At 41.7% G+C, this 61,375-nt stretch overlaps 2 protein-coding genes across 4 annotated transcripts; both read left to right on the top strand.

Moving 5' to 3' along the window:
* Nucleotides 1-14,493: 14,493 nt before the first annotated feature.
* LOC111225340 (para-nitrobenzyl esterase-like) lies at nt 14,494-29,441 on the top strand. 3 transcript variants are annotated; one of them, XM_022750145.1, is made up of 10 exons: nt 14,494-14,534; nt 15,963-16,233; nt 18,322-18,742; nt 20,660-20,767; nt 21,817-22,013; nt 23,599-23,798; nt 23,888-23,946; nt 25,416-25,583; nt 26,642-26,869; nt 28,015-28,157. In XM_022750145.1, exons 2-10 carry the CDS (start codon nt 15,970-15,972, stop codon nt 28,155-28,157), a joined length of 1,788 nt encoding a protein of 595 aa, XP_022605866.1. In that variant the 5' UTR covers nt 14,494-14,534; nt 15,963-15,969. The 3 variants fall into 3 exon arrangements, with proteins under 3 accessions (XP_022605866.1, XP_022605875.1, XP_022605883.1); XM_022750154.1 differs by lacking the exon at nt 14,494-14,534 and adding an exon at nt 14,596-14,688; XM_022750162.1 differs by lacking the exon at nt 14,494-14,534 and having other exon boundaries at nt 15,970-16,233; nt 28,015-29,441.
* Nucleotides 29,442-31,304: 1,863 nt separating this feature from the next.
* Nucleotides 31,305-59,303, top strand: LOC111225683 (USP6 N-terminal-like protein). Its single transcript, XM_022750701.1, has 14 exons — nt 31,305-31,403; nt 37,323-37,396; nt 41,484-41,569; nt 41,687-41,726; nt 42,949-43,029; nt 44,396-44,503; nt 46,515-46,624; nt 50,508-50,556; nt 51,651-51,771; nt 51,990-52,084; nt 52,551-52,616; nt 54,624-54,723; nt 55,561-55,713; nt 55,845-59,303. The coding sequence occupies exons 2-14, from the start codon at nt 37,331-37,333 to the stop codon at nt 56,528-56,530; spliced, it is 1,761 nt and encodes a 586-aa protein (XP_022606422.1). The 5' UTR covers nt 31,305-31,403; nt 37,323-37,330; the 3' UTR covers nt 56,531-59,303.
* Nucleotides 59,304-61,375: the final 2,072 nt, after the last annotated feature.

Genomic DNA, 61,375 nt, shown 5'->3' with positions numbered 1-61,375 from the left:
AGTTTAAATGTACAGCAGGTAGTTAGTCACTGTAATGAAGAAAACAACAACATTAACTGTGTTCAGATAGAGCAGCAATAAACTCTACCGGAAACAGAAACTCCAGAGACTGGCGATGAGACACTACAGTGACGTCAGCACGTAAACGGTCACTCACTGCTGTTAATGAAAGGTGATGTACTCTGAGTAAACGTGTTACTCTGCTTCATTTTTAAAAGGGGAAGAGGAGGGTAAAGCATCTTATATGGGGATGATAATAATAATATATGATAAAAGTATTAAACAACATCTTTAGGCTGCCAGGGAGCCAGTATCAGTTCCCAGGTGAAAACAGCACCAAAAGCAATCAATTAACTCCAGTCAGGATTATTGCAACCTGTGCATACAGTTTATACTTATTAATGTACACTCAGCTGACAATTTATCAGGAACAGCTAGCTAAAACTGATATCCTTCATGAAGATTATACCGTTTATACAGAAGTGTTTCTGTTATTTAGTCTATCTTCTTTGATATAAATGGGTTGGTCAAAATAATATAAAATAATAGAAACTTTAAAGCCATGGTGAGTGTCTTTATGTAGCAGTAGTTTTGTGTTGGCATCGGTTCCAAATATTTCTGTCTCTTTGATTACTAATAATCGGAATCAGCCCTGAAAAGTCTGTTTATCCCTTTTGCTGTTAGTCAATTTAGGCTAATTCTGTCCTTGATTAATTAATGTGTTATTCAGTTAATACCAAGCAATACACCATGAATGAATGAATCCAAGTTTATGTTAAGTTCTATGTGCTTCTATACAGTACATAATATATACAGTTCATCATACTGTTTGCCATTTAAAAAAAACATAAAAATCCGAAATAACGTAACCATACAACAGACCAGCAGGTGCTTTGTGACAAGAGAGGAATTGTTTAAATTGTATTCTGAAAACAACAAAGTAGCCAGGGAAAGTTTCAGAGAAGACGAGTTATGTGGTCAGATTTGTGGCTGGACCACAGCAGTACTGACACTGACTGACTGACTGACGACTGATTAGAGTTGAGTTTTACTGTTAAACCTCTTGGTCAGCTGAAGACCATGTGACGTGAGTCATGAACGTTACACCATTTGGTCTGTTGGACTTGTTTTTACTGTCTCAGACTCCAGGAGCTTCACAGTATTCAGCTACTGTCTCTGTTCTCCTGTTCAGCTGATAGAAGTTTCATTCGTCTACTGCTTCATTTTTCAAGCAGCTGATAGGTGAGTGTAGAGACTCTTTCACCTGTGTGGAAGCGGCAACTCAGGTCTTTGCTAGGTTTCGGACTGATGCAGTTGTCATTTTTCCATTCCAGTTTACACATTGTTTTAAATTGACCAACAGAAACTGGTCTTCAGTAAATGGAACAATAAATTTCGCCTTAGTTTTATATGGCCACATTGTCAGTATGCGTCTACATAGGTGGGTCCGCACAGCGTGTCTGTTTAACACAAGCAGACGTTGTGAAGGATGAGGCTTCAGGTGTATTTGATGTTTTAGTTCCGGTGGAACATTTAGAGAGCAAGCCAGCAGAAGGTCAGAGCATTCTTTGTCAGTTACGATCATTTAAAATAACATTTGTTTAAGCTTTATTAAGTAATGGTAACACAAAAAAATTATTAAATCATACTTTTTAAGGACTTTTGACAGTGAATCTTAGTGTTCCTGTTATTTCTTTTTCCCCCCAGCATGCTCCAAGGATCCAGCTGATTACTGGCAGTTTGAAGGTGGATTTTTCTTCATCTGCTCCGTTGCACCGTCACTTCTGGTAAAGATTCATTGACCTTTGTGGTATGTTTTGATTTGACTTATTAATTCACTGTATAGTTGGGATTCTGACATAAAAGATAGTATAATGTTTGTCCACATATGTTGTCAGGACTATATGGAGAATAATGTGGAAAACAAGATAAAACTGAATTGGAAGATACAAGCTAAAAAACAACAGACCACCCCCCCCTCAGCTCCACAGCCCCCCCTCTTTCAGAGGTGACATCATCCCCTCCTCATTATAGGAACCTTAACAGGCCAGATAGACCAATGGAGAAATGCCAGTTTTAGTTGTTCAGATCAGTGTTATAAAGTCAATAGTGGTGTGTATGTTATTTGTAATTAAGTTTCCAACCCCACTTTAGTTGAAAGACTACATACAGAGAATTAACAATTTATTTTGCATTTCTTCAGTATATTATATTTTATGAGAAATGTAAGAAAATTGATCTGAATCTGAATCAGTAAATATTGTATTTAGATTGTGCTTCTACAGGTTTTAACATTACTTTACACTTATAGATTCAATGTTAACACAAATATTGCAAGTTGAAGTTTGAGATGATTTTAATCTGTTTTACACAGTATTTTTTACTTTGTCTTCCAAAACAAAAGGTTTACTTTACAATATTAAGCTTGTGTTGATATTTAATTGATTGACACTTAATTTTATTATTAGGAAGAAGTTTCTCTGCAGAAACTTTAGTGGCGTCACTTTATTGATGGTGTTTGATCATAATAATTTAGGAAAAATCTGTAAAATAACAGTTTTTCTCTGCAGAACTACGAGTGGCATCCCAGCTCCTAATTCCCAGCTAATCCAAGAGGGCGAGCTCACCCACCTGTCACTCAAAGAGGCCATGCCGTCAATTCTCCATCACTTTAGTCTTTAATAAAATGTAAACAGGTGAGTTATATAAACAGGTGTCATGAAGGAGGAAATTATCTCTAGAGACCAAAACAGTTTTTGTACCAGGCTGTAAACATGTTTATTTCTGCTGTAAAGTTGGACATTTTAACATGGGAGTCTATGGGGACTGACTCACTGTTGGAGCCAGACTCTAGTGGTCGTTAGAGGAACTGCAGCTTCTGGCTTCATGTTTCAGCCCCGGAGGTTGATGTGTGGTTTGGCAACTCAGATACTTAGGGATTATGTTAAGGTTGGACATGCGCTACACACATTAACCCACTTTGACCTTCCTACTTTCTGCAGTTGTCTGGACACTTTCTCATGCAGCAGTGGCATTGGGATATTGTGCACTGAACATAATCCTAGCGATACTGCAGTGATACTGGCTATTTCCTGGGTGGAAAGGAAGCGGAACAAGAAGTTTTCCTTCCTCTGTGCAAATATTTTCCATTTTTAAAAAGCGCTGTGTCGGGTGGCAGAGCACAGAGTTTGCATCATGTTGCTGACGATCAAGTCACTTCTGTACACGCCGCAGACTCTTGCCTTTGTTGTCCTCCCAGCTGGCGCACTGTACCGTCTCGTATCTATTTGAAGCTGCCGAGAAAAGAGTTTTGGTTCTCACATCAACTTAATGAATCTGATGCCGTTATAGTTTTACTTTCAGAAGATAAAAACAGACAGACTTTGTTGTCAGCACTGTGACGTGTCTCTGCCTGTTTGTTTGGTTCTAGGGTTGATTTCACTGGTTTGCATCAGAGATCTGCTTCAGAAAAGTTCCTGTTTTATCTTTATTTATGTCTTTGTCTCTGGAGCTGTACACACTCACGTCCATGTGATGTGTGTGTTCTGCACTCACAGACATCAAACAGTCAATACAATATCGTGGTTATAGTGACACATGAAGGAAAGATTGTTTTTTTATTATAAGGATCTTAAATTAGTTAATAGGTGTTGAGGGTTCTCAGCAGGAGTCATGAGAACAGCTGATCCGTCTGAGTTCTGTCCCAGTGGATTCAGATCTTTACCATTAAAGCACTGTAAAACTGCTCAGTTACAAGGAAACGTCTTACATTCAAAATCAGGTTAAATTCAGGTTAAATAGGAAGAAAAATCATTCTGATGAATGAAGAACATAATCATTGGTCAGACCACACCTGTCCTCCAACTTGGCCTTCATTTCGATCTCAACTACACACCTGTAAAGTTTCATGACTGTAACTGGCATCTATCTATCTATCTATCTATCTATCTATCTATCTATCTATCTATCTATCTATCTATCTGATGTCATAAAGTGGAGGGAGTGATTGGAACTGGGGTTGTAACAGAGATTCTCAACTGAAAACTAATGTGGGCCACGGGAGTAAAGTGTAGGGGGGCCCTTACAACATAGGGGGCAGTAATGAGGCCATTATGGTTTGGTGCACCACGATGACGTGAAGAAGACGCCGCACTTGAAAACGTACTTGAACTAGTGACACAAAGATGAGATTTACTGTATATTTTAATGGCTTTCAAACTGTATTTTTCAGTCAGAAGGATGAAGACTAACTAGCTGGTTTGGTAAATGTTCATCTGGTTAATTGTTCCATCTCACAGCTGCTTCTCTTAACTTTTCTCCAGGACTGCGGATGAAACATTTTTCCCCAGCCGGTATGAGCTGAACCCTGAACACTAAACTTCCTCTGTCTCCATCAGACCATCCTTTACAGGAGCAAAAAGGGATGTTTAGAGGATGATTTAGGCGTTTTCAGTTTTACACTGTCTGATTATAGCCCAGCGTTAGTTCAGTTACATCCTGTTCCAATGAATTCTCCTTCAAGTCTCTCTGTAAATGACGCGTGGTTTCCTTTCAGGCAGGAGGAGAAATGGTTGGAAAAAGGAAGAAAAAAAAAAGGTTGTAATTTTTTAGATTACTGCATAAATCCTGACCAGAAGAAAAAACACACACACATCTGACTGTGCTGCATGTACGTGGAGCTCTGAGGTTCCTGCCGGAGAGACAACCTGCAATCAGTCCACACACACACACACACACACACACACATTGAGAGAGAGAGAGAGAGAGAGAGAAATGGTCTGCTGCCATTCATAAGTCACAGTGTAATTCTGGCCTCCTGGCTGGCTGCTTTAGATGAATGTTTCTACCCAGAGAGAAAACAAGATTCTCAAACTGTGTTAATATGATCCAGCTGGGTGAAAGTGAAATTTGTTTTTTTTTTTTTCTGCCCCCCCCCCCAATCCTGTTTCATCACACTGTGAAGAGAAATGTTGCTGCTGCTGCTGCTGGACAGATAGTTTGTGAGGAATGGGAGCAATTTGAAAAGAAGTTAGTTAGTCACACTTGTGGCCGTGTGAATAAATAGATGGAGAAAGAAACGGTGACATCAAGGGATGCAACCAATCATTACTTTCATTATTGATTAATCTGATCTGTTCAATGTTCAAAAATGGCAAAAAATACCCATCAAATATCTTATTTTATAGTGTTTTTTTTATGTTAAGTGATGTTTAGCGACTTTTATGTGAATTAACAAAGAGGAAATATATAAATTTGCTCTGTTAGACTCGGTTTGCCAGCTGTCAATTAACTGTCTCTTCTGCTGCAATGATGTCTTCTTAAGCATTAAACAATTTATTTTACTCTCAGGCATTTGGTAGTGTGTGTGTGTGTGTGTGTGTGTGTGTGTGTGTGTGTGTGTGTGTGTGTGTGTGTGTGTGTGTGTGTGTGTGTGTGTGTGTGTGTGTATTTGTAGTTTGGGGAAATTGCACTTTTGACTCCACTACATTGATCTGACGCTTTTTAGTTTAAGATTTACCAAAGTAAACACATGATATTATAAAATGCAGATTTGTTTCTCCTCTCAACCTCAGATAGTTTCGTTTCATTAACTCTTCTGGGTCCAAAGAGATTAAATTATCTGGTATTTCACAAAATCAAGGATTAGATAAAAGTCTAAAATAATAAAAACATTTATGTAACAGGATCTTGTTTTTTTTCTTTTTCCTCTCCCATTAATCATCACAACCCCTCAGAAGGGTCTATTTTTCTGCAAAAGGGACAATTTTTCTGCAGAAAGATGACTTTTATTATTCATACTGTGCTGGTAATACTTCTGTACAGACACTACTAGCTGCTAAAACAAAATTAACTCTGTGATTTGGTTGAAACTCTGACTCTTATGTGACCATGTTCGGATGAGCTGGTTTTTATACAATAAGTTTCACCTTTACAAGAGAAGAGTAAAAAGGCTGAAACTGAAAAATCATGTTTATTCATTTATATATTAATTATTTATATTTATTTTGAATTATTTATTTATTGGACCAAATCCAGATAATCCAACTTTAGAACTGATGCAGATGTGTATAATCCAGGGAATTTAGACAAATTAGCTCCTGTATTAAATCCCCTGTGGTTGCCAAGTAACACTAGGTTACTACTGTAGTGTCATGCTGACATTTTCAGCTCATGTCAGAGCAGACAAACCCTATTTAATCCATTCATTTTAACTTTAACTTTAACATTTTAACTCATATTAAGAGAGAAGAAGAAGAATTACTGCTTTACGTCCAGTCTGTTGTTATAGTAAACTCATGTACAACTCAGACCAAAGGAATGATTCCCCCTGCGGTTAAAATATTTACAGACCTCGATGCGCCGCCCTCGCTCGATGCGGATTGATGAGTAAAATGGCTGACTGGGCAGAAACCCAGTCCTCCAGAACTCTCAGTCAAACCCTCTGATCAAACTATTAGTGGGAACATTTAACTGCGACCACGCGGCCGTCCTCCTGCATCGATCCGCATTGATCTCACTAATGTGGTCTCTGTAATGTTGGTGATGGCAGAACCAGTTCCAAGGTCTCTGCGCTCATTATGGATGCAATTCATTGATTGTGGTAAACAACAGACTGAAGGCAGATAATTGAGCAACGAGCCAGGTGACGCTTTTCTCCTCTGTGGAGGAATGAGATGTGAAACCGCCTCAAGATGTTAGAGAACAGCTGATCCACACGGACCCAGTTGTGTTGTTGCTAATGATGAAAAACCCCTCAACTAAAGGAATCATTTGCTGACTAAGATCAAACTATTTAATTAATCAGTAATTTGATTTGATCAGTAACTGTCAAACACTGTCAGACTGGCCTCCCTCTCTGTGTGCCTGTTATTCAGGGTGTGCATTGCATGAGATGGAGCTCTATGCCTGTCCTGGAACTGGGCTCAGTGACCAATCACAACCAAGTTTCAAGTCTCACTCTCACCTGACTCACTAGAGCTCCAAATGTGGATTAATCTACCTCTGAAAATAGTCCCCCACAAATGGAGTATTTCCTGCTGCAAAAACGACAGTGATCAGCTGTTTTAGGAAATTGCTGAGTCTTTTTTTAAATAATAAAAGTACTTTGTTTGTGTGAGGTGTTTTCTAAGATTTTGGTAGGAGCCAATGAGCTTGGAGCTGAGAGCCTGACTGTGACCCAGCTCAGGTTGAGGACTCAGTAGCATGACTCAGAGACACCAGTGATCAAAGTTCAAAACTCCAGCTCTGCAAATCAAGCAAAGAATGAGGAAATGGGCCAGTGTAAATACTGAGAGCTGATTAGGTAATTGGGAACAGGTGAGCAGGTGGGTGGGGAAAAGTCAGGTGGCTGAAAGGCGGGAAAGCCAGGGTTACTGCAGGGCAGGAGGGTGTGGCAATGGGTAAAGTGACATCTGCCCTCCCATACAAGTTAAAACAAAACATTGACTGAGCTGTCAAACAGGGGCTGCTTACTGTATCAAGCCATCTGTAAAAACATAAAAGTTGCCCAAGAAAAAAAATCATCCTGAACCTGCATCATATTTTGAATCTAATTGTTCTCTGTCTCCATCATTCTGAAACCACAACACAACAGATTTTGACAAAGACTAGTTTTCACTACTGTCACATAAAAAGAGGCAAAGATTCACTGATGTGACTATTTTGAATTTACATGACACAGGTGGGGAATGAATTTGGCATAAACAGCATCACTAATCTTGACACCTATTGTTGTGACACTATGCTGGAGAAGAGTTCACAGATTTAATGTTTAGAGGACAAATCTATATTTAAATCCAGACCATAATAATATGTGCTGCTCTAACTGAGCAGAACTGGATCCACAACAAGGCCAAGTAAATGTCTTGAGTATTCTGAACTGAATATGAGGCTCCATCTCTCAGCTCCACTTATCTATCCCTGGAAAGTCCAGTCCACTGTAATCCTAGAACACATACATGTGTGAAAAATTGCATTGCTATCATAGAATTACATTTTCATTTTCAAATTTACACAATCATCTTAATAAAGTTCCCAATAGGCTTCTATAATAAAAACTTCAGTAGCCTGACTGATGAAAACAAGCCGTTGACTTTTTTGAATGACATTTGCAAGTCTATACATCCAGAGTCTGTTTTTCTGCTGTATTAGTTCATGATTTACCACTTCTGACATTTAATCAATATTTTAATGGAATACACAACTGTTGATTCTTGACAAAGTCAGTGTCCTTTGTGTTAATCTATGGATTCTCTTTGCTTCAGGACAGATAATTCAGACTTAACTGTCCTTGGGCACTGGAGTAACGCATGTGACATTTAAGTCTTTTATTTAGTCAAAATTACTTTCAAATTAATGAACTGTATGTTTATGAATGTTTTAATCATTATTTATCAGTAACTTGAACTTTGTGCACAGCTGCTGTTGGTCTTATACTTGCAGTTTACCTTCACTTACCACCACAATTTATTGATTGTTGCTGCTGCTTGTGGACTTCATGCTGGTTCACTCTGTGTCCGTGAGGATGTGAGTACTTGTGTTCTGTAAATGTGTCTTTTAATAAAACAGCATGTTATGTAATATGAGTCCATCCTGCATCTAAGGGAAGGGCTGGCATGGGGAAAATAGCAGGAAGTTAACAAACGCCGTTCAGGCCCACTGCCAGAAAAGTAATGGCAGTCCGGCACAGGTGGCTGCTTCAGGCCTGGTTGTGGGTTATTGGATTCGGAAAACAAGGCGGACAGCACTTCAGCCAAATCTCTGGGCCCAGACCCGGACCCAGTCTTTGCCAGAATAATTTGAATAACAGCAGAAGAAAAGTAAACTGGGAAACAAACAAACGCCGAAACTTTTCGTACCTGTGACAGTTTCAGAAATGGACGAACAGGAAACGGGGTGTGCAGGGAAAAAACAGAGGTGCGCACATCTGTCTGATTTAACGACTGTGTAAATACGGGCATTTCGCCCAAAAGGCGCCAAATTTGCTTTAAATATGGAAGACAAAAAGCAGGAAGGTCGCAGTTGGCCCATGCCTGGCTCTGAGAACAGTCCCCGGTCTAAACACTCTGAAACTTCCCCCAGGCTTTATACGCTGTCTGCACGAAGAAATCTACTGCCCCGGTACCGGAGGTAAGTCCGACAGAGTCGGAGGCTTTGAATTTACTTTCTCAGCAGAGTGGTTTGAGAAAATGTTCATTTCGTGATGCTTCATGTGAGCAGTGCGATATTTACTGGCCTGAATGTAAAATAGGCAAACACAAACGTTTTCACATCACAAACTGAATATCAGTAAAAGGGAAACATAATTGTAGTTTAGATTCTAAGCAAACATTTATAGTAATTACTGTAAAAGTATGGAGTTATTTTTGTGCCTCATTCTTGAGCCACAGTGGGACTTTTTATGCACAGACAAATATATTTTGCAAATTATACTTTGAAAAATTGATATTTTTGAGCAAATAATACCATAACCTGAGCAAACTAAAATCTATTCTGTGCTCAATAAATCTATTCTGAGTTTGCTGTTATTCACAATATTAATGTGTGTCACTCAGTTTTAGTCAATTCTCTGAGAAGCTGCTAGACCAAAACTGAATACTTCACTTATACAAATATACTGGTAGTAAGCACTTGCATATACGTACATACTAGCATGCATATACTGTACATACATGTATACATACAGTTATGCATGTGTAGGCCAGTAGGCTCAATGAGCTACTGTGTGTGGCAGTTGCAATGTTTATTCCCAGGTGAATCCCGGTTTTGGTTTTTGTTTGACCGCTGTGGGACACCGTAGTTTTGAGGTGCGTTCCGTGCGGGAAGCCATCTTGGTTCAATGTTTCGTTCTCTCACGATACAAGGTAAGCAGTGTTAACAGCAGCCTGCATCATCTTAAAATAGCTTCATTTAAATCACACGTCCGGTCTTTCTGTTAAAACTGTGGTTAAACAACATGTTCGTTAACAGTTTGTCTTGGGTCTGAGACGTAAGCAGTTGTGTTTTCTGTCTTAAGGTTGATCGTAATATTAGCTAGCCGGCTAGCTTCCTGTGCGTCACCGTGGAAACGGTGGTGGATGTCTGACCTGGATGGTTACAGGTAGGCATGTTATTCATCTGTTATTTTAGCTCAGCAGTTAGTGATGGCTTCTCTCTCTCTCTCTTGCTTGGTGTTTTTGTAACTTCAGTGTAGAGGATTGTGATGTCTGCTGTCAGGGGAGGGGGGTGAGCTCCTAGCCGGTGAAACGGATCTGTGGCATCTCATCTCCGGGTTGGTGCTCCTATAAACGCGTCGGAGCCTCCGATCAGTTATGTGTTTTTAGAAACTAATTTCGGGGAAGCCCAATGTTCGTGGGTCTTAGCGGGTTTTTTGACCAGTGGAAATGGGGCTTTACTTTAGACACACAGACTCACTGGCCAACCGGAGCTGCTGTAGTCTGTGACTCAGCAGCCTTCAGTGTGATACTTGTGACGTGTAACCAATCAGGTGGTGCTGTGGACGGGACACTGCTCCAGACCGGAGTGGTGACTACACAGAGGGACATCTGCATTACAGCCAAAGAGGAACATTTGAGAATTAATTTATTTTTCGATCCCTTTGCCTCCACCTGTATCTTTACTCCTTCTTCTGTTTATTGGTGGTTGGTGTACCACCTAGTGGTGGCAACTTTCGGCTAAAGTGTGGTGCCTTCCGGATACATGGATACTCTCACTCATATACCCTCATACACATATTCTCACATTATGCTTGCATATCTATGCATGTTTTTATGAACATGCATATGCATGTATATACATGTATAACTTTATATATGTATCTGCATGGTAGTATGCATGTATGTGCAAGTGCCTAGTACCAATATATATGTATGTGAAGTATTCAGTTTTGGCCTAGGTGCCTTCTTATACATGATTGTATTTTATATTCTGAGCATAAATTTATAGTAATTACTCTAAAAGCAATCAAAATGTTTTCTATGCATCAATTGTGTTAATATCAGTCAAGTTAAGCTCAATGTCTTTGTTTTAACTTGAGTGTGAGTAATCAATATGTAATGTGGGCAAAGAACACGGTAATAGAAAATGATTTTGGAAAAACGCTTTATTGATTTTGAAGAAATAAAAACTCCCCCGACATGCTCCAATAAAAAAAAAAAAAAAAAAAAAACCTCAAGCCTTTATTAGCTTTACTTTTAAATGTCACCTTTTGGCGTTTGTGCTTGAACAAATTTTAAGTAAATGTTTGAGTTTGACCCATGGCCCTTTGCTGCATGTCATCCCCTCTCTCTCCCCAACTTTCCTGTCACTCTCTCACTGTCCCTATCTAAATAAATGCAAAAACTGCCCAAAAAATAACTTAAAAAAGAAAAAAAGACACTGTCTTTCACAGTGTCTTTCACCTCAGCTCTGATATCATTTGTTCAGTTTTTGTTTCAGTCTTGTTTTTCTTACAGAAGTTAAGTTTAAATGGATGATTGATAAATCTTATGTTCTTAAGTCCTTTGAGTGCTTCAAAAACATTTCACAGTCAAAAGAAAATGTCCTTATTTGCCCTGCAATGGAAAGTCATTTTATTTAATACATTTACTGTTATGTGTTTTCATAGGGACGCCAGAATCCACCCCAGACCAGAACCACATTGAGGTCCCCACAACCATCAAGAAATGGTAATTCATGCGAATGACTACACCCCATACGTATATGGGCTCGAATTAGGGTCAGAATGATTTTGAACTTGTACATGTTCACAAATAATTCCAATCTTTTTAGTTGTAAATCATCCTTTGTAAACCTATAAAATAAATCTGTGAGAAATTCAAGCTGTGCTCGTGTCAAAGAGATTTGTATTTGTTAAATGAACAAAGCATCAATGTTGAGGTTACACAAAGACATAAAAAAAAGACATGTCTGTGTACTCAAAAGTTTCCACAGTGTGTGCCACTCTGTGGCTCAAATTAGAGTCAAAAGGATTTTGAACTTGTAAAGTGATTTTCACAAATAATTCCAATGTTTGTAGTTGTGAATCAACCTTCGTAACCTGTAAAATAAAACTGCATGAGAAATTCCAGTTTGCATGTGTGAAGAGGTGTAGAAGAGCTTTGTATTTGTTAAAGGACAATGTGATTTTAAATTTGAACAAATGACATTAGTTGTGAGATAACACAAAGACCCTGAAAGAAGTGCTTTTGTCAACGTCTGTACACAGATAAAGTGCAGAAAATTAAACTAATCCTCTCAGGATATGCTGTGGACATGAAGGCAACAGAACCACCTGCCCTCTGATCCGACTGTCATTGTCCAGTTAGAGTCGGGTTTAAAAATAGGGTCAAAATTCTACTTGTAACTTCAGTTTCACACACTGTGTGGGAACTTTGAGCACCAAGTTGTACACAAAGCAGTTTGTCTTTCACAGTGTCTGTGTGTTGCCTCACCACTGGTCATTTGTTCGGTTTTATTCACAACGTCTTGTTTTTATTTTTACTAATGCAAAACTCGTTTATTGCAGTATTTTATTGTCTTTGGGGGTGATTTGCAGCACATTACAGCAGAACTGCATTGTAAACTAGAGTGAAATCCATCAGCATATTGTGGTTGATTTTACAGTTGTAGAGCTTTGGTCAGTAAAGTGATACATCAGAGTTGTTACTAATGGTTCCTCATTACTTCATTATGTCAATGAGTTCCTTCACAACAATCAGAGACAGCAAGTTTCCAAACAAGTGTTTTAATTATAATATTCAAGCCACATATTATACATATTCATATGTGTATGTGTATGTGTGTATATACTATACATATGGCCGGGCGCATTCTTTATTGGTGTTGCATTGTACATTGATGAATGAATTAAACAATTTCAACATAAGAATAATAAATAGGAAAATTTTATAAATAAATAAATAAATAAAGTATGAATACTTTGTAAATGCATTGTATGTCTGGCGCATGGCCCAGTTCAGGGCAAGCTAGCTGCCTCCCCGGCATTAGCATTAGCATTGATGAATGAATTTAATGATTGCATTAGATCGCAGATAACAAGTGGGGGGGTGCATGTTAGCATTAGCATCTAGCTTACTGGCATTGTTCATTAATGAATTTAATGATTTCATTTTAAGATTGCAAAATAACAAGCCGCCGCTCCACAGAGCAACAGTTGTTGAGGAGACAAGTCCTCCAACATATCACATCAAAACTGAACACGTCGGTGCTGCCAGAGTCACAGACTGTGAGTGGTGATAAGAAAATGGACGAGCGGAGGTTACACACGTCACCAGTATCTACATGAGGACATTGTGTCCGTGCAGACAGCTGAATGAGACAGTTTTAAGACAAAACTCACAGGATGTAAAAAAAACCAATAAAACTGCAATTCACAACTGATAAAAAAGACAGACGTGAGAAATGGCTCGACATAATTTGATTAATTGCACAATTGTTAGAAATTTGCACCAGTGAAGTACAACTTCACCTCGTCATTGTGTGGTTATGATCTTATAGAGAGAAAATCTAGTTTTAAGACCCGAACTGTTTAATTTATATTTGTTGCTCCTTTGTTTTAAATTTGTGTTTTATCCTTTTGATTCCACTTTTTCTGTTGTTGAAGTATTTAACAGGCAGAAAACCTTTGGAAATGTAGTGTTATTCCATCAGAGGAGAACTGTGCGGCTGCAATCAATAATCCTTTTCATAATCAATAGCCTACCTCTGACAATTACTTTCCATAATAATTGATTGATTTTATTTTTCAGTGTATAATTTGCCAGAAAATTGTGAAAAATGTCTGTCATTATCCCTCAAGCCCAAATTAACATATTCATATTGTCAATTCAGATTGTATTTATTTATCCCAAACACTCCCTGAAATCAAACCTTTCTTGAGTTCCTCTGGTGAGGGTTAAAGGCTTTTATGATGGTATTGGTAACACTTCATTTTGATTTACAGTGTAATTTTATTGTATGAATCAGGTACCAATAAACTTATGGACATGTTGGAGGAGAAATAAGTATTTTAGTGAATCCTGTATAACACACCTGTAAAACTGAGCTAATCTCTTTTATAGTATTTTCTCCTACACACCACAATAATGTTTGTTAGTACACATACATGAAACTACAATTTGTAATTTGTATTACACAGCAATGTCCATGGGCTTCAATATAATTTGTGACTGTTAACACCATTTAATTGTAATTCTTTCACAGTAACCTACTACAACAAAATTATACAAGAAAGTACAATCTATATTATAGAGTTTATGTAATCTACTATCAATTAATTAATTGATTAATCAACTAATCATTTCAGCCCAGCTCCTGGTTGGTTTCTGGGGTAAAAACATGGAGCTATAAACTGTGAGTATGTAAGTGTTTTCCTGTCAGTCCTCAGTGCACTGTCTCTTTAAAAGTCAAAAACAGAGAGAAAAGGACATGCGCGCTCCACCCAGAGCAAAAAAAAGAAAAGAAAAGAAAACTAAACGCGTAAACTTCAGTGTTTGGACTTTTCTCCTCCATGAGTTGTGTGTGTGTTGGACATGGTGAGTAGTGAAACATCGTATTTGTCATGTGTTCGCTCTCAGATATCGGAGAGTTACAGTGAGGAGCAGTCTGAGGGGTCAGCGGGAGTTTATCTGAAAAGGAAAATAAAAAAAAAAAAAGGAAACGGCAAGAAAGTGAGCGGAAAACATGGAGGTATCCAACAAAACAACTCGGAGTCACTTCACATGTAAACACGTTAAATCTACGAACTTCATCCGCTTCTTCTTTTATTTTAAAGCTGCACATTTGTCTGTTAAAACGACAGACTTTGAATATTCAGACGCTGCTGAACGTTTGACACTAAAACTGAATGTATTTAGTATTTTACCAAGTATTTCTATCATTATCATTATTATTATTATTATTATTATTATTGTTATTATTATTATATTTGTTAAAAATTGAGCTGCATTAATTCCCTCTGCTGAACACTGAACCTCTGGGTGGTTTTTCCTGATATATCCGCTTATTGTTCCGCACTTTTTTTCCCTCTTCCTTTGTGTTTGCGTGTTGCCTGAACCTGAACTCCACTCACCTTATTTACTGTTTGTTGTTTATAATGAAGACAGAGTCTGAAATATCACGACAGGCTTCATGCGCCTGTCAGGACAGATTTAACTCATTTAATGACATAAATATAGACATGAAAATTACATGCACGTGCAGAAATACTGTAGCACACCATGTCAGAGTAATGAAAAACACAATTACACAAACACATTAATCACATTACAGGAAGTACTGAGATCCTTTAATGAAGTAAAGATGCAGGTAAAGTAAAAAAGACACTGAATTACATCAAAAGCGTCATAAAAAACAACAACTAAAGTATGAATGTCTGCTGGTAATGTCTTATTATATCAGTAACCACTTTATTAGGTACACATGTTCAGTCGAATGCAATACAACCCATCATCCTCTTTTGTTCTTGTTGACGCTGTCAGAAAGATGTCCATGTTTATTATTCAGGTGGCAGTGGATGTTGTTGTACTGGACTAGTTTATATTGAAAGGTGTTTTTTGATCAGTCTGTCGTGTGTTTGAGTCTTTGTGTCTCGCACTTCCTCCCACTCTGGAAACAATAGATTAGAGCGAATGAGAAATGAAAGTGTGGTCCTCAGCAGGATTAGACTCTCTGCTCCTTCCTGACTCAGAGACCAGTAACTGACAAACACCAGCCGTCCACTCTGACCTCTATCTGAGAGGCAGGTTATGAAACAGTGTGCAAACACACACACACCTTTTTATTAATGCTGAACAGGTCTTTGGAATGAACTTGTTATCCAGAATGTCAACACGTGTTTTATTTTCTGCAGCCGAGCATGTGGAGCTCCACTGTGCACCTGTCGGCCACAGTAAATCTGATTTGATCTGAGGTGAGCTCTTCTGTTCACCTGTTGCTGTTGGTTTTTTTTTTTTCTGTCCCAGAGCGAAGATGAATGAGGACGCATTCGAGGTCCCGGAGAGGACCGAGTACCGCTACCTGGTCCAGGAGGAGGACGAGGAGGAGGTGCAGTATGCCCGTCACAGACACTACATCAGCCCCTTCCTGGTGCTCTCCAGACGCTGCATCTTCTTCATCTGCGTCGGCGTGCTCTCCCTGCTCGCCCTCGCCACCTACCTGGGCTACATGGCCCAGACGCTGCCGCCGGGCGTCGCCCAGGTGGCGACGGACTGTGGAGAGTACAGAGGAAGACACGTGAGTTTCGACTCTAGACAACTTTCTCATCCCATCCCACACTCTTCCTTGTCAAAACCTGGCGCCTACATTACCCACAATGCAACTCAACCTCTGATAGTTTGGTGGTAGATTGGGGTGGCAGCTGATGTAGGGATGAAGGGGGGGGGCAACAGAGGTCTGGTAGCTTCACTTCTTTCTAACTCCACACCCCCAGATGTTTTTGTTTTACTTTTTAAGACCTGTAGTCACCTGTCCCACGCTGACTCAGGTGACATCACCTGAGGACATTTATCAGAATCAACATATCCCAGTGGTAAATTATCTGCCACTTTCAATCTCAGTGTTGCTAATTTTTCAAGCCAAAGTGACAAATTCTTAATTCTTTCTGCCTCACTTTTCAATCACAGTAAACTCAAACGTCTTCTGTTTCGTATAGAAAGCCCAGACCTCGTCCACAGTCGACCTCGACACGTTCGTCTTTTAACTGAAAAACATTTTATTCTCAGAAAAGTCCAGTTTTTTTTTTAAACCTGAGTTTAACTTGTGACCTCTGAGCACATCTAGTTCCTTGTTTTAAAGCCTCTTTGGTTTTCACTTCCCTAACAACATGTCATAGATATTATTTATGAATTTAAGTTCTTGCAGAAACGATAATAAAGCGAAGCTTGTGATGAAACTCCTTTGGCACTGAGCTGCCGCAGGAGTGAATTCAGCATGAAGCAGATTCCTATCATCACTTTACATTTAGTGTTTCTTATAATTCCCACACTGTCTGTATTTTTCCTTCATGGTGTTTCCCTTTAAGGAAGCTCCAGTTACTGTTGCACAACATGTTTATCACAGAGTCAAAACACCAGCAGAAACCACTTCACACAGAGAACAGCAAACACAGACCAGTTTCACAGTCACACACATCAGTTGATTTATTTATTTATTTAATAGGAAAAATGAATTTTAACTTAGTTTCAAAACAAGGCATAAAATGTTTTGCACAAAGAGTTTATAGTGTGTTTATGTAGTAAAAGTTTATTGTTTATGTATAATGTCATTAAAACAGTCAATTGCAAAAAAGTAAAATACAAAATCTTAAATACAACAGTTTGAAATCATTTGAATGTTCACCTGTTTAAGTGTGTTGGACAGTTGATGAGGTGACACATCCAAAGCTTTCATGACTCTACAGTAGCGCTGCAATGATTCATCAATCAGACAAAAAAATATTAATAATCCTCAAAGTAAATAAGTCCTAAAAATGCCGCTCACAGATTCCAGCTTCTCAGATTGTAAACTCAGTGTCTTTGAGTTTTGGACATTTGAAAACTTCCAATGAGCATTGAGCAGATAGGTTCATCAGTAATTTATTCAAAGCAGCTAAAAGTGATATTTGTATAATAACTCTGAATCAAATGACATGAATTAATTAAAGGAATAATCAGCTGAATCTGCAGCTCCCTCAGCTTTACAGAGTTTTACAGTGACTCTCAGCTCATTGTTTATCTGTCACTGCTCTGCTTCACTCTCATCCAGCTGTGTTCAGATAAACATCTGTAAAAACACACACTGTCCTCTACCTGCTCAGCAGCAAACAGCAGACACACTCAGTCAGAGAGCAGCTGGTGAACAGAGTAAAGAGCCAGATGTTTCCCTCAGCAGCCGGTGGAGACCAAACACAGAGCTAAAAGAGAGAGAGAGGGAACACTGGACTGAGATTCATCAGGTGGAAACAAACACCACAACACATGAAAACCTTTTTGCTTAAAACATGATGATTTGATGTTTGATTCTAACAAGAGGCAAAAAAACTAAGTTATTTATAGAGGTTTAATTGTTAGTTTCTGGTTAATAACAGATTAGAGTTAAATGGACTGTTGCAGAGCTGCAGCAGAGGTTTGTTGTTTCCTCTCTTTACATTGTGTTCTTGTCACTGTGTTTAATGTAAACTCTCTGTCTGCTGGTGTTTTCACTGTCATTCTGCAGTGCAAAGAAGAAGCCTGAAAGTAGAGTTGTTGTTGATTGGTTGATGATGTCAAACACCAGGCCTGTTTCACATTAACATCTGCTCCATCTGGTTTCTTTAAAGTCACTTTTTTAATCTTTCCTCCTCAGAAAAATGGAGCCTACTCCTTTAAGGGCATGGCCTACGCCGCTCCGCCCATTGGTGACCTGCGCTGGGCTCCTCCGGCTGACCCGGTGTGCAAGAGTGGGGTGAAGGACGCGGGCCGCTTCCGCAGCATGTGCCCTCAGGTGCGTCCCATGTCGAGCACGGGGAAGGTGATGGGCCAGGAGGATTGCCTCTTCGTCAACGTGTGGACGCCCACGCTGCGCCCCGACGCCAAGCTGCCCGTCATGGTCTGGATCCACGGAGGATACCTGCACATGCTCAGCGGGGGAGAGCCGGGCTACTCGCCCACAGAGAAGCTTGCCGCAGACACGGGGATGGTTTACGTCAGCTTCAACTACAGACTCAACGCCTTCGGCTTCCTGGCGCTGGAGATGCTGAGAGAAGGTTCTCCGAGAAACACCTCAGGTCAGTCGGCGACACAAACACACGAGGTAAACCTGCTGTTTGGTTCAGTGAAAACTTTGACTTGCTGGTGGCGCAACGTCGGATCACCAAGCTAATGAGGATTCAAGCTCTGGGGACCATGAATGTTGGTAACAGTTAGGGCGGGGTATTGTCAGTGATTTCCTGAATCCATTCATTCAGAGACATTTCAGTTACACGCCAGTTTTTCTTTGATCTGAATGAGAGTCACTGAGGTCAGTAATAACCTGGTGAACCAACAGATAAACACGACTTCTTCTTCTTTTGGTTTCTTTGTGCACATTTTACATTTGACTTTTTTTTTTTCCACTGTCTTCATGCTTTTTAAATTTGAAATGCAAACACACATTTGTCTTTAAACCTGTGCCTCCAGTGGAGCCGCGTCGGCCATGTTTTTGTCTGTCACGTCATGTGACCAGATCTCGAGTTACAGCGTCACACGTTCACAGGAGACTGTAAAAGACGGATATTAAAAGATTGATCTCTGGATTTTATGATTATTCAAACAGATCGATTACAGCCACAGTAATAGATATTTCAGTCAGAACAAGTCAGTATCAGTCTGCATCAGAATATTTTATTGATCCTAGGGGGAAATTAGATTTTGTTGCAGTTGCTCGCTCAGCAAAGAAAGAATAGATATAGTTATGTAATAGGTAAAGGTAAAGATACAAAGAATCATAAACTATAAAAATATGTACTTATACTATAAATATAAATAAAAAATGGAATATGTAAGGCTATGAATATAAATTGCACTGTTTGAATAATTTAATAAGTACAAATAAAGAAATGATGATGTGGCGTCAGACGCCCTGAGGGACATGTTGTATAGCTCGATGGCCACAGGCAGGAATGACTTCCTGTGACACTCTCTCTCTCTATGTAGAAGAAAAGACACTTGATTTTTAGTGTGTCATTGTGAAATTTAATGGCGGATTGACTGTTACATACATTCCTGTTTGTGCTAAAGTAGCACATGAATGCTAAACGCTCAGTCAGCTTGCAGCTCATTTTCAGGTTTGTAATTTGGTGCCACCGGAGGTCAAAGGGCGGCGTTTTCACTGGACTAAATTAGCTGAAACAAAGTGCATTAAAACGCAGCAGAGTTTGAACAAACAGCTTTTTACACGCTCGGTTAAAAAACACAAATGAGGATCAGGGAATTGGAGAAGTGTGTGATCGTCGCCGTGCAGCCGCAGGAAGCTTTAAAAGCCTAAATGAGATCAGTGTGGTGCATCACATTGTGTTAAAGAAGTGATAATGGGTGTGTGCGCTCTTATGAGCTGTGTGTCACTTAAAGCAGAGTCCTGAAATATTCATGGTGTTTGCATTGTGCTCAGTTTGAATGCTGAACAGTCCATCCCTTTTCCATTAAGATGTGAATGTTTCATGAATGTTAATGTCGTCTGGATAAATGAAGCTAATTCCTCTCTTCACGCTAACACGTTAACGCTGTGGGACACAGATCGCTGCATTGCGAGTCAAGCTGGGTGATTTCTGTTACGTAATCCACAAAAAAAAAAAAAAAAACTCTGCTGTGACCTTGATGTGAAGTGACCCGTTAAATGAGAGAGAGCCTCACATGACATGATAGCGTGATGACAGGGGCGCACGAGTCCTCTTCATCTTCCAGGAGCCGCTTCTTTCTCCCGCTCTCACGTTTCTAATTTTGAATCCTCCTAATTCCATGCCCCATTTCCTTCCTCGCTCCCTCCGCTTGAAAAGAGTTAAATTTAGTTCAGGCTGCCAGAACGCCACAGCCGGCCGCTTTTTGTTTCCAACGGAGAAATTGGGACGCCGGAAACAAGGCCACATCAAAGCAGGTTCTCGTTGCTAATTGATCCCTCCCTCCCCCAACCCCCCCACTCCTCACTCCTCACTCCTTCTCCTCTGCAGGGAACTATGGCTTCCTGGACCAGATCGCAGCTCTGAAGTGGGTCCAGAGGAACATCCACTTGTTCGGAGGAGATCCAGGGAAAGTCACCATCTTCGGACAGAGCTCAGGTACGGAAACAGGAAGTTGCTGTGACTACATGGTGAGTCTCACAGACCTGCCACAGAGGGTTTAACTACACCACCACCAACAACAACAATAACAAACTTTTCAAAGTGTCTGTCTACACTGTGAAGACGCTGGAAAGAGTCGCAGCAGAAACTGGCAGAACGAGATTCCTTCATGTGTTCACCTGGTTTTCAAGCCGGGACACGTGTTAGACAACGTAAGTTTATTTAAGAGGCAGAAAATAGAAAGAAAGAGAAATTGTTCAGAAAAATAAAACCATGTCAAAGGTTGTAACATGAAGAAATTATTAGAATGAAATTAAGAAAATATAATATAATAATAATAATATATATATATATATATATACACACACACACACACACACACACACACACACACATAAAGCTGCAGTAGAGAAATGTCAGATACTGTTTGTTTGAATTCAGAGCAATTTTTATTTTATTATTAATTTATTTTAGGGCTCCATAGTTTCTTCTTCTTCTGTGTTTTATTTGAAGTGTTGATCCAGAAGAAGATATAAAAACCATCTCAGTGTAGTTTTACATCTCCTCTCTCAGGCTTCTCTCTGGAGCTCTAGTAACAACAGGTCTGTGAGCCAATCAGAAGAGAGGAGGCTCTGAGCCTCTCTACAGTATTAATATAGAAGCTAGACCTGATCTATAATCACACTACACATGGACAGAGACCTTTACACTGGAGGAGCTTTAAAGGTTTAAATATTGGTATCAGCAATTAGTCAAATAATAGTTTTTTTGTATTATTATAAAGTGATTAATCGTTTAAGTCATTTTTAAATCAAAAATGCAAAATATCTGATGGTTCCAGGTTCTTGAAAAGTAAGTATTTGCTGCTTTTCATAGAATAAAACCAAAGAATTAATCAAGAAAATAATCTCTAATGAAAATATTAATTAGTTGCAACCTGAATAGAGTTAACTACATTTTACAGAGTCATACGTTAGATCATCAACGACACACAGACTGGGTTCTTCAGTGATCTTCAGTCACACGTTTCACCTGTTGTGGTGCAGGTGGGACGTCGGTGTGGACCCTGATGATGTCCCCGCTGGCGAAGGGCCTCTTCCACGCGGCGGTGGACATGAGCGGTTCGTACGTCTACAACGCGACGCTGGCGCAGGCCGAGTCCAGCAACCTGGTGTTCCTGAAGAAGACGGGCTGCAGCGACCCGACCTGCCTCAGGGGTCTTCCTGTCCGACAGGTGCTGCAGGTGGGAAACACACAGCGTCTCCACTTCCTCCTCAACTCTCGCAACTTTTGTGGGAGTTTTCCTGTTAAATCTGAACAAAGGAATCATTTCTGTTGAAGCAGAGAAAAATCTAATAACAGAAAAATACAGTCGAGCAGTTCCTCCTTTTAATATTTGGAGATTTCATGAAATATCTGATTCATAGCTCGTGACATGATTTTAAAATTGCTCTTTCATTTTGATGGATTATAATGTCACATCCAGGTATTAGAGCTCCTGAGAGTTTCTAATTTTACTGTGAAAGTTAATGAAGAAATTGGACGCTGAACATAATGGAAAGATTTTTATTTCATACTTTTTTATTTTTCCTGTGAATCTTCCGCAGATGTGATTGAAGACAGGTGTTTCCACACCTTAACTCTGAGACGCCATTAAGATTATTATTTTTTTTTTTTTAAAGAGAAGAAGAAGCAGTCGTTTTCTGTTCAACGTGTCTGACTGTAGCTCTGAGATGAAGAATGAATAATATATGTGATGAGATGAAATAACAGGCAGTAAAAAGGATGACGACTGAACTTTCATAAGTGCAGCAGTCGTCACACTGTCTATTGCTGTTATTACTTTTATTAAATGTCACTTTACAATTTTCCAGCTGCCACTCAGGATTATTTTATATTTATTTACATTTTTCTTCAGCTTTTTCCTTTATTTGTTCTGTAAATTTGAATGAGATTTATTTTGTAATTCAGCGTTTTTGACGATTAATTCTTGATTTAAAGGCAGTGATATGTTCAGTTTTAAAGCTACATGTGTGTTTGAAAAGACCCACGAGAAAAACCCTCCTCCAGTCCTGTGTGTGTGTCTGAGCCTGACGGATCGGATTCCTCTGAGACATCACCAGACGTGGATTAATCCGCCTCTGAAAATAGTCCCCAACAAGCTTCACAGAGACCAGGTGTCTGCTGCAGAGACTGGTGTAGCTTAGTTCCCAAAATTCCTTCTTAACATAAACCACATACTGTAAAAAGTTGTATCTGCTGCTGATACAACTGGAAAATCACAGGAATAAACATCAAATCAGCCGAATCAGCATGATTTAATATCATTTCTGTTTCCTTCTCTCAGCACTTTTATTCTAAAGTTTTATAGATCTTTTTTTTTAAATATATTACAGATCAGATTTTATATAGAAATAAAACATATGATGAGCTTAAAATCAATTGGGTCAAATATTTTTGGCTTGTTCAGTAAAGCAGTTGGAGCCTCGTGTCACACGTCAGGTGTGTCGTTAGCAGATCATCCAGAGCGTGATTTCTCACCTGAACCTCGCAGGTGGTTCAGAGCCGAGGAGGAAAAATGATTCAATATTTCACAGAGAAAGAGAGAGAGAGAATATCCTGCAGCTGAAAAGAGATTTCTGTATCAGAACTTTCATTTCAGTAAAATGCAGCTGCAGCGTCGATGATTAATAATGTAATAATATCATATTTAATCATTTATCAGCACATTTTACTGCAGAACAAGAACAAGTTTTGATACTTTAAGAACATTTTGCTGCTGATACTGAACTTAAATGAAGGATGTGATTATTACCCCCCCCCCTCAGGCTGTGCCCTGGCAGGACTACCCCTCCTGGGCAGCAGATGACGCGACAGATCTCCCCACCAGAGGGCGCTTCGTCGGCCCCGTGGCGGTGGTGGACGGCTTCGTTCTGGAAGCTCCGCCTTTTGAGGTGTGGGAGAAGAAAGGAGACCACAGCGATGTCCCGTTCGTCGTCGGGACGACGGAGCAGGAGGCGGACTTCAGGTGAGAGCTCACCTGGCTCAAGTTCATCGCCGTCATCGGCTCGTCCTGTGATCAAACTGTGACTCGGTGCTTGTGTGTCTCCTCCACAGTCCTCCGGCTGGAAACATCTCCATGTGGACCTGGGGGGACTACCAGTGGTTCGTGACAGGTAATGGCTGCTGTGTGGACGTTAGTGACCCTGATGATGATGATGATGATGATGATGATGATGGTGGTGGTGGTGGTGTGGAGGAGAGCCTGACTCTTATATGGATGATGTTTGAACTGCCACACCACAGAGTTCAGTTTGAAGAAACTTTCAGCAGAAGAAAAGATCCTTTGTGAATTCTGCAGCTTTTTGTCCACTAACCTTTCTGACTGTCCTCCTTTCACCCTTCACCCCGGCTCCGCCATCAAATCAAATCAAATCAAATCAAATCAAATTTATTCATAAAGCACATTTGAAAACAGCTGACACAACACCAGGAAAACACAACAACATCAACCCGCCCCCCCGCCCCCCCTGGATTCCTGTCTATCTGTCACTGTACTGTCAGAATAAAGGCAAAAATGTCCAAAAATATAACTTTAATTTAAAAAAAAGAATAAAAGGTGTGTGATGCAGGGGGGAGCTGCTCCATTAGCGGCTTTAAAAACAAACAATAGAACCTTAAATTCTATCCTATAGCGAAGCGGGAGCCGATGCAGAGAGGCCAGGAGAGGAGTAATGTCAATCAGTCCATCATCAGTCAGTCCAGTCCTTACAGTCCTTAAAACACACATCTATCCCCAACATGTGGCACCATTAAATACTGAGATAAACAGTCCTTAAACACACAAAATACACTCGTGATAGCTTTACATATAAACCCAGAAGAACCGGACCAGCTTCAATAATGTCTCAGCTTTTGGATTACCTGTAAGATATAACCCTGTTTATTACACGTCAGATCAGTTAGCGTGTGTAGCATGTCACGCTAGCTAACGTGCACAGCAGGTTGCTGAATGTTTGATGAAGACTGTGAGCTGAGGTTCAGCTTGTTGAAATTTTCATGGGAATAGTTTTTCTCACGAGTCTCAGCGGCGGCTCGACACGGCGTCAGTGACAGTAAAGACCTCTCTGTGTTTTCTGACGCTGGTTGACGTCGAGGTCGTTTCTGCCAACGACGGGAAGATTAACACGTTTATTAAAAAGTCTGGTTCTGTAATTAGTTCAGTGGTTAGAAAATAATTTAGAGAGTTTGTTTTTAGTGATATGAAAAGATGGATTTATTTGTAAAGTTCCTCTCAACCACCAGGTAAAACACTGTTTTAAAAAGACGCAAACAGCTTTTAATGTGAAGTAAATAAAATATAAGATAAAACAGATAAAACATGAGTATAGGGATGAAGATTTCCAGTAATCCCCTTAATTAGTTATTACACATATTAACAATCAACAGTTTTTAAGTTAAAAATTTTAAATTACAAGACAAAGTGAGAAGAATCCAAGTAAATAAGATATCAGAGCGATGTTTTAAATATATAATAAACACCCAGGCTTCGTTAGAGGAGATAAATGAGAGTCAGCAGGTTTGATTAGACAATAATCATGTGATCAGATCTGTCTGGTTTCTGTATCTTCTCTTCTCCCCTCAGAGAAACTCCGGTCCTTCAGCGAGAATCTGACCACGGCGGCGTTGAACCTGTATCCGTTCTCGTCCCGATGCCCCACCAGAAACCGCTGTCCGGAGAGAATGTACACCACCATGGTGTCCGACATCAGGGTCACCTGTCCCAACAACGACCTGGCCAGGAGGGCCGCAGGTAAACTCAGGCCCTGCAGCGTCTCGTATTTTAGAGCATTAGCGTGTGAGTGTTACAAATGCTTTTATTGTGAAAAACTAAGCTGGACCGATTCCTCTCTTGAGTTTCAGCTGCTGCAGCTCGTCACTGTTTCTCTGCCTCATGGAGTTTTGTGCCTGAGGGGCAGTTAAACTCACTGAGTGGTGAAGCTCTGAGTTAACTGACATTTAGCTGCTGTGAGAGGCAACCGCAAGGCATCATGGGTGTTTTTTTTCTACACGGTTCATTGGGGGGTTTTGTTATTTTTATTTTTTTTGTTGTGTGTAGCACAGCCTGTTTTTCTGGAGCTGCATAACAACCAGTCCGGATGACGATGATGAATCAGGGATTCGTTGATCACCCTATCGTCATTTTTCAGTGAACCCCCCCCCCCCAAGAAATATTCAGTTTATTCCTGAAGAATGAAACAGCTGCTCCTCTGTGTATTTAACACGTCTCTCTTAAAAAACATCATTAACACAGACAAAACTGAGTCCAGAAGAAACTATTAAAAACACATCAGTGTTGCAGGGAGACAGTTTCCTTCATGTCCCTCTGGAAATGATCCGGTGAGCAGCTGTTTGAGGACGTTACTGAGGAGTTTTTAAAGTATTTTTAAGTTTATATTTTGTTTTTAAAGGTTGATGTTGTCAGAGTGAGACGGAGCAGAGAAGTCAGAGGATTAGAAAGACTGAGATAACATCAGACTTTTCCTCTGTAGGCCTCTGTATATGAGTTCCTTTAGTTTCCTCCGAGAATATCGAACATTCAAACATAAACACCAGCTCATTGTATGTTCACACAGCAACTTCTTTCATTAGTGGTTTTGAAATATTCTTCGTTTTATGAAACTTTTCTCCCCTGAAGAAACGGAGTCGTCTCGTCCTGAGGGTTTTATTTTATTTAATAATCTTGTCTAAAAGTAAAAAAAAAAGGATTTAAAAAACTTGTGTGAATATTACAGATGTGCACCAGTTGTTGATGTCCCAGGTCCAATATGGTCACTCATCTGAATGTGATTAACCTCTCTGTGTCTGCAGCTGCTCTCGACAGCCCTGTGTATCGCTACGTGGTGACGCACACGCCGTCCGGACCGGTCAACGTGTCTGGAGACGTGCTGCCGTTCCCCAGCCGCTTCTCCTTCCACTGCCTGGACGCCGTGGCTTTCTTCGGCGGCCTGGAGTCCGTCCTGGGGAAGCCGCTCTCTGACCACGACAAGAGCTTCCAGGAGCTCGTCACACGTCACCTCGTCGGCTTCGCTAAAACAGGTGACGGTGCTTCATCCCACTGAGCTCGTGTTCACCGGCTCGTCTGTGTTTTGAGCATCAGCAGCATCAGACCTCCTGTAGCTGTGAAGTACAGGAAGTGTTTGATGCACTTTCACTTTAACTCGTGCTTTGTTTTCCGCTGCATGTGCAAATTAGTTTTCAAATGCTCCCTGGACCTCACAGGTACGACCACAGGAGGTCGTTGTAGAGCAGGTGAACGGCTTTCACAAACACGCCAAACTCCATTTTTAATTCTTGATATTTTAAAAGTTTCCTCGCTGAATGTCGGAGATGAACGCCGGTCTCTCTTTTGATCTGTTCTACATCTCGATGTTACTCTTGAACTTGCTGCGCCTGATTCTGGCAGTTTGGGCCGATATTCACACGGCGGCCATTTTTCGTCACGCGTCACACTGAGGGTGGGAAGCGTTGAACACTTTAATGTCTCTGAATAAATCTTGTAAATGGTCGAAAAATGTGACTTCACTTCCAGGCTTAATGTGCTTGATCTGCAGTGATCTTTCAGAATCCGTCGTCTTTTCTGTTGCTCATCGATCGAAATGTCAGAATCTCTGTTTATATGACTTGTTACCTGAGCGTGACGGAAAATGGCCGCTGTGTGACTATGTACAGGCCAGCTGAACGTTTGAAGGGAAATCTGTTAAAACATCTGTACAAACAACAAATCGATTGATCATATATATTTATATTTGTCAGTTGAAAGGATTTCTTTGGACTTCATCCCTTTTGTGCAGGAGGAGGGCTGCAAATGAAATTTTATTTATAATGTTTTCCACCGTCCTTCATCCTTAATTTAATTCATTTGTTATTTAGTTAGTCTATAAAATATTGATCTGAAATATAAAGAACAAACACGATCAGGTTATTTACTGCAGGTTCATCAATCGATGACCAGAAGAAACAAAGAAAATCAGGCTCTTTGTTTTGGAGGCTGAGGTGTTTTCAGATGATGACTGACCGAAACAGAATTTCTCTGGTTAAATTTCTCTGTTTGTAAATGGAGGAGCACAGAGAGAAGACGGAGGTGACAGAAGAATCAGAGCAGAACAAACTCCAGAGTCTGAACTCGGCTTTCACTCTGTCGTCTGGTGCCAGAGTCTCACCTCCTCCTTTCTGTCGTGCAGGTAAGATGGGGAGCGAGTGGCCCGAGTACCCAGCAGCCATTGCCCTCCTGTCCAACGAGCTGTGGTTGTCCCGGAACTACTCTGCCGCTCAGTGCGACCTGTGGAGGGAGAACGGCCTGTACGCCTACGCCTGGTCCAACTGAAGCTTCACCAACGCTTTGTGTCAACGCTGAGGTGAACTCACATAGACCAGATCCTGTGTCACCCGGCTCAAATCCTGCAGCAGCCATCTTTAAAAAGTCTAAAAACCAGACAGGAAGTAGAACATTTTATTGGTTTCGGAGTTATTGTTTATTGTTTTGGAGTAAAAACTGTCATATTTGTGTTTCAGTAACTCGTCTGACTTCAAGCGTCAGTTCAAATTACATCAAACTTATTTTCCTGCTTCCTGTGATGCAGGTGCTTTTGGTTTTATTTGTACAGACATTTAATTTCTAAGGTAAGGTAAGTGAGAAGGTGTTTTTTGTTTATGTTGTAATTTGGGTGAATTGACCCTTTATCAGTCTGGCTGCTGAAGTCACTGGGAGTCTGTTGAAGGTGTGAAGGAAACATGTCGACCAGTGCGACTGACAGTGAATCACACGATGAAGAAGAGAGAGTTATTCCTGTGTCGGGTCAGAGTGAAGTGAGTCTGTATGAAGATCTCCGTCCAGAATATTTAGATTTTTGAGTCGGCTGTTGAATATTAATCTCATCATGTCTGGTATTCTCCCGCCTCACAGGGATCTGCTTCAGGGATTCATACACTCTTTAAAAGTTCAAATTTTGTGTCTCAATCTTGAAGATTTCAGCTTCTGAGAAATTCTGAAATTATGTACTTTTATATTGGAGCGTTGCCTGACCCAAGATATTCAGTGTAATTAGATTAAATATAACTTCATTGAGGAACATGCACCAGAACCAGAACCAGAACCAGGTTTATTATCAAGCAGGTTTTCACATACGAGGAATTAGCTTTGGTGTTTTGGTGCGAAACAATAAACAAGAAGAAGAAAAAAGCAGGTCAGATACTTTAAAATGAACAGAAACATTTTACGATAAAATATTTATAATAAAAATGCGAAACCAGACAACAGTAGCTAATGATCCAAAACTCTTGAATTGAACCTGAAGCGGTTGGGGTTCCTGGGGGTCCAGGGTCCAGCAGGTAATCAGGTTTTATTGATGTAACTGTGGCTTTTGGAGAATTAACTCGTGGCCCCTGTTGGTCCCTGAACCCTGTTGTGGGAGCTGCCTTCATGACCCGATGTTGAACCGACCCTGACTTAATATAATATACTAGATAATGAGGTAAATGTTGGACTGTTGACCTTCAGGTGCGGTTGTTTGACCTTAAAAGCACCTTAAGCGTCGTCAGGACGCGGCTTCACCTGGTTTCTAATATTCTTGACATGGAAAAAAAAAAAAAAGCGGTTGACTAAAAGAAAGAAAATTACACTTTAATACTTTAATGCCTCGTCCTGTGGAGAATTCGACTCACAAGGAGCTAAAAACATGAGAAGAAGATTCAGTTTGTTGCCTGGTAGAGTTGATGTGGATTTTTAAATTCAGGGAAATGAAGTGGGGGGGGGGGGGGGGGGGGGGTGAGATGTGTAAGCTTGATTTTTGTAGTATTTCTTTTTGTTTGTTTGTTTCTGTGGAGCCTGTGAACGTGTCGGTGAATCACAGTGTTTGTGTTGTGAACTGGTGAAGTCCTGCTGTTTGCACTGACTCATAACCTCAACGCTTGGCCACTCAGTCTTTGCACTTTCCTGTGAACGTATGTTTTTTTTTTTTTGTTTTTTACGTGGATATTTGATTGTAGTCAGTTGAACCAAGTTCATTCCAGATGTTTATGAAGCTGCGTTTTAATTCACAAAACATTTCTTTTCCTTTTAAACTGACCACTGTCATTTTATCATCTGGTTGTTTTTAACAACGCGTGAGCTTTGCATTGTGTGTGTGTGTGTGTGTGTTTTTTAAAGATTTGCAAACAGTAATTATCCTTGAATATCATGTTGTGCTGTGTGTTGATTCACTTTATCACTTTATATGTTCAATAAATTGACACCAAATTAATTATTTGTATTTAATATTGAGTTTTTTTCAAAGGAGGGAAAGATTTGTTTTCTAGATTTAGAATTGTAGATTAGCCAACATTCTGCTGCAATTATTTATTTTTATTTTATTTAACCAGGTGAATCACGACGACTGTCAACAGCAAGAAAAACTCAAATAAACTAAAAGCAAAGACGACAACACACACACAATAAATACACAACTCTTACACTGGTGTTCTCTGATCTAGGCTGCTTGATTTCTATGTGTCAGCTTTACGATTATTATAACTTCAAAGCAATTATGATCTGAAACTGGAGAAATGGAAATACTAATACTAGGATAAAATGAAGTAATTAATTAGTTTGAAAGAGGAATAATTAAGGTTGAGAATATAAAACACATTAAATAATATGTAGTGTTCAGTTTGTCATCTGATCTGACATTTTAACTGTTTTTAAAGATCATTTCATTTTAAAACATTTAAGACATTATTTATATTTTCAGTTTTTTTATATAATGACATCTTTTTACCAAAATTATTTTGCAAATGATTTGTCAGCCCATCTGCAGTACCACTGCGACCCACCAGATGGCCCCAGAACCACAGCTTTAAATATTACTGACCTGAACATTGATATCTGGGTGGAAAACTCTCTTCATTTAAGTATTTTTACATTTTGTATGAATGAATGAAAACAATTAGATGATCAGTTTGTGGGTCTTGCTCTTGTATAGGAGGGGTGGTGGGGTGGGGGGGGGGGGGGCTTTACATGCCTGTGCCCACGTGCCCATTGTCTCATAATCCGTCCTTGTGTGTGGAGCATCCCTGCACTTCTCTCTCTCTCCAGCAGATGGCAGCAGAGGAAACCCTGAGGTGTGTGTGTGTGTGTGTGTGTGTGTGTGTGTGTGTGTGTGTGTGTGTGTGTGTGTGTGTGTGTGTGTGTGTGTGTGTGTGTGTGTGTGTGTTTGTCCCGTGTGTGTGTGTGTGTGTGTGTGTGTGTGTGTGTGTGTGTGTTCTGTGTCTTTAAGGCCGGGTCCTACAGCTCACACACGGCTGACGGGTGCCACGCTGCGGCGCCTGCTCAGTGCGCCTCCTCCTCCTCCCCCTGTCCCTGCTCCTCCGCTACTGCTGCTGCTCGGATCCTGGACCAGGAGCTCCTCTGTCCCGTACGTCTGCTGCACCCTGTACGTGCGTGCATGCGTGAGCGTGTGCGCGTATGTGTGTGTTAATGTGCTGTCTGAGTGTAACCTATGGATTGACGGAGGCTATTGTTGTCAGACCGGTGGTTCGTTGTGTCGGAGCTGCACTTTCACCGGAGAATGCCCCGAGGAGCCGGAGCTGAACCACGGTAACCACACTGCTCTTCACCTCCTCTCATTCCTGCTGCTTTTCTTTATTATTCTCATTAGAATAAAATGATCTCGCGTGAGAATTGTATCACCGTCTCACATCACGGCATCATCACGGCTCATCCCACCGGAGGCTGGGGGTTTGTTTACCATCACAAAATGACACCGTGAACCACTAATGAGGTCCGGGGTCTCAGTGTAGTGAGTCTGAACCGGGAGCGGACCGGACCAGCATCCCGGTACATGCACGTCCCTCTGATGGAGGCAGTGAAGGCAGCGGCGGCAGCGGCGGCAGCGGCGGCTCTGAGCTCCCTGCAGGCCGGAGGCTGCTGCCGCTGCCGCCGCTGCAACAACAACAACACACACGCGCACACACACAGGAGAGTTTAACACAGTTTCACACAACTAACATTTACATTACAGCTGCTGGTGCTGCGTTCAATGTCCATGAGAGCTGAGGGTCAAATGTAACGTTTAAAAATGTCAGTAAAGCTCAACCACCTCCCCTACTGACCCCGTACTGTACTTGGCAGTTTCATTGGAGCTGAAATGATAAATTGATAATCGATCAGATGATAGAAAATCAATTGGCATCAAGTTCAAAGCCAAAGAAAATGTGAATATTTGCTGTTTTCCTTTGTTTTTGTGATAATTCTCTCAGTGTCTTTGTGTTTCTGACAGCTGGTCAAACAAAACGTGACAGAACATGTGCACGTGGGGTTCAGGGAATAATGAGGCGTAATTTCACTGTTTTCTCACATTTTATTCACTGAACATTAAATTAATTATTTAAGAAAATCATTGTCAGATGAGAATAATCACCAGGCGCAGCAGTACAGTTCTCCTGTGATGGAATAATACGACCGTACCCAGGGTGTGTGTGTGTGTGTGTGTGTGTGTGTGTTTGTTTGTTTGTTTGTTTGTTTGTTTGTTTGTGTTAAACACTTTAAAACAAGTGAGATCAGGAGAAAAGGTCTTAAAACTAGATTCAGACCAGGGTACCTCTAGTGGACCGGGTCCACAAGATGGAGGATGGAGAACCCGTCATAGTTGATGATGTGGAAGAAACCTGGGGCTTTTGGGGACACTGCCTGTGATCCAGCCTTGTACTTCACATCTTAACTAGAATCAGCTCCTTGTGGTCGTATCCCTCCGCCACGCAGACTAGTTCCAGATTACATCCCTGTTTATCCAGAGTCACTAAAATATGAACCAATTGTGTGAAATCTTGTCATAATTTCTGTGGGAAGTCTTGAGTGATGGCTAAAAAGTGTTTTCTTAGGTCACACTGACCTTGACCTTTGACCTTTAGCAACCAAATTCTAATCAGTTCATCCGTGAGACCAGGTTCCGTCGAGGCGTCAAATTTGAAGAAGTTCCGTCGAGGCGCTACTGAGAGACCCTGTCTACGAGAATAGGACGGATGGACAGCCTGAAAACAATATGGCTGCCGCTCTGACGGAGGAATAAAAATAGTTAAAGTTGCATTAAGGAAACGTGAAAACAATAAACATAATGTCTATACATACAAAAACACAGGTATTAATGTTCATCATTGAAGTATTGGGCAAGAAGAGATTAAAAGCTCCACTTCAGAACCGTGTAAGTCCACGTTTGTTTAATCGGATCTTCAGTCTCTGCGTCGACCAGGTCTCTGAACCCGGACCGTGACTCAGCACCAGCTCCACTGAAATCCATCATTTCATTTAACAGATCAAATCTGATCAAGTAGAAGCTCATGTCTCTGATCAGTCGAGCGGGACGTGAACTTGGTGTTTGATCCTCAGACGTTGAAGTCTGTGTTTCCTCCAGCTCCTGACAAAACAAACATGGCCGCCCACACACTCAGCACTTAACGCTCCTCCAACACGACTCAGCACTTTTAATACATTTATCTAGCGTCCTAACGGAGTGATGTCATCTGCCTAACCTTGTAAAATTCAAAGTATCTGTGGTCAGTGATCACATACAGCTGTTCCCTCCCACCTTGAACTCGCACACGTTTGAAATGATGCATTTATCTCCTTTGACTTTCCACCTCGGACTCAGGTCCAGGTCCCACGTCTCATGACTTCAGACCCAGGGACCAGACGGTCTGTCAGTGTCGTCTGTAATTAACCAGAGAACAACCCTCTAACTCTGAGGCTGTCAGTCCTCCTGTCAGGTAGAGGAGCGAGCTGCCGTCCAGTCTCTCCTCTCTCTCCCAGTTTGGGCCTCCGCCCTTCGTACTGGGACTCCAGCCAGAGCTCCTCTGTGATTTAGTGCACTGACCACATGCGGCCGCTGCCATATGCTTCAGATGACAGCTCATATTTAAAGCTTCTGTGAGCTATTAACCTTTCTACATGAACCTCTGCAGGGCCAGAGCCGATCTGAAGCTCTGTTAGATTCTACTTTGTACTTTTTAAACACTTTCCTCTCAAATTTATGACTCTGCTCCGAGTCCTGGCTGACAGAAGTGAAATTTAAAACACTACAAAGCCAAAAGTATCTGTGTGGATGTCTAAAATATCAAGGTCCAAGTGACATGAAGGTGTTTTTGGATCTGATGTTTATTGAGGGAATCAGCAAAAACCATAAAGTCCAAAAGCCTGAAAGTCAAAAAGTCTCAGAAAAACAGGAGCATTTAGAAAAACTCAGGGATTCACAGACGCTTTTAAATGAAGAATTATTGTATAAAATATTAGTATTTTTTCTGTCACTTTGTCAGAAAGATGAGGAGCTTACATCACGTTAGAGGCGGATGATGACACTGACCAGATGTTTGAAAAATAAACCAGATAAAGGTCAAATTATCTAAATTATCACTTTCACAATCAAACTGTTTCTTTCTTTCTTTAATGTAAAGAAACTTTTATGTTTGAGACGGTTTCAGACAAAAAAAAAATGTATCTTGCAGATTTGGAAATGTGGTTGTCGTCTTACTTTTAAACTTCATCAGATTTCACTTGTGTTTAACTTTCTGTCAAGATGGTGAATCAACAACAGGTTTCATTAAACAGTTTATTTATCGAGGAAAAAGAAGAAATCTTCCAGCTTCTTGTTGTGATTTTAGAACTGGACTAAGATTTCTGGCTTCAGGTCGGCTCTTGTTTGATGATCAGTTTTTAGGAGGTTCCGGTACCTGCTCATCTGCTCAATCAATCAATCAATCAGTCAATCAATCACTGATATCTCTCATCTTATCTTTGTAAATACAGTTTATCGCGAGTGAGTTTAAAGGTTCAGATCGAAGCCACGGCTCCAAACGTCCGTTCAACTTCAAACCTTTGGCTCTTTGTTCCTGCTTCGGCAATAACAGACTTTCATTGCATAATCCTGCTTTGGAGATATTTCTAATCCAGATGGTTCGCGTGTCCTGCTGCGTGTCCAGATTACCACTGCTGCTCCTGTCATTGGTGTAGATCCGCACGGAGGATGTAGATTAAGCAGGATTAAAAACCCTCTCCGCTTTTGTTTGGGGACGGGTTTAGCAGCTCCCCTCCGGATCCAGCTGGGATCGTGTGCATTGTTTTAAAAAGACACAAAAGGAGCCGTCTTACAGAAGGTGTCATGATATCACCCTCCGCCATGTGAAGTCTGGGATTTGTAGTTCAATCAGTAGCTGAAGTCCAGTCTGATGAAGCAGTACAGGTGCTGATCAGACTGGTCGGTAGTGTTGGTCCAGTCTTCATGTTCTTCAAAACATCACAACCCTTACCCCCCCCCCCCCCCCCCCAGGTTAACTCAGGCCTAAAACCAATGTTACCATGGTAACAATCAGTGAAACCTGCCTGACCAGTAGCACCCAACAACAAAAAACAGGAAAACACGGCTCATAATTTGTGGTTTGTGAACATTAGAAAAGAGAAGAGAAAGAGTTTTTAGAGACGGCAGCCATTTTTATTTTCCAAATCACATTATTATTTAACTTCTTATTTAACTCTAACACTCTTGTAATTGTTGAATTCTTCCAAAAGACAAACATGTTCTGCTGAAGGTTGGCGTTTGGATGCGGTTCCTCGCTCAGCCATTTTTTTAATATTGAAAACAGTCTTAATTTACCCATAATTCATTGTTTCACGATCCGGCTTAAGATAGTCAAGAACTGAACTGCAACAGGTGAATTCACACTCTATCTGAAGTGTGACTGTTTGTTGTAGTCAAAGTGTCCACACATCATGACTGCAGCAGCTCCGGTCCTCCATGTTCATGACGTGGTCCGTCAGTGTGGTTTCCTGTTTCAGTGTGGTTTCCTGTCACAGCAGCTCAGCGTTGGTGTGACGCAGACGTCATGCAGGAGGCTGGTGGTGGGTGGGGGTGTCATATGAACACCGGCAGGTTCATGGTTCCCAGGGGACTTATATTACTGCAACGCTGCAGTACGGTCCGCTCGTATTACCCGCCTCTGTCTGTCTGATGGACAAACCGGCAGTTCATTCTCTGGCTCCTCTGAACTGATGGACCGCATCTCAAATATTCATTATTCATATGGTTCAACCATTAGACTCGGAGCACGTTATCTTAAATAATTCTCAGCTGAGACGAGCCTCTAACGGAGGTGTACAACATGCTGAACTAAGTGTAGAAACACATTAAACACACAAGACTTTACATTCAGACACAGTACGTTTTAAATAACATATAAGAGCTCTGACGGCTCGGCCACAGCGCACAATAAAACATATTTACCTGCATGTGAATAAAATGCTTCACATTCACACCGCGCTCCTGTCACGTTGTATAAAGGTTTGTTCAGACGACTCACATAATCTGCACAGATTCTACCAAAAGAGCCAGTTCCCAACTCACCAGAAACTGTGATTCATTCTGCTCCGTGACGTCGACTTTCTACGTCTTCCTGACTCGTGTCGTCTTCCTCTACTTCCTACTTTGCCAGTTTCATGTTCTTTTAGTGTGTAATGTAATACCAGCTGGAGAGTCTGTCACTGCTCATAACACTGTTTATTAAAAGGCATGTAATTATGCTGCAGCCTAACGAAGACATGCTGCTCTTTGCTAGCTAGTGAACAGAAGCTAACATGTTAGCCACTTATCAGATACATGTTTGTTCATTAAGAGAAAACCAGACAGAGCAGCAGCCATCTTGTTTTCAGGTTGTCCGTTTGTCCGTCCCTTTCTTGTGGACATGATATCTCAGTAACGTCTTAACGGAATTTCTTCAAAGTTGGCACAAACATTCATGAGGACTTAAAGACAAACTGATTAGATTTTGGGGGTCAAAGGTCAAACGTCAAGGGCGTGGTGACCTCAGAAAACACTTTTTAGCCATTACTCAAGACCTCACACAACAATTATGGTTCATATTTTCTATGACTGGATAAACAGGGATGTAACATGGAACTAGTCTGAGTGGTGGAGGGATACAACCATGAGGAGGTGATTCTAGTTTTTTTAAACTTTCAGCAAATAAAGAATAAAACTTTGATTTACCTTTTTTTGTATTTGTATTGTGGCTGTTGTTTAACCTGCCGATTATTTTCCTGATTGATCGTTCAGTCTTTAAATTGTTAAAAGATAGTGAAAACTTTGCTTTGGAGCCGCGGTGATGTCATCACTGTGCTGCCTTGTCCGACTAACAGTCTTAAAACGTAAAACGTATTCAATCTCCTGTCATATGGCAAAGAAAAACAGGAAATCGTCACATTATAAAAACTGGAACCTGAGAACGTTTTTCTGTATTTCTGCTTGAAAAGTGACTGAAATGATTAATCAATTAATCAATTAAAGCCAATTGATAAATTGCACATGCAACCAACTACTGATAACTGTGTTTGTTTTTACGATGAAGTCGTGTTTGCGGCAGCAGTGCCAGCTCATCCTGCTGGTTTAGAGGCCAACAGTCTCCCACTTCTATCAGCTGCGTGCTTTTTAATTTTCTGACTCATCTTGACTTCTTCTTCTTCTTCTTCTTACAGATATTGACATGAAGAAAGACATTGAGACTCTAATAGCAGAGGAACGTGCTGATATCATCTTGAAATATGCTACGGTGAGTTTGTGCTTCCAACCCACAGAGAACTGTCAGTTGTTTTGATTCAGTCCAGATGGATCATGTCAGTTTTCTACAGCAGTTTTGTTTTTTTTATTTTTTTTAGATTCATACCAGAACACAGATGTATTTGACTCTGTTGTTGCTGTATTCAGTAAAAACCCTGATATTTATCTTTAATTAGATCCTCCGATATTGATTTGGAAAGAATATCTGATCGTCCCAGCTCTGGTTGGCAGATATCGTTACTAACATTATCCGTGGTCGTCAGCGAAAACACAAAATTGTCATTATCATCTGACATTACTTCAGGCTGTGGATGCTTTGCTGCATGTGTTGTGTGTTGTGTGTTGCTCTTGTGTAGGAGGTGGAGTTCACACTTGTGTTGATTTTGTGGTTTAAAAAAAAAAAAAAGCAAACAAACAAAGTGTGAATTCAACTGAGCGCTTTGTGTTTGTGTGTGTGTGGAGGACAGTACAGTGTGGATGTGGGTACAGTATGTGTGTGGGTGGATGTGAGTGTGCTGCCAGAGTGCATTAATAACACATTGTGTAATAATATGTTTTCGCCTGTGGTTTCATGTGATTGGAGAATGACGAGCAGAGATATTAAATCGCACTGAAACTGAAACTAGTATTAAACTCAGACATGGAAAATATTCTAGTAAACTCAGTTAATAAGTAAAAGTAAATGGAGATGATGAAGTCTGACTCCTTATTATTAATACTCTGATTCTTCCTGTTCACGTCTACAAACAGTCGATTTAATGAGACATCAGATCATCTGCTAATTATCTTAAAGCTCCTCCAGTGTAAAGGTCTGTGTCCATGTGTAGTGTGATTATAGATCAGGTCTAGCTTCTATATTAATACTGTGAAAGTATCAAAGCCTCAGTCCACAGAGAAATGCACACAGCCTGTATTCAGAAACTGAGCCTTAAAACCAGCCGTCAGGACTTCTGGAACTTTGTGATGTCACAACAAAGCAGTCACCGCCCTCAGCCACACAAAACAGTCAATTAGAAGAGACAAAGAGTTAAATAAAGATCAATAAAGTCATAGTTAAACTAAGGGATTATTACTGGTGTGTGAAAGTCATTATTAGGTTATTACACTGAACAAAAATATAAATGCAACACTTTTGATTTTACTCCCATTTTTCATGAGTTGAAATAAAACATCTCAGACTTTTTCTAAGCACATTAAAGAAACACGCAGATGTTCGCACACGTCGAGTTCGAAGTATCATCCGAGTTCTTTCATGACCTGCGTCGTCAGCAGACGCGTCAGCCACTGAGCGGGTTTGAGATGATCAGGATCTGCGTGTACGACAGCGTGACCCACTTCCTGCCAATATCAAGCAACTTCACACAGACACTGAAAATGAAACGGTCAAACAATCAACGACTTCATTAACTCTGATGTCGGTCACACCAGATACTGATCCCTGCAAAAAATGCACATCTGGAGCCCAAGTCACACAGTTCAGTATCTAATAAATATCCTTTTTTTCAAAATAAAAGTGTTGCATTTATATTTTTATTCAGTGCAAATGTATAAACTGAGAGCTGCAGGGATGATGTGTTTTTGTTGGCCAACCAGGAAGTTAACATCTCCCTGGTTCCCTCGACAAAAAGCCAACGGGATTTTTGTCGGTTGCATGACTTTGACGTCACCACACTCAACTCTTACCTCTTCTGCAAAAGCCTCTTAGAAAGTTAGTAACAGTTTGAGTATGATGAGCAAAAAGACAAGTGTTATCTAATGTCAAGTAAAAGCCTTGATGAGCGGAGGAACGAGAGGCTCACAGCGGTGAACGTGTCGATGCAGCGTTGAACACTGGGGGAACGGAGACGGTGGCAGACGGAGGTTAAATATAGCTCAGCAGCTCGGAGCAGAGGGGCGATGGGGTGGGCATGGAAGGCGGGGGGGGGGTCTGTCTAGCCATAGCAACAGCTGTGACACATGCGCGCCGCGATTGACTTGACGACCAACCTCCGGCGGCTGGCTAAACTCCCGCGTCAGTGAGGTCTCTGTGTATGGACGCTGGTTTCCAAACACGTTCAGACACAGTTCCAAGCAGCAGAGCTCAACCCCCACACCCCCCACCCCCCCACCCCCCACTGTTTATTCTGGGTAAAAAACCTGCCACAGATTCATACAGATTTATGTATCAGACCAACTTAACCTTGCTTCACCTCTCTTCCCCTGACACTTCCTGCTCTCTGAGTCAGCTGACATCAGTCTCAATCTGTCGTATTCATGTTGAACATTGCACTTCCCTTAAAAATCCTGCATCCTTTAATGCAGCTCCTCTGTTGCAGGTTTATCAGCTGTTTAATGGCACAGTCAGGTGATCTTGATCCAGCCATGAAGATGAAATGTCGTGTCACCACAGAAACTCCAGTAAAGTCGAAAAAAATATGGTCAAACTTGCAAAATTTAGTTTTAAATGAGGACCCTAACCCTATCTGATCATAAAAAATGAAGTCCACGTCACAGATGTTGGCTTCATTTGACACCACAGTGCACACAGGAGTCAAGGTGTGTCCTGACAGGTAGACGCATCATGATGCTGCCAGAGGAAACCATGCAGGTGTTATTAATGATTGTCATACATCATGTGACATTCGATACCAGCTTTCAGTTTATTTGGTTTTTTCATCCCAACGTAGACCGTCCAAACTCCCACAGGGAAATGCATTAAAGCTTAAAGTTTAATTCAGTGAAATGTTCAGTCCATTCATTTCCCGCAGTAGTAGCACTGTACATCAGCGTGGCAGATTTAAAATTCAAACACAGCTCTAATCTCTCTCTCTCTCTCTCTCTCTGCCACTCCAAACACCCTCAGTGAGAAAGTATTTTTAGTCCTCTCACTTTCATGACGCTGACATCACTCGCGGTGCCTCCGGGGCTCAGAGTGCCGACTCAACCACGATGAAGCCGTGCGCCCCCCTCCTCCTCCTCGCTGAGAGCAGGAGTGTGATTGGCCGCCTTCCAGACAGGCAGCCAACCACACAGCAGTGGCCTCTCCGGTAGGCTGTCGGAGGATTAGTTCCCTCTCTGTTATGTCAACACTGGGACCAGATTGTTGCTTAAATGGATTTTCCATGATACAAACATTACTCCTAAACTTTGTGCTGGTTAATGCAGATTCTGAGCTCGTGTTTTGGTTGGACAGTTTCCCTGTGGAGTCTGACTTTACACATGCTGTTAGAGTTATTTAGTTACTCATTAAAAGTGTTTGTGTTCAGACCTTTTCGTGAAAACTGTTACTGCCGTGTGTGTGTGTGTGTTTGTGTGCAGACTGTGTGTGAATCTGAATAAAATGTGTTGTAATTACAGTAAATATAATTTTTCGCGCCATGCTAGCAGCTCGTAGCGCTGAAGGTGGCTTTGTCAGATTGGATGGATGGGTTGCCATGGTATTATCCTGCACAGACATTCATGGAAAAACCTGCCTCCTGCTGTCTCAGTGGTCCATTATCCGAGTCAGAACTTTTACACATATCCGTGAATGTATCCTGATTAAACCGTGTCTTGGTTTTTAAACACTGTTATTGCAGCGTTTAAACACCAGAGTTCGGTTTCTAACCTCCGTCAGCTGTCAGCTAGCACAAATGCAAACAACCATTTATTTCTGATGTGTATCTTGCCCATTGAATTCATGTTTGTACTGATGGGATATACAGTATGTTTTTAGACCATTCACTTACTCTTTTTAGGGTTTTAGGTATTAGGTATGAACCTTATTGGTGTGTCCCATTTACGCCCGTTGCCATTTTCATATTTCTATGTTTTTACTTGCATTATATTCTGATTTGTGTCAAATAAATAAATAAATGAAATGAAATGAATGAATGAACAACAAAATGAAGCAACATTTGCTCCCCTTAACTTAATTTAGCCCTGGAGCGAGACATTCAACCCCCAAACTGCCTTGTTCTCAGGTGAAAAAAGTTTTGGAGGCAGATTTCATTGGTTCCATTTAATCTAAAACATTGTAGTGTTAGTTTTATCGTCAGTTTCAGTGTGTGTGTGCTTTTCTCTTTGCATCCATGTAAGTCTGTGAGTGTCTGTGTCTCCAGGGCAGGCAGGGCGGGGTGGAGATCGACCCCTGGGAAGATGCCGACTACAGCATCTACAAAGTCATCGACCGCTTCGGCTTCATGCAGTAAGTCCTTCCTGTGTTTCTCCTCACACTTGGTCACAGCAGTTTCCTTCCACAAGGTGGCGCTGTGCAGTCAGTTTGTTGATGATGTTCTTCACTTTCTGTCTTTTTATTTTCCAGTGAGGACGAACTACAAGCCCCGACTGCACACGAGGTGAAGGTAAAGACTCAGCGCTCCATCCATCATGTTACTTTTAGCTAATTATTTCAAATATTTTTATGCTCTATTAGCCGACTATTTAAGCAGTTTAATCAGTTACTTTTAGTTAGCTAACTATTTTGACTCCTCTGCTAGCTTGTGGAGAGGAAACCATACGTTCAGACCGAAAGCGGCAAGAGTGAAAGAAATCGCTCTGGCTGTTCGTTCAAGGACGCTGTTGAAGTTCGTGGGCGCTCTGTTTGCGTTTGGCGCTAGTTAGCATGTAATTCCCTCCTATTTTCACAAAATATATCATAAGCTACACTTCACCAACTCACCTGGAACACCTACAGTGTCAGACACCTCTGTCCATGCATTGGTTTTTTAAATTTACGTCACTGTAAGCAAACAGGGACTTCTCGTGTTCTCCACAGTGGAGCACTTCTGCATTTTGATTGGTTGCCGTTGAACTGCGTCATAGCTCACAAAGTCCAAACCGAAATCTGACGGTCTGGTCTTTGGATGATTTTCACTTTGCGTCACCAGCTGTTCCCGCCTGTACTGTTGTGTCGCAAAGCACTGCTCCTGTCGCCTAGCAACCTTGACAACACCTGACTTTTTTTCATAAAAACTTGTAGTTTTAAGGTCCTTGGTTTGAACAGTCGTACTGTTAACTGTTGAACTGAGCTGAAACTCAATACTTACATTTAACAGTGTAAACTGTCGGTGTTGTTTGCTTATGTTGCTGGCACGCAATGAATCATGGGATAGGTTGGACCACGAGGGATCCACCCGTCGGTTCCTTCGTTGCCAAGGAATGGAAGGACGCAATTCTCGACCGTATTTGAAGGAGCCTTCGAAATGGGACAGCCTATTCGTGCTAATGTGACGCAATGTGTCTTCAAATGCAGCCTCCGAAGGACGCAGCGCCTGAAGTGGAACACAGCTTATTTCTGACGCCCACACCACCCAAGACGCGCCGCCAATGTGAATGACTTCCGGTCACTTTGTCGTTCTCGTTGCTTTCGGTCTGAACATACAGTGAGGTGTTATAGCTGACTCAGGATGTGAACTATGCAAACAGCCTAACTACCCCCTGGCAACTGCTTAAGCACCATAACCCCTGGAATTACTGCTCTAGAGATAACGGCCATGTTGTTGTAACCACTTGTTTCTGTCCAGTGGAAACTAAGGAAAGGAGGACTGTGGGTTTTTGTTTACCAGCTCATGTCTCCTTTCACAGTTGAAGCAGCTGGAGATAGAGAGAGCAGAGAAGTGGCTAAAGATGGTGAAGAAGTGGGAGAAATACAAGAGCAGTGACCGGGTGAGTAACTAGTCCACACATACCAGAGCTGCACCATGTGGAGACTGAAAACATGTTTATTGTTTTTTAATTAAAATGACTTCACTGCTGCAGAGTTCAGACGACTGCAGACAAGTATGTAAAGTGGGAGCTGTTTTCTATGTGGTCACTGAGAATTGTTACTGTGAAGTCACACAATGAATCATCACAGCTGTCAGTGCTGGGTCCACTTCACTGTAGAGAGACACTGGATTCCTACAGGCCGCACTCATCCTGAATGACTTCCCGATCAGAGCTGAACGTAATCCATAAAATATGAGTCAAACTAGGCGATACTTCGAGATGGACAAAGTTTTAATGGCTGTTTAGATCAATAGTTTTCATATTATAAACACACAGAGAATCATCTGCAGCTTTAGGGAGGTTTTTAGCCTCTTTTAGCTCCTATTTTTGGTTTTTATATCACATTCATGGTTCAGTCTTAGTGTTTCCAGCTGGAGCAGGCAGCTGTTTTCAAAAGCACCACAGCAGCTGGTGAGGAATCTGGAGCATTTAGCAGCTAAAGAGCCAGATGATTTTCTCAGGAACTGGCGGAGACCAAAAACAGAGCTAAAAGAGCGGGAACACTGGACACGAACGCCACTCTAGATGAACGACCATGTTGCTCTGTAACTGCTGGGTGTGAAAGTAGGAAACTAAGTGACCAAAACATTTATATAAATGGATTAATGCAGCTCCAAGTTTAAGTCTCATCTCTCTTTTCTTCCAGCACATTGTTGGTTATTTGTTCGTCCTGTTTGTAGTTTAAACATTTTGCTTCTGTCGACCTTCATCAGTTGAATCTTGCCTGATGTAGTTGAACCCAAAACTTACCTGATAAAGGTAAATGACCAACCAGGGATTCAAACAAATCTGGTTTTGTCCATGAAGAAAAATTATACAAAAATGGAAGATGGAAGAACATTTCAGAAACCGTGATCTCATCTTGAACGCCAGGCTCCACCACAGGAAGAAGTAGGATGGAAACAGCTGCTAACGTCGTTTTTGAAGTTTAAAATTTGTGGTATTCAACGTGTGGGTTTACGTTGGGATGTTTGAAATCCATCTAACCCACACAGGTAAACAATAACATTATTACTCCCAGCAGTTACTTCTTCAATGTCAGACACACACACACACACACACACACACACGAAACCTGCTTCGTGCTCAGTGATTATGCCTCAAATGTGAAAAACCTTTGTTTTGTTCTTGTGAATATTGACGTAGGCGAACAGGAGGTGGTTAAACTTTCCGGTGACTCACATTTTAGAGAGTCAGCTCTCCAAACCCTCTGGCTTTAACGTTCACTCAGTGTTTATGTTTTCCTCCCTCTCTCTGTTGTCAGATGGTGAAACGAGTGTACAAGGGCATTCCCCTGCAGCTCAGAGGCCGGGCCTGGGCCCTGATGCTGGATGTGGAGAGGACTAAGAAGGAGAACGAGGGCAAATATGAGGTATCTGTTCATAATGTGATAAATGAGTGTATTCTCTTTGAAAATACTGATAAATTAGCTTGAGATATATCAGTATCAGCAAATATGTTGGACAAAACATAACAAGAAATATTAGTATGCATATGTAAAAGATGTTTTATTTATTTAAAAGGACAGTTTCCTAGAGTCAGATGAGAAGATGGATTCAGGTCCAGGACTGCTTTATCCCAGATTAGCACAAAGACTGGAAACGGGGAAGCTGCTTGTCCAGCTCAGGTAGAGGCGGAGAGGGAAAGAAAAAACACACGTTCTCAAATGTGTTATATTTAACTTATGTGGAAAATAGTCTTCAAAAAACGCACTGTGGTGTCTGAGGAGCCTTCACAGTTTGTGCTGCTTCGACAAATACCTTTTCATTCATCAGCACTTCTGTGCAGAGTCCATGTACAAGATGAAGAGTGTGTTGAGTTTTCAGAAGCAGAAACTAGACCCAGAGAAATACAGCTCGAGTTACATAACAACAACATGACGTGACCATCAAGGGTGTATTTTGTCTCCTTTGGAAAAAGCAAGTTTCCCCTGCTTCAGTGTTTGTTTTGAGCCAGGCCACTGTTGGATTAACCACCTCGAGGGGCCTGGGGCAAACATTTCTTGGTGACCCCCATGACACAGGTCAGTTTCATTATTTCCCCTGGCACCCAGAGACCGACCAGTACTCTGGAGCAGAAATTATTCATTGATTAAATGATTGCAGAAGCTTTCACTGGTTCCAGCTTCTGAAATGTAAATATTTTCTATGTTTTATGACAAAAAAACTTAACATTTTCATGTTTTCTACTGTTTGTCATAAACTTTATAGATTAACTTGGGCATCAATGATACACATCTTTCACTCTTTTCTGACATTTATAAACTGAACAATCAATGGATGGATTATTAAAGAAAATAATTGTCCAATCCATTGATAATAAAATCAAGGTTTCTGTGTGTTAAGTAAAAAGAAATAACTACGTTACAAACTGGGCTAATCCGTACGATAACATGACCTTTGACGCACAGAGATGAAACTGGTATCGGTATTCTTGTGCAACTCTGGTAAACAAATGTTTACTAAAATGTTTATTTTTCCATTAAAGAAACTTAAGTGTTATTGTTAACTAACTCCACCTGCTCGCTAACACTGCCTACTAACTAACTCCACCTGCTAGCTAACACTGCCTACTAACTAACGCCACATGCTAGCTAACTCCACCTGCTAGCTAACACCACCTGCTAGCTAACTCCACCTGCTAGCTAACGTTCTGACAAACAACAAAATGTGGTGAAGAACTTATTCAGTTCTCTCCATTTTTTTTGGATAAACATTTCTGTGACTCTGTTACATATTCAGACATGATTTAGACTTTAAACCTCTTACCAGCTTTAAAGGTTGAGACTCTGTGAATAAAACTCTGGATGTGGAATAAGCCACTAAAGGTCCAGGCTGACGTCAGGGGTCCCTTCTGGATTTGTAAATGTCTCTGATTAGCCGTCGGAGCAGATGGACATTTAAATCCAAACGTTTGACCTGACACATATTTATCCTCCCTGCCATCACAACACGCAGCAGGATTAGCAACACACACCGGCTTTTTACCAAAGTGCACTGGATTAGGTCAGTGAGGGAAAAACAAGCAGATGAAAATGTAACTGAGATTTATTAGAAATAATCAAATCAACCAGATTTAATATTTTATGCTTTTTTTGGCACATTATTTATGGCCAAATACAGTCTAATTACTTTGAGTTATATCCATTTATTTTGCTACATCTGAGGCGTAAAGGAACAGATTAGTAAAATAATGAGGATTAAACATTTTCCATGTGTCCTGCTTTCATTTGAAAAGTACAAAGTAAACCCCTGTTTCTTGTCAAGCATCTGTAATCGAAACACATTTTATTTCTTTCATTTCGGCCACTTCACTCAGTCACAAGTATCTCTCAACCGCCCGACCCCGTCCATGTTGACTCACCTCTCGTTTTTTCCTCTCAGAAAATGAAGGAGCAGGCCCGACTCTACTCATCCGAGATCAAGCAGATCGACCTGGACATCAACAGGACCTTTCGAAACCATATCATGTTCATGGATCGCTTTGGAGTCAAGTAAGTGTTAGGGACGCAGCAGTTTTCGGTCAGATTTTCCATCTGTCATTTATTTCATCAGGTGGAGCAGCTCTGACTCACGTTACTGAACGGATATTTATAATCGCTCTCTGAACCACTTGGCTTTGCCGGAGGTGACGTTCAAGTTACAAAGAAATTAAGAACAGATAATTAGACTATACCGAGTTTAAGTAACTACATAACTGATTCATTCTATTATTTCAAGCCGACTCCATCTGTGATGCACTTTTCTCTGGCTTCGGCTCCGGCTCATTCAAAGCTCTGCAGCTCGGCTGTTAACCAGAACCAGGAGGAGAGAGCACATTGGTCCATTTAGCTTCCTGTTACATGTAGAGTTGATTTTAAAGTCCTCCTCCCTCTATACAAGGCCTCTGATGGGCGAGGACCGAGCTGTGTCGTCAACTCCCTTGTTAACTATTTGCCCTCAAGAACACTGCGATCATCTGCTGCTGGTTTATTGGAGGTTCCCGGCAACAGCAGAAAGAAAAAATCAGGGATTACGCTACTGGTCATACCAGACCAAGTACGACTGTAGCAGCAAAACCACTGAGTGATTTAAGCTTTTGAGATTAATTCAACTTTTCATTCATAATAGAATAACACCATGTGGTCAAAAGTATGTGGACACCCATGTAAACAGTAGTGGCTGACCACACTGATGCTCTGGTGTCTGAATGTGAGAAAATCCCTGCAGCCAGGTTCACGTGGTGGATGTGAACCTGACTCGGTTAGTAGGATTCACCCTCTGGGAACCCTGAATGTCTCATGTCAATCCATCTGATGGTTGTAGTGATATTTCAGTCTGGTGCCATCCCCAGAAACGAGCTGCTAACGAGGCTAAAAAAAAATATTTTCATACATTATTTTCTTTAACAGTTTATTGTTTTTTAATGACTTAAAAAACTAGTCTGTTTAATCCCAACTACCTCTTTAAAAGATTCAGGTATTTTTAATAAAAAACACTGACTGTATGTAGTTCACATTAGCGACCAGGACGGCGTGCAGAATAATTCAGGATCAGACAAACATGTCTCAAAAGGTTCCCACAGTTGCGTTACTACAAAACCTCATTGTGGTTCGACACAGGAAACAGAACTTGATGTCCACTCTGTAGAACATTTAAAGAAAAAATAACATCAAACAGCAGCACGTCAAATGTCATGACATGCTCAAGTGTCCACATACTTTTGGCCACGTTTCATTCGGTTCAGTCGAGTTTGGATCCAGGAGGAAGGAGAACGGAGCCGGTGATTCTGTGACCTCGGTGTGAACTGGACCGAGTGTGAGAGAGGTGGGCAGGCTGCGTCGGCGGTCTGTGTGGAACCTGATCCTGCAGCACAGTGATGTCACTGACAGTTTAATAGACCGCAGGCCTGTTCGGGAGCGGCAGTGGAAAGTCTGGGGCAGCAGAACCTTTCAATATTTAACAGAGGATCAGTGGCGCTGCAGAAATGAACCTTTTTATAGAGACGGAGAGCAGCAGTGGTGCTGCAGAGCCGTGTTCTCTCTGTTCTCCGTGTTCTGGCCTATCCGCATTTTTATGTGTTGTGTTATGTGGGTTGCGTTCTCTTTGTTGTGTTCTCTGTGTTCTGTTTTCTATTTCCTGTGACGTTTGTGTTTTGTGTGTTCAGTGTTTGTGTTCTCAGTGTTCTGTTTCTGCGTATCTTTCTGCATTGTGTTATGTTTTGATTCTCTTTGTTCTCCGTTCTCTACATTCTGTTCTCTTTATTCTCTGTGTTCTTTTTTGTTTTGTGTACTGTGTTTTCTGTGTTCTATGTTCTATGTGTTTTGTGTTCTTCATGTTCTCTATGTTCTCTTCTTCTCTGTCTGTGTTCTATAAGTTCTCTTCTTCCCTGTTCTCTATGTTCTCTTCTATTTTCTCTGTTCTCTATGTTCTCCATGTTCTCTTCTCTGTCTGTGTTCTCTGTGTTATCCATGTTCTCTTCTCTGTCTGTGTTCTGTGTTCTCCATGTTCTCTTTTCTCTGTGTTCTCCATGCTCTCTGTATTCTCCATGTTCTCTGTTATCTGTTCTCCATGCTCTCTGTGTTCTCCATGTTCTCTGGGTTCTCCATGTTCTCTGTTCTCTGTGAGTTCACTTTGAGTTTCTCTGCTTGTGTCACAGTCCAGTTTAAACGATCCACAAAATGACAAACCCTCCCTATAGTGGAACGTTTGAACAGAGAACAGACGGAACCTCAGAGTCACGTGACTCATGCATTTCTTGAGTAAATAAGTGGCATCATTTTGTCCTCTCCTCTCCTCTTTCCTCCTCTCCTCTCTCCTCTCCTCCTCTCCTCTCTCCTCTCTCCTCCTCTCCTCTCTCCTCCTCTCCTCTCCTCCTCTCCTCTCTCCTCCTCTCCTCTCCTCCTCTCCTCTCTCCTCCTCTCCTCTCCTCCTCTCCTCTCTCCTCCTCTCCTCTCCTCCTCTCCTCTCTCCTCCTCTCCTCTCCTCCTCTCCTCTCTCCTCCTCTCCTCTCCTCCTCTCCTCTCTCCTCCTCTCCTCTCCTCCTCTCCTCTCTCCTCCTCTCCTCTCCTCCTCTCCTCTCTCCTCCTCTCCTCTCCTCCTCTCCTCTCTCCTCCTCTCCTCTCCTCCTCTCCTCTCTCCTCCTCTCCTCTCCTCCTCTCCTCTCTCCTCCTCTCCTCTCCTCCTCTCCTCTCTCCTCCTCTCCTCTCCTCCTCTCCTCTCTCCTCCTCTCCTCTCCTCCTCTCCTCTCTCCTCCTCTCCTCTCCTCCTCTCCTCTCTCCTCCTCTCCTCTCCTCCTCTCCTCTCTCCTCCTCTCCTCTCCTCCTCTCCTCTCTCCTCCTCTCCTCTCCTCCTCTCCTCTCTCCTCCTCTCCTCTCCTCCTCTCCTCTCTCCTCCTCTCCTCTCCTCCTCTCCTCTCTCCTCCTCTCCTCTCCTCCTCTCCTCTCTCCTCCTCTCCTCTCCTCCTCTCCTCTCTCCTCCTCTCCTCTCCTCCTCTCCTCTCTCCTCCTCTCCTCTCCTCCTCTCCTCTCTCCTCCTCTCCTCTCCTCCTCTCCTCTCTCCTCCTCTCCTCTCCTCCTCTCCTCTCTCCTCCTCTCCTCTCCTCCTCTCCTCTCTCCTCCTCTCCTCTCCTCCTCTCCTCTCTCCTCCTCTCCTCTCCTCCTCTCCTCTCTCCTCCTCTCCTCTCCTCCTCTCCTCTCTCCTCCTCTCCTCTCCTCCTCTCCTCTCTCCTCCTCTCCTCTCCTCCTCTCCTCTCTCCTCCTCTCCTCTCCTCCTCTCCTCTCTCCTCCTCTCCTCTCCTCCTCTCCTCTCTCCTCCTCTCCTCTCCTCCTCTCCTCTCTCCTCCTCTCCTCTCCTCCTCTCCTCTCTCCTCCTCTCCTCTCCTCCTCTCCTCTCTCCTCCTCTCCTCTCCTCCTCTCCTCTCTCCTCCTCTCCTCTCCTCCTCTCCTCTCTCCTCCTCTCCTCTCCTCCTCTCCTCTCTCCTCCTCTCCTCTCCTCCTCTCCTCTCTCCTCCTCTCCTCTCCTCCTCTCCTCTCTCCTCCTCTCCTCTCCTCCTCTCCTCTCTCCTCCTCTCCTCTCCTCCTCTCCTCTCTCCTCCTCTCCTCTCCTCCTCTCCTCTCTCCTCCTCTCCTCTCCTCCTCTCCTCTCTCCTCCTCTCCTCTCCTCCTCTCCTCTCTCCTCCTCTCCTCTCCTCCTCTCCTCTCTCCTCCTCTCCTCTCCTCCTCTCCTCTCTCCTCCTCTCCTCTCCTCCTCTCCTCTCTCCTCCTCTCCTCTCCTCCTCTCCTCTCTCCTCCTCTCCTCTCCTCCTCTCCTCTCTCCTCCTCTCCTCTCCTCCTCTCCTCTCTCCTCCTCTCCTCTCCTCCTCTCCTCTCTCCTCCTCTCCTCTCCTCCTCTCTACAGGCAGCAGTCTCTCTTCCACGTTCTCTCTGCATATTCGGTCTACAACACAGTAAGTAGAAGTTCTCTCCATCACATGAAACTAAACTCAATTAAAGTGATAAAATCTCGATTCAGTTGAGTTTCTGTGTGTGATGCTGACTCTGTGTCAGAGGCTGCAGGAAGCAGGAAGTTATTACCTCATCAGTTTTAATCAGTGAAGAGTTTCTCACTATCAGTTTTCTACTGGAGGCACCATTAAAAACACGAAGGTGATCAATTACAGATATTTAATCGAGTACAAATAGATTCTTCTTTCAGGCAATATCAATAATATGTCAATACATTGATTCCATTTTTGCTTGTCTCTTCGTTATGTTGTTTTTATCTTCAAAACATGGAAATTAGATTCACACCAAAAAGAACAGGGTTAAAATCAGATCATCAGGAGAGTAACAGCTCTGGGAGTTAGCTAAATTCACAGTGTTAACATGTTTAGCAACATTTAGCAGGTATAATTTTCATCATGTTCATCGTCTTAGTTTAGCATGTTAGCATGCTAATGTTTGCTTATTAGCAGGGAAAACAAAGTAAGAACACAAAATAGTTTTGACATGAACCAGGACCAAAGAGTTTTGACCTGATGATGGCGCTAGATGAAAAATCAGAGGATCACCAAAGTCAGTAGGATTCATCCTCTGGGAACCCTGAATATCTGCATTACATTTCATATCAATCCATCTGATAGTTGTAATGACATTTCAGTCTGGATCAAAATGGTGCCATCCCCAGAACTTAGCTGCTAACGAGGCTAAAAAACACCATTTTCATGACAAACACGTTATTTTCTTTAACTGTTTATTGTTTTTTAATGACCTGAAAAACTAGTCTCTTTAACCCCAACTACACCTTTAAAAAAAATCTGGTGTTTTACGACTGACGTTAGTTCACATTAGGGACCTGGAGGGCGTGCAGAATAATTCAGGATCAGACAAACATGTCTCTAAGGTTCCCAGTTACATTACTACAGAACCTCTTTGTGAGCGACACAGGAAACAGAGTCGACTCTGTACGTTTCGACTGTGCAGATTTAAAGAGTAGAAAATAACGCAGCTATAGACAAACTGAGCAATGTCCTCTGTTTGTCTTTCTGTCTGTCGCCTGCAGGAGGTGAGCTACTGCCAGGGGATGAGTCAGATCGCCGCCCTGCTGCTCATGTTCATGAACGAAGAGGACGCCTTCTGGGCCCTGTCACAGCTGCTGACCAATCACAAACATGCCATGCACGGTGAGACGTCGCAGCGAGCTCATCTACAACATGAAAATAAAAAAACTGCCTCTTGCATGTTTTCCAGATGAAATGCTACGAAGAAGAACGAAATAAGAGTCGTGTTTGCGCAGCTCCTGCTCTGCGGTGCAGCTGATCACAGGCTGCGCTGTCCGTCCACATTCGTATTAAGTTGGATTAAAAAAGCGCCTCTCTGCTCTCTCTCCTCTCTTTTCAAGGATTTTTTGTTCCCGGGTTTCCTAAACTTCAGAGATACCAGGCGCATCATGATCAGATTATCTCCAAACTCATCCCCAAACTGAAGAAACATCTGGTGAGGTCACAGTTACGCAAGCGTTTCATAAGAGAGAGCGAGGGCGAGGGAGCGACACCGCAGCAACAACTCTGATCTGTGATGACATTTAATGTGATTTGATGCCCTGTGGATGTTTACTCTCTCTCTCTCTCTCTCTCTCTCTCTCTCTCTCTCCCTCTCTCTCTGTCTCTCTCTCTCTGTCTGTCTCTGTCTCTCTCTCTCTCTCTCTGTCTCTCTCTGTCTCTCTCTCCCTCTCTCTCTCTGTCTCCCTCTCTCTCTGTCTCTCTCTCCCTCTCTCTCTCTCTCTCTCTCTCTCTCTCTCTCTCTCTCTCTCTCTCTCTCTCCCTCTCTCTCTCTCTCTCCCTCTCTCTCTCCCTCTCTCTCTCCCTCTCTCTCTCTCTCTGTCTCTCTCTCTCTCCCTGTCTGTCTCTCTCTCTCTCTCTCTCTCTCTCTCCCCCTCTCTCTCTCTCTCTGCTCCCTCCAGGACAGGGAGCAGATGTCTGCAGGGATTTACAGCACTAAATGGTTCCTCCAGTGTTTCATTGACAGGGTGAGGAACGTGTGATTGATTCCCTCTGTATCTAATGTCTTAATGACAGTGTCGTATTTGGTGAGCAGAAGAGCGAAGGATCTCAACTTCTCTTTTTAATGGTTTATTAACATATAAAGTTTGTATTTAGATTTAAAAATTTAAACAACTCTACACAGTAAGAGATCAAAGATTAAAATAAAATAAACTTACCCGTTAACGGAAAAGAGAGAAAAATCAAACAATATTTTTGCAACAACATGTTTATATTCAGTAGATCCTGCAGTGCTGTAGTTCGACTTTGATTTAACATTTAAAACTAGCTCCACCTCGAGCTGCTAATCTAGATTTAGGAGCCGCCCTGTCCACCTCTGCACTACTCCTTTTCAAAAAGTCTACAAAGCATCAGTTTACCACATTCAGTAGCAGGAAGAAGCTTCAGAGAGCAGAGGGCAGTAAGTGTAGACTGTTAAAGTAACAGCGTAACATGAGTTTAAGTTCATGATATTTCAACTGCTGCTGAATCATCAGCTGCTCCTGCAAACGCAGCGTCGTGTTCGTCCTGACAGTCAAAATATCAGGTAGTCCTCTAACCTCAGCACCGTGTGATTCATATCACAACTCTGAGCGATGTGCAGACTCACAGAGCGACATGCAAAGGCCAAACAATGTGTCAACCACCAGCTGTTTAACTGTCTGTGTCATATGTGAAAAACTCTCTTCTGTTTTCAGTCAGTATCAAACACTCACACCCGTTAACCCTCTGACGTCTGAGGGCATCTCCTCGAGTTCTACATTATTTGTTGAATTCACCTTTAAATGGTACCTGCATAAAACATAGCACCCAGGTGTGTTATGTCACAGTTTTCAGAACAATCTGAGCTCTCTCTGTCATCAAGCCCCTTTTTGTCACAAGGAGATCATTTGGCACAAATGCTGAAAAATTGAAGCCTAGTTTTTCCAAATTCTTCAAATATTTTGTGAAAACAAACCTTTACGAACTGTTTTTGTGTTCACCACAGTCTATACGTTCATAAAAATAGTGGTTTACAGAAATAAAATAGTAGATAAATGGATAATAAATGCCTGAAATGAGTCGTAGTCTCGTCCGTCACTCTACTTTAACCAGATTTTAGAGGCTATGAGTCACGTATGATCTCGCAAGAATGAAAGAATCTACAGATTCTAACAACATTCAAACCATATTTCTATAATGTACTATCGCAGAGATATTAATAGAAACATCCACTGCCCTCAGATGGTTAATGTTAAAGTAACTACAAATTGCACAAACAACCACACAAGTCAGAACAAACCCTGATATGATATTAATATAAGAATGTGCGTGATGTTCTTCTGTACCTGATTATAACATGACTGTGGATCAGCTGATGATCCAGGTTTATTGTCACTTGAAAATCTCTCCTTAGATTAATCCAGGAGGAGTTAGGTTTAGTTTGCAGTTAGTTTGGAGGACAGAAGAGGAAGAGCCACTTAGCGGTAGCACCGCTGTCCACCTCTTAGTGAAGAGTGCCACCTACAGAGACAACAGAAAACATCACATTAGTGCGCACACTGTTAGAAGATCACGGTGAAGTTCAACCTAAAAGCACAACAGCCTTTATTACTGAGAATGACTGAAACAAGAAATTTGTCAATTTGCCTTTTTAAATATAATTTTACATGATTTCAGCAGAAACCGTCCTGCTGATATTTGAGCTCGGGGACGTTGCATTAGAAGAGAGCATTAAGAGCTGTTAAGCTAAACTGCTATTAGTCTCCTCCATGCATGCCCACAATCCTGTGGTGGTGGTCTGGCAGGGTTCGGCTGCTGTCAGCACTTCTCCGTCCCGCTGACTAGCTCGGCTCTGAGGGGCCCGTGGGCCTCTGAGGTCTGGCACAGAACCAAAGAAACCTCCTGACTCCGGCCAGGACCAGAACTGCATAACATGTGAAAAACCGCTGGCGTAAACAGACCGAGCTGACTCGCAGCGATATGGTGACTTTGTCGTGTTTGTGATCCTGCAGACGCCGTTCACCCTGACCCTTCGTCTGTGGGACATTTTCATCCTGGAGGGAGAGAGGCTGCTGACCGCCATGTCTTACACCATCCTGAAGATACACAAGAGTAAGGAGTCGCCGCACAGTTCACCACAGAGAGAGAAATCATTATCTACTCAGGCTGTTAGTCACGACCACAAACACCAGTCAGCTTTAGCTTTTTATCAAACTGTTTAAATGAACTGATTCTGAAGATTTTCAGCTGTTGGTTGGTTTTTCTTAAAGTCTGTCAAAGTGCAACTGTGAGAAAATCCCGACAGCAATAACTCAAAGTCATTGTTTATTTTGAGCTCTTTTAACATCACACTGATGAAAACTAAATGTGTTCACATGAGCTTGTGAACGCTGCCTAAGTGTCTGTGTAATAAACCAGTCTGATTCTGGTCGACACAGTGTCCTAGATAGAGCTGAGAAGTGGGATGAGCAGCTGTTACCAAATTCATACACAACTGACCCTGCTACAGAATTTGAAGCTCTGTGATTGGATGTTTCTCTCTGAAATGCGCCTTGGGAGTCGCAGTCGACTTCTCTCCTTTAGTCTTTCTGTCCTCAGGCTTCTCGTATCTTTGATTTTTATCGATATTTTCAAACACAGTTGGTAAACCTTTATAGTGATGATACTTATACACAATGTTTTTGGATACCTTATCTTAAAGAATATAAACATGTTTATGTGCAAAACCTTTTCTTCATTTGACAAAAGAATATAAAGTTGTTTGTGTCATCTGAACACAAACAGCTGTTCAAGAACGGCTCAAATCAGATAAAGATGAAATTGGCAAATGTTCAATACGGAGCCCCAGTCCTGCACAGCTGATGAGAGATGCATGATTCAGGTGAAGTTGACATCGCAGTTTGTTTATGTGGCTTTAACAAATAAACGGTGTATTCTCTGTACGTGCAGAGCGTCTGGTGAAGATGTCCCTGGAGGAGCTCAGAGAGTTTCTGCAGGAGCGGATCGCTCAGACTTTCTTCTACAGTGACGACGTGATCGTGGAGCAGCTTCAGGACTCCATGACTGAGCTGAGAAAAATGAAGCTGGACCTTCCTCCTCCAGGTACACGGCTGCACAGAGCTGAGAGTCTGGTCTTAAGTACAAACCTGAGTTACACCTGTTCTGGACTCTTGCTGCCGACCCTGGAGCCGTGTTGTGTTCTTAAGAGTCTTTGTGCTCCTGGTTGTTTTCAGGGAAGCCTGAGGAACTGCCTCGTAAGCCTCTGGGTCAGGAGCTGCCGGTGCTGTTGAGTCCGGTCCAGTCCTCCAGAGGGAAGTCGTCCTCAGCCAGCGGGTTCCCCAGAGCTGGTCTGAGCCTCCACATCATCTCCCACCAGCCGGACTCCATCTCCCCTGACCAGAGCCCCTCCAAGGACCCCAAGGATCTCGACGCCGCGGAGGAGGAGGCCCCTCTGCCTTCCCCAGACCCCATCATCATCCACAGCCAGGCTCCGCTCACCCCCGACGGCTCCCCACTGATGGGGCCTCCGCCTTACCAGCCCCCAGGGAGCCAGACCCTGGTCACAGTGGATCAGCCGTCTCTGCCGGATCAGGAGGGGGATGAACCGGTCTCCACAGGACCTCGCTCAGCTCCACAGATTACAGACGCACTTTTGCCGACCTCTACAGATGACTCCTCTGCATCCGTCACCGACCAGTCCTCCTGCGGGATCCCTCGGACTTGTTCAGTGCCTGTAGTCCAGGCGTCCTCGCCGGGGTCGGGCCCGGCCCATGTTGAGGGTCTGTCGGCAGCAGAGGCGGCTGAGGACAGGTACCTGGTCCAGCTGCTGGAGCAGGCCTCGGCTCTGTGCACCGACAAGAACCTGAACCAGGACTCAAGCACAGCATCAGAGGAAACACAGGCGGCAGACGTTTCATGAAACAAGCAGATCATCAGTTTATTGATGATGTTACTTCTCCATTTATTGGATGATTTTACCAGTAAGGTTTAGGAACAATATGATTTATCAGTCAGATTATCAGTGTCGAGCAATAATTGCTTATAGATGTGGTACCAGTTTCAGCGCCAACACCGATATTGGTGATAATTTGTCAGTTTAAGAGATAAATTTAGTAACTTTCTAAGAAGTTTTGTAACGGCTGTAAGAAGCATTTTTCCTCCTTTAGATATTTAAATCTGTTTCCATGTGAAGCGACAGTGACAGTGTCACTGTGGGCGTTTGATTTTCACCTGCAGGAGGTAAAAGGTTTGAAAACATCAGTGAAGATTCTCAGTCACAGGATTAAAACCTGTTTTAGTGATTTACAGTAGGAAGCTTCCTGACTCAGCAGCAGAGCCCTGACTCCTGGGCTTCAGTGTGACGTCCTTGTTTTACAGTATTAGACAGTGGAAAGTAGCAAAACTTTATTCTGTGGGGGTTTTATGTGCAAACATTTGTTACCAAGATTAATACAAAGTTTAAATCTCATAATTATATTATTCATTTGCATAGTAGACCTGGCGAACCACTCGTATGGCTTAAAAATGAATCCAAATACAAATGAATAGACTCAGCCCTGTCCAATCACACTGGTTTATAATAACTATAATAGTGCTGCATCTTGCTTGGATTGTGGAGGATTGTACACAGAACAAAGTCCACTCACAAAAAAGTCACTCAGTTTTTGTCAAAATGGCGTCCTTCAATAATCTTGACAGTCTCTCCTCACACAGGTGTTTCTGCCTCCTGTGAACAGGTGAATCAGCTCTGCAGCGCTCCTACATATCAGCTCAGATCAGAGAGATTTCCTCAGCTCAGAAAGTGGAAACACTTTTACTCCTCAGCCCAAAAAAGTAAAAAACCACATTTGGACTGATTTCCTGCTCCGAGCTGGAATGTGAGCCCAGTTTGTTTTCTGCGGCTCTGGAGGAGTTTGGTCACAGTGATGTCCTCAGAATACAGATTTAAAACAGAAAACCTGCATCACAAACTGTGGTCATAAAGTCTAAAAAGTGTAGGTGTTTACCAGGCAACGAGGCTCTAATGAAAGATGCATTATGGGAAGTGTCGTATGTAGTGTTTTTGGAGCTTGACCCAGCGGCTGAAAGTCAGGAACCCCCGACATCTGCTGCTTTGAGTTTGACTTTTCTTTTCTTAATCCGTCTCTTTAAAGAACCCACATTTAATTTAAGTGGAGTACTTGAAAAAAATAATTAATCATCAAATAAATCTGCAGCTGGTATCAGAATGGAAAACTCCTCTCGTGCAAACTAGATAGATGAAGTATCACTTGCAGAGAAATTACAAATATTAATTATCTGACATGGAAATGGAAATGATTGATCATCAGATTGCTCAGATCCGTACGAGTGTACCTCACAACCTTAATTAACCCTTCCACCACGTGACTACCACTACCACTGTGTTTCTACAGATTTCTCCATGTGATCGTTTCTTTCTCTTTTCGTTCACAAAGCTTGTTATTTTGCATTTGGAGAATTAGCGACACCCGGCTCTCAGAGGAGACGCCGGATGACGAGGTGTCAACTGCTTCAATCAAGACTCCTTACAGGACTCTGGGGCGTTCGACATCACATCTACAGCTGTCTCCTCATTGGCTGAAAAAGTCTGAATTACCTGGAGAGTTTTATTACAAAGAGAAGGAATTAAAACGGCATCACCCTTTACAATAAAATAAAATTTTTTTGTAGTTTTGTAATGTTTCGTCAGAGAACAAAATGTTTGCTCAGTCGGCCTTTGTAAAATATTTGCTAGCAGAATTACAGTTTTATTTTTTGTACTAATGTCTTGATGCCTTATTTGGATCGGCTTCAGTTCTTCTGTGGACATTTTTTGACGTATCCTGCACAGCGACAGAGGAAGTGAGGTTCATGTGACTCTACATGAGGGAAAGAAGCAACTTTTCAGGTGACGGGACTGAACACGAAACCTCTGACATGGTGAGCTGGCTCACTCTTATGATTGTACACATTCAAACCTACACATTCATTTTAAAGAAGTGGTTTTTTCTAGCTCAGTAATTTATTGTGTTAGCGTCTTCGAAAGGGCGTCCAGGTCCTTTAACAACAGCTCTTGTGCTCATCCTTTTCAAGAACTGGAGTATTTGCTGCATTCCCACTGAGATCCTTGAAAAGAGAAAATAGACTTTTTTTTTTATCTTACAGAAAATGACCTGGATGTAGATGTACCTGCTTCTGTTAACATTGTGTTTAGAAATGTACAGTATTGTAGAACCAGTAGGTAAGATGAGTTAGGACAAGTTTCCCCATCTGAGGGCAGAGAACTCATTTCTTCAGCTTTGTGCTTAGAGACAGTGAAAGGCTGACATCTTGTGGTTGGTTTAGTTCAAGCATGTCTCTATCTAGATGTAGCCAAGGAGAGTAGAAATGTTGTGAAAGCAGTTTTGAACTTTTAGATTTCATCCAAATTAGAAGAAGAAAAAAAACTGATTATAAAATCTTCTTCCAATTTAAGGCCATTATTTTGAATTCTGTGAATATGTTGCGGCTTTTTATGACATTTCACTGTATTTTAATGCTAAAACTCCAGATAATCTAAACTTTTTGAATCGTTATGTATCAAACTTTAAATGAAACTCTTTAAATGAGATGAAGTTATAATAGTGTGACATTGTTAAGCACTTCACGTCAGAGTGTGTGTGTGGGGGGGGACAGTGTGTTTACTTCTTGGCTACAGATTTGTTGTACATTGAAATGCGCAGAACCTTTTACTAGGACTTTGAGGAAGTTGATGAAACCCTGGAGCTGAAACAATACAACTTTTATCATTCTTTAATCTGTGTGAGTCCTTTTTTTCTATAGAGCACTGGTGTTACATCATATTCTGTGACCACTGAATGGTTATTTATCTTTAAAGACTAAATAATTTAAAAAATATTTTGCTAACTAGATTTTGGGGTCCTAGACCCTCAAGGGCCCCAGATTCATCCTCCATCTTGTGACTCTGTTGTCCTTAGTTATTTTAGTTTACATTGATCTCATTTGTTTTAAAGTTCTGTTATTATCAAATTATTAATTTTTTTTCTGTGTCAAATATTTACACACACACATACAAATCTTTGGCAAGGTGGTATTATTCAATCTCAGAAGTAGAATGATTTTCCTTATCAATATGCCTGACAGTTATTTTCTTTAATAATCACATGGTTGTTCTGTGTATAAAATATCAGAAAACAGTGAAAATGTCCTGAAACCCATGTGAATATATTCTGATATCTTGTTTAATCTGACCACCTGCCAAAAATACACATATATTGAGTAAAATAGCAAATATTCACGTTCACATGTCATTTTTTTATTTTTTATTTGTGGCATTTTTCAACATGAATAGCAACATCCATGCAACAGCGCCCTCGTGCGGTCCGAATGTGGTGTAACACCTTGAAAGGTGAGTGATTACTTTTGAACATCACATGAGAAGGGGAGTGATGTATTTAAAATCAGCACGGCTGTGATTCGGTCGTTGACGTGTCATTGTGTTTTAAGTTGATCAAAGTTAGCTCCAACATGTTGTTTGCCTGAAAGTGTCTTGTTCAGTGTTCAGTTGTTCTCAAAGACACTCAGAGGAGTCAGCGGTTCAAGTTTTTCCGGTAAATACATTTTGTTTTAAGCCTATTTCTTTGCTAGCCAAGATTAGCTTCCCTGTTAANCTGACAGTTATTTTCTTTAATAATCACATGGTTGTTCTGTGTATAAAATATCAGAAAACAGTGAAAATGTCCTGAAACCCATGTGAATATATTCTGATATCTTGTTTAATCTGACCACCTGCCAAAAATACACATATATTGAGTAAAATAGCAAATATTCACGTTCACATGTCATTTTTTTATTTTTTATTTGTGGCATTTTTCAACATGAATAGCAACATCCATGCAACAGCGCCCTCGTGCGGTCCGAATGTGGTGTAACACCTTGAAAGGTGAGTGATTACTTTTGAACATCACATGAGAAGGGGAGTGATGTATTTAAAATCAGCACGGCTGTGATTCGGTCGTTGACGTGTCATTGTGTTTTAAGTTGATCAAAGTTAGCTCCAACATGTTGTTTGCCTGAAAGTGTCTTGTTCAGTGTTCAGTTGTTCTCAAAGACACTCAGAGGAGTCAGCGGTTCAAGTTTTTCCGGTAAATACATTTTGTTTTAAGCCTATTTCTTTGCTAGCCAAGATTAGCTTCCCTGTTAATATCACAGTTCAGGTGAAGATGCACCTTGCTAACCAAGCTAGCCAGCTAGTGCTAGCGTTAGCTGATAACTTAGCGATTGCTATGCTAATGGTACCTGGCCCCGCTGGGCTGATAACCTGTGTCAACCTGGGTTAGCCCGTGGAGGTGTTCAGTCAAAGCCCAATGAAAAGGTGAATTTAATCGACGTTAATCTAACGACGTTTGGTTTGTGTTTCTCCACATGTGACCCAGTTTAAGTGATATGCGTTAGTGTAATGCGCAGCGTTAATGTTAGTTAATACATTGTCCATCAAGACTTCGTGATAGTTCAAGTTAAGATAACGTGACGTTTACAAAATGTGTAGACAGATATTTGTCATTTAGAAGATTGTTCATTTGATACTCAAACCAGTCCTCAACTGAAGCAGACAATCATGCACCTATCCTGACAGCTGATCGATATTTGTGATTAACTGTGATCCACCGCATCTTAACTCAAGTGTTTGTGTTTTATTGTCATTTGAAAGGTTTCCACTCTGTGAAAACTGAGTGATCTGTGCCAACAGAAGGAGGACCTCATG

The sequence above is a fragment of the Seriola dumerili genome, unplaced genomic scaffold, assembly GCF_002260705.1.
Source record: "Seriola dumerili isolate Sdu_G_001 unplaced genomic scaffold, Sdu_1.0 BDQW01000012.1, whole genome shotgun sequence".
NCBI lineage: Eukaryota > Metazoa > Chordata > Actinopteri > Carangiformes > Carangidae > Seriola > Seriola dumerili.
Note: the sequence above shows the minus strand (reverse complement) of the source record. Positions and strands in the feature narration are given on the sequence as shown.

Excerpts from the sequence above, each read along its gene's own strand:
- LOC111225340 (XM_022750162.1), top strand. The coding sequence starts at position 15,970 with ATGAATGAGGACGCATTCGAGGTCCCGGAGAGGACCGAGTACCGCTAC. Across the intron at positions 22,014-23,598 it reads CTGTCCGACAGGTGCTGCAG|GCTGTGCCCTGGCAGGACTA; the intron begins GTGGGAAACACA and ends CCCCCCCCTCAG. Across the intron at positions 25,584-26,641 it reads CCTGGCCAGGAGGGCCGCAG|CTGCTCTCGACAGCCCTGTG; the intron begins GTAAACTCAGGC and ends CTGTGTCTGCAG.
- LOC111225683 (XM_022750701.1), top strand. The coding sequence starts at position 37,331 with ATGAAGAAAGACATTGAGACTCTAATAGCAGAGGAACGTGCTGATATC. Across the intron at positions 37,397-41,483 it reads TCATCTTGAAATATGCTACG|GGCAGGCAGGGCGGGGTGGA; the intron begins GTGAGTTTGTGC and ends CTGTGTCTCCAG. Across the intron at positions 52,617-54,623 it reads TCCAGTGTTTCATTGACAGG|ACGCCGTTCACCCTGACCCT; the intron begins GTGAGGAACGTG and ends GTGATCCTGCAG.